Raw genomic sequence first — 72,089 nt, forward strand, 5'->3', positions numbered from 1 at the left:
AAAACAGCTTTTTGTGTTTCCTCAGTGCGCCGGCGTCTGTTCATATGTGTGTATGTGTGTGTGTGTTCTTCAGTGGTTTCTCCGGCTCTGGGAATTCTGCGTCATATTTGAGGCTTCTCTTCTCAAATTAATTGTCAGCATCTGTTATAGATAACGTCTGAGTAACAAAGACTAACCAGCTCGTCCTTTGTCTCATTTGTGCTTGACTCAGTTTCCTCTGTTATTGTAGTTTGAGGATGTGACAGCCAAAGGAGTAATTGATCCATCGTGGGTCATTATCACAGTAGTGCCATAAACATCTCATGCAACCATTTTCTCTGGCTTTTCTCTCTCTCGTGTTGGTTTTCAGGCACGAAGGAATTTGGAAAAGAATGGAATCTGGACAACGAACCTGACCGAGGAAATCCCCTGCTTTCAGGAATGAAAATGACCACATGTCTGAAATAATTTAGTTCTGATTGATTTTAAACTGTTGACAATTGAGGTTTGCTCAAAAAAATCATCACGTCTCTATGTGTGTGCGTGTGTGCACTGTGTATACACTATACAAACAATATCTACCCTGATCCCACCTGCATTAGTCCTAAAATCTCCCATACAATTTATTTAGTAGTTTATTTAGTTTATTAGTGATAAACCCTACTGCAGAGTTGAATAAGCTTTCATGTCTTACCAGTGTGGCACAAAGTGTGATGCTCAGAGCACTCCAGTGTTGCCGTCTTGTCCTGACTGCCACAGTGGCTGTCTGAAGTGGATGTGCCCCATCTCAGTGTCTTCAGGCCAAAATCTGAACAGTTTCTGTGTGGCTGACATGGCTCGGTGGAGGAGCCGCCGATGGAGAAATGGCCAGCGGGACAACGTTCACACACAGTGTCACTCACTGGTGTACCTAGAGGAGGTTAATGCAGGATGATATATGAATTTTATGAATGAAAATGTGGTTTAAACAGAATCTATACCGTTTAAAATGACCTTTTAAAAAATCTTTTTAGAACACCCAACCATGCAGATTTTTAATTCAACAAAACTTTCATCCTACACGTCATCAATATGATGTGATTCCAAGAACTATGACCACGACATGTGACAACTCCTGAGAATGACTCACACTGAGCTTCTATATCTTGTTTTCAAATGAGAAATGCCACATAGGTTGTTGATGAACTTGAGTACGATTACTATAATGGTATGTTACGTAAACCGCAACACTAGGTGATTTTTCCGATTGACTGACAGGAGAATCAGCTTTTAATAAAAAAGACACTTTAAACGCTTCCTAGACCTTAGGCTATAATATCATGTGCAATGGCATTCTTTTAAAAGATTATGTGATAATATTGTTGACTTACATCTGACAAAAAGAAGAATTTATTTATTTACCTTTTATGTATATAGCCCATATATTTGATGCAATAATTTAATGTAATAATGTAACCTACTTATGTCACCAAGCAACTGATTACGGTTTAAACTACTTTACCCATTTACAGTGACAATTTACTAAATTTCAACAAATTATATCACTTCAGATTTACCATGATAAAATTACAGTAAACCATAGAAACGTATGACCTGCAGCATGCATGACGATATGTTCATTAGTGGAACTAAAGTTGTAATCACATCCTCATTTTATTTTTATCTCTAAAGTGTAGAAATGAAAGCGTGTGGGAGGACAAGTTATGCTTCAGATCTAACCTTTGATTAGTTTCCCGCTATCATAGCACGTTGTGAACTTTCTTGACAACATTTCATCATTTAGCATGAAAACATGAAACCACTGATATGCATGCATCAGAGTGATGTTTCCTGTACCGCTGATGACAAAGCATGTACAGAGTGTGTATAATAATGTGTCAGCCTAAACTATAATGAGGTTTCATATGCTGGCATTGATCATTTCTCAGAATTTTCTTCTGTTTATGCAAAATCAGCACGTTAGCATTTTACTATCACACAAAATAGCTTCCGGTGTCACTTAAAGAAGAGCATAAGGGATTTTTTTAATAAAAAAACTAAAATGGATGGAAATGCATAGATTAAAAGATTGATGGGTATAACATTATATAGACCAGACAAGTAATGTATAACAATTGATAATCAAAATAGTTAGTTGCAGCCCTAATAAAAGGAATTTACTTGTATTGTTTCATACATTCATTTGTTGGTTTTGTTTAGTTAAGATCTCTTTTACAAGGGTGAACTAAAGCATCCTGTTGTGTTCCACTGTGTTTCCAAAAACACAGATAAACCCGCTAGAAAGACTTCAAATCTTGCATTCAGAGAGAGAGAAAGAATCATGACTAGAAACAGATAAATCTGGAGATCAAGGAGAAAGAATGGGGTCATGAAAGGCATGTGTTGTTGGGAGACTGAACCATCGGGTTTCTAACATCCTGTGGTTTAAGGTCTAAACCACAACTCAAGGCATTACATAATAAGTCCTTCAGCTTCAGGGAGGGGAATCCCCTGAAATGCTGTCTCATGTCTGCACAGCTTCATAAGACTTTCAAGTCCAAAAGTGCAGAACCATGTTAGAGAAATTCATGGAAAATGTTGTCTCATCTTTGTAGCGGTGTTAGCACTACAGGGGTCAGATAATAATTAGAATTCATGGAAAATGTTGTTCTATATAGTGGCTGGATTCTGGGCCCAGGTCTAAGATGAAGTCATGAGAAGTGTAGTGCCAGTTCGTCCTGTGGTTCCAGTCAAACTACCAGATTCTGTTCACTGGAATGCAGCGCCAACTTCTCTTTAAGTTTCTGACAATTACTACTGATGCACCAGGGAGAGAATCTGTATCGAATATCAGGTCAGATACCTGCTTCGATAATGATACCCAGGGTTGCATCTGGCTTAAGAATTGACTACGTTTGGTGGTGTATTGTGAGAATAAAAGCTTGGACTCTAAAGGTAACGTAATGTAACGTAGCGTAACATAAAGGTAACATAACTGATGTTGATGTTGACACCACTGCAGAGAACCTGTGATTCCAGAGTAACATGCAAAAAAACATTACCCAAATATTTGTGATCAGTTTTAGAGACTGTGTGAATGTGTCTTAATTGTAGTTTGTTAAAATCTAATTTCACTCACTCAGAAATGCATCTCATCTACAGTTTTATGTGCATAGATCTGAGTACTGCAGCAGTCTGAGGCACCTGCAGGTGTCTAAGAGCTTAAAACAAAAGATCCATCTGCAAAAGTCCTTTCCATTCTTTTGAGCGTTAATCCATTAGAGAGAGGCACCGTATTTTTACACAATGAGTTATAAGTAAGCACACGATGTATCAGAAATCATTATAGCAGTGTGCCGCAGCTGCAGTGAATTCTGAGAGGAAGTGCATCTTCAGGAATGCAGGGGAAAAGTTATTCCATGTTAGATAAAACAAACTAATAATCCGTGGCTTTTAAGTTTCCTCTTCAATTGTGCTGTAAAATACACTGAAATTATGTATGAAGAGGAAAAAGTGACAAAGCACTTTGCAGAAAATGTCATGATATTCTTAATCATTAACTGCTTACACTCAGAAATGATTGGACCAGCCAACACCAGCTGATACTGCTGCAGACAGGAACCTGAGAATTCAAGGGAACTTACAGTGTTAAGAGGAAGTAAGACTTGGAGGTCAAAGTTACACAATGACTCACAAATAAAGTCACTCTCAGAAAGTTAAAAGTTAATTTCCTACATACATATATAATGGACATCCATCACATGGTGATTGTGCTGACAGAAGCTGTACCTCAATGGAATTCAATGACTCTGTATAACAACTTGACACCGTCACCACAGACAAAAGGCTGTATTTGCAAACAATGGAGTTCATGGAAATTATAAAGTGATCCCTTTCCACACCATGACAACTTGAGGATGACTTTCCTTCACAAATATTCAGCATTGTGTTTTACCATAACAAAAACTAGGATTACTTACTTACTTCTAAAAGATTTTAATGCAGTGGTCTGACATCAGGAAGCTGCCTTTTTCACTCCTTCGACCAAAACCCATTAAAACAGAATTTACTTTTCTGTAAATCATGTCTGGTGTTCTCAATCAGATCTTCTGATCCAACCATCATTATTTCTTTCACTATAGATGATTTCAAGATACAAGCCAGTGCCATTGCTAAATTTTCAGTGTCTGATTACCAATAAATAGCAGTTGTGAAATAGCTGTAAGAGCTGTGTTTAATCACTTGCTAAGATTTAATTTTAAAGGTCAAAATTAGGACATGACATCTATCTGTGCTTCAACATGTACAACTTCAGGTGTGTACCTGACTCTTTTAAATAGTACAGTCCAGATCTGGAAAGCATTTTCAGGCAACACTGCCCCAATTCAGAGCAGGCCAGGTGTGGAAGTACAAGGAAGCCATGTATAAATGTGTCTTTTATGTTTTTTTACACACACACATACACACACACAAAATCACTATTAATATTAGAACTTCCATTGCTGGGGTGTGGGTGGCTCAGTTGGTGGAGCTCACGCCCCATGTGTGGGGCTGGGTCCTTGCTATAGCGGCCTGGGGTTCGAGTAAACCCTGCCCTTTGCTGCGTGTTTTCTCTATCTCTCTCGTTTCCAGACATTATCCACTATCCTATCTCTCTCAAATAAAGGCCAAAATATACTACTGTCATGACATATTTCTCATCCTGTATATAACATGTATATTTATATTAACAATTAAAGATCTGTGCAGCTTCAAACCAAACTCTTTGTTTTGTGTGACAGACAGACAGATAGATAGACAGAGTGATTCTAAGAAAGAGTTAGAGTCACTTTTACAAAAAAGGTTCTGCGAAAAGAGATGTCTGTATCTAGAACTGATCTGATTGGGTTTCCTCCGATTCATAGAATCAGAGGAAGATGAAGCGAGAGAGAGAGAGAGAGAGAGAGAGAGAGAGAGAGAGAGAGAGAGAGAGAGAGAGAGAGAGAGAGAGAGAGAGAGAGGCTTCCAGTGATACAAGAAAGGGGCCATCTAAATGTGAAAATGTTGATCTGTAACTGATGTGTGTCTTTGCCTTGGCAGCGTGAGGGTTCCTTCCTGACATGCCGGTAGGGCATATCTGGGATTGCACTGATTTGTCATAAAGTGAGACAGGGGAAAGGTAAAGCATGTGATGTGAGAATTAAAAGAAGGTTAAAATTGATAAAAGTGATGGGTTCAAAATACTGAAAACACATATGTACTGCACTGCATAAGAATGTGCACACATACTTAGAAAGTATATCCCCATACACACACATAGACACATATAACACTTTCCTTAACTTTCAGTGATAATATTGAGCCCACTGGACTTTTATTCACTGAACTGTAAATTATTGCTCTGCAATTTTAAATCTGATTCACATGCTCACAGGATACACAGAACCCCCCCCCCCCAAATAACTGATGGTCTACTATATCAATATCTTATTTGCAACAAAGGCAGCCTACCAGTACAATGACCTAATAATAATGATAATCTTTTTAGTTATCTCAGTCTTACCTAAAGCTGTCACTCCGTAGCCCTGTGGACAGGTTCTGTGTTTGATGCAGAACTCCACCACTAGGTGGAAACCTGGAGCACACTCACACAGCTGGTCATGAGTGCTGTTGCATTGCTGCTTGACAAGCTGCTTTTCCTTGCACACCTAAACACAACAACATACACCTGTTGAAACTGTGCTGCTGAATGTACACAATAACATACACTAAAGGTTAGTATTTGTATGTACATATATAAACAGAGATATATGATATGACCAAGACAGATCATAGTGTCTTTAACATACAGCATATTGATATAAATGCCATACTAGAACAGGAATAAAATAAAAGCAGGCCAGTGGGCATGTTACATAATTTATCTCGAATGGCAAAGGGCAAAACATTAAAAACTCTGGGGGAAGATCACTCTGCCGCAATGAGCATATTTAAACTTGCACTTTTAGTAGCAACAAAAATGGAAACACTGGTTTAAAAAAATTACAGATGCTGCGCCAAGATGTAAACAAACAGTATAGTCATGCATCTAAGAAAAAAGCACCAGGAAAACCGCAAAACAGTGGTGGCATAAATGACATGGTGGAGGATAAAAACATTAAAAGCATTTCGACTTCAGCTGAATTCCTGAACACTAAATGAATATAAATCTATATTCTATTAAGACGAAAACAAAACAACAACCAAATATTAAGATTATGTGTAAACCTTTTGGGCTTGTACATACCGAGGTGCAGTATTGGCATGTATCATCCCAGTGCCAGTTCTCAGCAAAATGGTTCTCAGGACAAGCCTGACACTCTGTGGGTGTGTCAGCGGTGCAGTGTTGTTTCAAGGCTGTGCCAGGAGGACACTGGTCGCACATTAGGCGGTCAGATGTCACAGGGTCGCTGTACGGGTACTTTGGCGGTATGGCCTGCTGCTGGAAGGCCCAGGAAAGAGAAGCTGTGAAGAGCTGCAGGAGGAAGAAAGTCAGTTTAGTACTGAGTCAACAGCAGTGACAAAATCTCCAATGAAACACATCTCGTGCGCAGCTCCTCTTTGGCTAAAGGTTCAAATATTTTTTTATTTTGGAACACTCGTCAGCCCAAAGCTTCCAGTAAGAAAGAGTTGAAAGAAAGGTCAGAGCTGTAAAGTTAAAGCTCCTGGTGGACTCGCACTCCTAAAGTGATTTCCTCTGCTTTATAGAGTGAGTTCAGGGAGTAAAGAAGAACATTCTGCAGCATTTTCATGGACATAGATTACTGCACAGAGGCAGCCCTTTAAAGAATAACAATTTTAATCTTTGCATGTTTGCAGGAGTCATTATCGTCCCATTGTTTTGTGCCTCAAATCATTATGCTAAATGCTGTCAGCATAATGACTATTAGTCTTGATTAAGCAAACAAGTTCATTTTACTGCAGTTTTGGCAGTATTTCTCAACGTCTCAGCTGTTTTCCAAAGCTTTTAAATTAGTTCAGATGTTTCAGTCATGGCAGTATTATGGACATAGTATGACATAGGATTAGCGACCATTACTGTGCTGCTCTGACTTCACCAACAGTCTCTAACCCATGTCAGTAACTGTAAGATAGGCTGCTTTGCAGCTGAAAGGCATTTGACGTGATTTAGCGGTGATCTACAGCAGTTTATTACCGCCCTGGAGCAAGAGCACACCACACCCATATATCTTCTCCCCCTCTAAAGGCAACCCATCCTTTGTGACACACTGTAAAGTGGGTGGCTGTTAGCGAGCCTCTGAGTCCAACATATGTAGATATTGCCTCAAAAACAAGCCCATGTATCATCCCCTGAACAGAAACTGAAAAGCTGAGGCTGAACCTAAAATCTGAGATGGCAGTTGGTGAGTATGTCTGACATGCAGCCATGCAGCTGGTCAAGGCCACATGCAGACCAGATGTCACACATCTGGCTCCTTCCAGTCCCTCAGCCATTGGCTCTGTGGACTTTCCCGTTGGCCCGGGACACATCCTCACTGCTTGGACAAACTAACAATAGGCCGTCCTTGCATTGTGTGTACGTGTATTCTTGTATGTGGTTTTCTGCTTTCCACTGTGTTTGTTTGTGCATCTTCAAAAATGAATGAATTTGTACAACAAACAACTACAAAACATTCACGCATGTGCGTGCAGGAGTGCACACATACAGGAATGTGTGTGTTCCCGCATGTGTGTATGTACGTGTGTCTGTGCACGTTTGCCTGTGTTCATGTCCAATTTCCGTCTTCCTCAGTGCTGGTCTGTGTGCTCTGCGGTCTCCTCTCCTGGCTGCTGTTCATAAAGAGAACTGTTGGAGGTTACTGGGCTTTCCCCATTCACCACCAGAATACAAAACACTCACCCACTCTGTTCTACAGTTTACCCGCTAAACAACATTGATCTCATTCCTGCATGTGTGTATTTGTACTTATCCCATTTACCTTAAACCTTGCAACCACAAAACACAACATACTGTGTGTATGCATGTGTGAAACAAAAGGAAAACAAGAGAAAGAGTGTGTTTTGGTGTGTGTGTGTGTGTGTGTGTGTGTGTGTATGTGTGTGTGCCACATCTCTCATTCACTATTATATTACAAAATATTTGGCCACAGAAATCTTTTCATCAGAAATCTATGTGTGTAGATGTGTGGGTGTGTGTAGAGGAGACAACGTGCACTACAGCTGTGTCTTCCCAATCTGTCATATGTTACTGAATATCCTGCTTATGCTACAAACTACTTTGATCTGCAATTCATGTATACTGTATGTCCAACAGTGTGTTCTCCTTCTTAATAATCACATGCACATGTATTTTCTTATTTAGAGTTATCAACCTGATATATTGCCATACACAGAACAGAAAAAAAAAAACACGTAGGTTTACATCCTTCTATTTTTGTTTCCTTTTGCAACAGAGGTCATTGAAAAAGGTAGTAAAAATAGATGAATGGGTTTTACACACCATAATAGAAACCTAAGCTTCAAACAGCCTGGCGAGCGGAGTGGTTTTCCCGGCAAAACCTATGGACCTCTGAGCACCACATTTGGTGGAAGGTTTTCATCCACAGCGACGTGCTGAGCAGTACCATGGCTGCATGTGTTTGTAGCATGGGTGGCCCCAGCAGGAATCAAACCCATAATCATAGTCTTGCTCTTCAAATTAAGAAGTGTATATACACACTATTAAGCCGTGAGACCACAGCCAATCAATTTAGAAACATCCGGAGGGTGGAGTGCATCGAGGGACTGACGGAGGGTCACCTGGGCTTTTGAAAATCTGGGTACGGCTACTCTTGTCACTTCGACTTTCATTTTTGGTTTGAGTCAGGATGAGTTCACTGGCAGAGCTGGACTATCTTTAGTCATGAGAGCTGATGAGCCTGAGCACATGTGGAAGGGGTCGGGTTTGTACTTTTTTTTTTTTTCCTTCATACCGCACAGTAGTTTGACTCCAGCTGCGATATACACAGTAATGTTAAGTAAGTAAAATAAAATGACAGCATATGCATGCTCAGAAATGTTGCATTAAAATATCCCATCTTTATGATCAGATCAAAAAATCCCTTTGAAATGATAAAAAAAAAGTGGTTCAATGGTTTAAAGGCACCATGCATTTTTCATCAAGACTGGATCCGCAAAATTTGGTTGAACTAAGTGAGATGGGCTTTCTTAGTCGAGAGAAGATTATCTTTTTATACTCAAATCAAGTTCAGCTACATCTTAAAACTAAGATTATCAGACATACCTATAAAAGTTTTAGATGAAAAACATTCAATGTCTCAAGCTGAACTTATTCTGCTTGTTACTTTAGGCAGAACCGCACTTTTCCAAAGCAGCCAGTACAGTAGCTTTTTGCTTTTTGAAAAAAAAATTAATATATTGGGAAGATGTCCTGTGGTGTGTGCGCATCCATCTATCAGCAGCTAAAAGAGATATTGAACTTTTCACCCTCTTTGTCGCCTTAGAAGCTGCCATCTGACGACATCATGACAACCGCTAGAAACCCAAATTACACAGCAGCTAGGGGATACTGACAGCCATAATTATACTGCTAACATCATCAGAGCAAAGCTCAGCAAGAGGCATATCCTACATGGATCACAGCTAGCTGAGAGGAAAGGATGGATGAAGGTATGAAGGTAAAGATCTCTAGATATCTATAACCCATCTGGTTTCAAAATTACATCCACGGTGAAGTGTAATGATGACAGAGTGCTTTAGTGAAATAGGAGGAACTGCGATTTGAGCGCTGCATGACAGATGGGCTGTAGCGGCATAACTACAGAGTTCAGACACCTGATAGAAATAGCCTTACAAATGATCACACATGCTTTCACGTGAGCTTGTAAAGAATGCATCATCTACAGATAATGGGCTGGTAATGGGCTTATTGATTTCTACACACATGGTTAAAAAATTATTAAATAAATGAATGAATATTCGTGGGAGCACAGAAGATAAAGTAAATACTGTGCAAAAAAAGAAGTCAGGCAGCTTGATCATGTGCACTGGAAATTACAGATTGGTAGAGAGAGATATGTTTTGATTTGAATTGATACAAAAGGTAAATTCACAAATTAAAACATAATAGAAATGTTTTGGAGCTAGGGCAAGAAAAGAGAATATTTAAAACAGACAATAACCAAATTCTGTATATCACAATTACATTATGAAACAGGAAACACGCCCTCTCTTGTGTTGTAAGTGGAAATATTAAAATACTTCCAGAACAAATTAGCCACCGTATTTAACTAACTTCCCACAGATAGGGTTATGGCTTCGAGTTCCAATGAACATGGAGCAAAGAAATAATAAAAAGAAAGAAGGGTTTGGGGGGCCTGAGGTCAGTTTTAGATGCATGGCATGAGGAGAAGAGCCATGGCACAAACGGACCAAACCACACTATACCAGCTTATCCACCAGGCACATGGTTTCAGTTAACTGTAGAACGCAGGTGGTCTGAGGGGGGATTCCAGCGCTTGGAAGTGTGTGTGTGTGTGTGTGTGTGTGTGTGTGTAGGTCCCTTTGAATATGGAATCTGCCTTTTTTCACTCAAACAGAAAAAGAGAGACTACGGCATACACTGCATCACAGGAGGTCATCATGCATTGATTTATCATTTTTGATGAAATTCAGCATGATCTATTTTAATAATGATCTCATCACCTCAAACTAAAAGTGCTTCTAGTATAGAATTTGCTGCCAAAACTCTGACATGTGTGAACAAAAATTCTTTGGTTCCAGCTTCTCAAATGTGAATATTTCTGGTTTTGCTGGGGAATATTGTGAAGGGCAGTTAAATAAAAAATATTTTCTGACATTTTATAAACCAAACTATTAACTGATTAATCGAGAAAATAATCATTAGTGGTCGATCAGTGATGGCAGAAAGATTTTTTTAGTTATTTCCCTAAGTTAGGAATTAAATTCAAGTGCATATACTTTGTATATTTTCTGCTATTTTATATTTCTACTCAACTTCAAAGGAAAATGTTATTTTTTATATTCCACTACACTACATTGACAGCTATATTTACTAGTTAATTTACAGATTAAGATTTTACATTAAAAACATATAAGATTATAAATATGATGCACTGATAAAAGATTAAACGGGTTATCCCCAACATTTTTGCCTTGTACATTTTTACATTATGAAATATTTCACAAAAAGCAAAAATTTAATAAAAGTCCTACAAATGAATTCAATTTGTGTATAGCAGAACATTACTATTTTTCTAATCATCTAATGACCTCCCAAATGGATACTGTGACACCTGGAGGAGGTTAACTCTTAGGTTGGGAACCACTGCACTAAACTACATGCTACTGTGTATAAAGTAGTTTAAAGTAGCTACAAGTCAACCAGTTACGACAGTAAAATGCTACTTACACATTAATGCATCAGTATTACCTAATGACTTAGTATAATTTTGTTGCATAACAAGTACTTTAACTGTTGATATCAAGTAAATTTTCCTGACAGTACTTCTGTACTTTTACTTAAGTACAGTTTTAAATGTAGGATTGTTACTAGTAATGGAGTATTTTAACAGTGTGGTATTGCTCCCCATACTTAAGTAAAGGATCTGAGTTCAACACTGAGTACAGCATGAAAACTTGGACATATCTCAAAGCCAGACATGTAAATACATAATAGAAAAAAACAGTAGCTGCATTTGTCAGAAAACTTTAAATATGAGAACTTGTAAATTGCATGTTCTGGCTGTTTACATTTCAAGCTAAATAAATCAAACTCTCCTCAGGTTCCAACATACATAAGGTTAGATAAACTGTCACTGCAGAAATTTGCATACAGTTGTAAGATAAAACAGAAATAAAGGTCAGTGTGTGACTAATACAGCAACTGTATGTATTTTGCCTGCTCTCTTTTTGCTCTTGTCGTCTTTCTTTATGTGTGTGTGTGTGTGATGTACACACACACACACACACACACACACAAATATCATTGGATCAGAGTTCATCACAACTGTGCCACACACATACACGCCCACACACGCATACATATGACTGCTATCAGTACTACTGTTGATGAAAAAGGGGAAGTTAGGTGTGTGGAAGCAACTTTCAGAGGTAATCGTTGCTTTCTGAATAAACGTTTGTGCTTGTTTGTTTAAACACTCACACTCACTTCCTCACCCTTCCTCCAGTATTTGTCTAAAAAAAAAAAAAACTAAACATGAGGCTGTTGAGGCTGGTTGTCCAAGTGACCCATCTGTTGCTTCGCCTTCGTGCTAACCTGCAGCTACATTTAGGGAAGTTGGTGCAGCTAATGCCAACGGCCACATCAGACATTGAAGGAGAGGATAAAGAGATAAAGAGGTCACAGATAATAATAGAGGGAGATACAGTATGTTCATACATGGAGATGGGTGGCTGGATTACAGGATGGATGAATGACACGCAGGCTAGCTGACTGACCTAATAGACATGTAGAAAAGAGAAGACAGAAATCCTCCTCAGTTGCATTATTGCGCTCTCCACTGCACTTTCCCACCAAAGATCTTTGTTTATACATTAAAACAAGTGTCTTCACATTAAGTCCAATTTCGATGTCTGTTCCACTGACATCATCCTGAGCTAAGACCCAAACAAACAAGTGTGTGTCAGAAGCCTGCAGGGGAACAGCAAGAGCACACAGGTGCATGATTTGCATTTAATACTGGACTTCTAAAGCCAAAGCATGTCATGCTTTGGACAAAAAATTACAGTGTCCCTTTAACACACACGAGTTACTTAATGACAGATTGAGAATGGCTTAACAGGCAAAAAGGTATGAGAGATCCAGTGGGGTTCAGATTGACTTATTGGCTTGATGCTGACAGTTGAGACAGACTGAGTGGTAGGAGAACTGACTCATTAGTTGGCTAAATAGATGCTTGTTTGGCTGGCCAAATGACTGAATGATAGATTAGCATAAAACACTACGTCAGAAATTGAAAGAAGAAAAATATCTGCCTATTTTAGGTGAATTGTGGAGTGTGGAGAGTAGACAGCGCTGTGGTTGAGGAAATACCTTGTATGGATGATAATGCATTAAATGCTGGCAGAATGTATTTCACTGAGTTCTACACTAGCTTTACACACAAGCGACACAACTTGCAAAAACACAATTTCTGACCACTTCATAGAACAGGAGATGTCTCTCTCTTTCTCACACACAGACAAACACACACAGGCCACAAGTAGCCTACAGATAGCGGGTCCAGTGTTTTGTAGCAACAGGCCTATGTGTTACGGTCCGGCTGTGCCTCTCTCTCATTCGTGTTTTCCTGTCAGTTCTCTGTTTGTTTTTTTCTCTGTCTGTGCTTGTGTGTGTGTTTGTCTGGGCGTGGCGTTCCATTCCTCTACTACGTCCAGCACACCTGTGACTCATCCACTAATCAAGACTGCAGCATAACACTGCAGTCTTCGCCAGATCGTTCAGACGGCGGTGTTGTAGCTCTCCTATGGCTTGTAGGCCTACTACGAAGGGCGTTCAACCTACTTAGAGTTAACACGGTGTTATCAAGTAAACTCAGGGTTGACAAACTCTGGCCGCCTACACTGGTATTAAACGGTAGGCTGTGAATAGGATGTTGGTTAGTTGAGTCGGTGTTAACCACATTGCTTCACTTTGCAAGGCTGCAACATCGCGCACACACCTCTGCCGTGTATTAGCCTATGCATGCAGTGGGAAATGATAACCTATGAGACTTCGCAAAGGGATTTAGCAGTGAGGAAAATACTCGTGAGTTTAGCCCACAATCACTTTATTATCATGCACCTTAGAGACTTTGCCGTGAATTAGGCCAATTCAGAATAAATCACCATGATTTGAATTTTGTGACTTTAATTTCAGGGAATACCCGATTGTTAGGCCATTGTAAATTTACAACATTCATCTAGGATTTGTTTTCTCTGTTTATTAACCCCCACCCATCCGTATTTTTGGACACGTAAAATACTCAGATAGCCTACGTGAAAACACAGGAGGATTCAATTATAGCCTACAGATGGACTACGTCTAAGAAACGAGCCCGAGACATCCTCTCTAAAATCACAGAGGCTGCGGGGCTCGCTGTATGAACGTAATGCTGTTGTGTAAAGAGTGTAATTTCAGCTGCAACAGTAGTGGTAAAAATATTTTATCAAGTGGTGTGTATTAATCATCATCAACACTGAGTACAGATGTGGTGTGTAGTTCACGTATAGGCCTACAGGGTAACCTCGAGTTAACCACGAACCTGCTCTGAGCAGTTTAGAAATGCACTGTAAGTTGTCATGGCAACAGACCTCGGTTAACACCCATCCACCTTTTGTAGTAGCCTACGGGTTTATCGGGAAGTTACACACGACGTCACAAAGTTAGGCCTACTCCTGAAGTTACCTGGATAATCCAGTTACCTCGCTTCGTAGTAGGCCTACAGGCCCTGTGCTCACTCTATCGTTTTGTTTCGTGCCACTTGCGTACGCCAGACCATTCACCAAGCTAACGGGTCTGCTCACCCAGCACCTTCCCTCACCTGTGGTTTATACAGTAAACTGTGTTTTACTGCAGTTAACTTTTGTTGAGTCTTGCATTTGGGTCCAGATATCTCTCTGTCCATAACAGTAGGCCCTATGATCTGTTTCTACAGGGCTACATAACCTATCTGTAGGCCTACATGAACATATGCAAAACCTGCACACGCCCCAACACAGCACAGCATGCAAAACGCATCAAAGAAAAGAACTGCTCTTACTGCTGGGGCATTTCAAGCCCCTTGAGAAGTGTTAGAGAACAAATTGGTGTGAAAACAGACTGTCAGTAAACACCATCTGCTGGCAACAGGCCATGGATCTAGTTTGAGAGTCTAGTTCATTTCAAGTTTCATTCATTTCAACCGTGCCATAGGAAAAGCAATGAAATGTGACCCAAAGTAAACTTTCAACAACTGATGAAAATAGATAGGGTAATGGATATTCACAAGAATGAATAAAACAATGAGCACAATGAGTTAAAACACAGTTCAGGTCCATTTTAAAAATTTTTACTTGTACTTAACATGCAAATATCTCATCATCACACAGTCCTAAGAGACATAGCCTACAGCCATAAACACCACAAATTACAACCTCAGGATTTCCCAAAAAAATTAGAATCCTGAAATCTCTCTACACAACAAAACTGAATATTACCTTTACAAGCTTATGTTGCAGGGCTGCAATATGGGACAGCATTCTACTGTCCACACCTTGTACATCATAATAATGTCAGCCTCAAAAAATTGGGTTTAGGGGTATTTACCCTCCATACCCTGCTGGTATTTCACTGCAGAGAATCTATCCCAGTGAGACAGAAAGTCCTTCATCTTATGAAAATGCCATGCAAATATACTACACAAATATTGGATCCTAAAATAGTGATGGTACAGTAGAAGAAAAGTCCCCTTTCCCTATACAGTACCATCACTATTTTAACTATAATAACGCGAACATGGCATTATTTGGCATGTCTAAACCTATAAAGTATCATGACTATCCTTAAAAGCAGTGATGATGTAAGCAAGACCGATCCTGATACACGCCAACTCCAGACACTATTTCAGGGGACATTGTGACTTGAGTGCACCAATTACTGGCACCTGTAATAAACGGACAGCATCAAACTACCTATACAGACAAAGTCTATACAGAGGGAACATAACACGTGATCAGCGAATCTCTTTTCTTGAGGATACATCTGGACTCAGGCGAATGCCTATATCCAACCCAAGAATCTCAAACCGCGTGTAGCGCAATAACATTCCATGTCTCGCAATAATCGCTCCGACTGAAATGCCTTTAGAATAAAACGTCATTCATTCAGTAAGAAGTGTGCTCCAGTGGATCACATCAGATCAGCGGACCAAGGAGAAGAGCTGCAGAAACTCTGGTTACTCACCACTATCAGTTTCATGGCCGGGTTCGATTTCGCTGTCCGAGCGATCATCTCCACTGCGTAAAAGTGAACCTCGGTGTGATGGGGTCTCCATCACAGATCTGTTCTTATACAGTACAGAGAGAGGGGGGAGCGAGAGAGCGAGCGAGCATGTGCCCACCCACCTCGTAATCCAGTGCACAGCCCTCTCTGTGTCTGTCCTTGTGTTTCTCTCTCACCCCTCAGTCCTAAAAATAAATTGCATCCTCACGATTAGCGTCGTGATTACGCAAATAATTGGATTACGCAGACGACGGTAAAAGAGGAGTGGATTCATGTGGATTCATTTATGAGCTCATTTTGTTTTACACTTTTTAAAGCTATACAATATTCCCGAAGGAAATCCCTAATAAATATGGCAAGGGAACTTGACATTGATATTCCTGACTACTGAAAAACTGTGGTAAAATAACACAGTGATTAACAATCTGTCTGTAAACCCAATGCGTCAAAGTAAAACAGTAGCCTGGTTTGACAGAATATACACTAAACAAAATTATAAACGCAACACTTATATAAATACATTTTTATTGATTGTCTATCCTCACTGAGACAACGTTTTTGGCTGGTAAAAATAAACAGCTGTTAATCATTGTATTTACACTGAACAAAATTATAAACGCAACACTCTTGTTTTTGACCCCATTCTTCATGAGCTGAACTCAAAGATCTAAGACTTTCTCTTTGTACACAAAAGGCCTATTTCTCTTAAATATTGTTCACAAATCTGTCAAAATCTGTGACCTGACAGCAACTTCACACAGCCATAGGAGAAGAGTGGACCAACATTCCACAGGCCACAATCAACAACCTGATCAACTCCATGTGAAGGAGATGTGTTGCACTGCGTGAGGCAAATGGTGGTCACACTAGATACTGACTTGTTTTCGGACTTGTGAAGTGGATGAATTATCTCGGCAAAGGAGAAGTGAACAATATTTGAGAGAAATGGGCCTTTTGTCTCAGTGAGGATGGACAATCAATCAAAATGTATTTATAGAGCTCTTTAAAACAACCAGAACTGGCACAAAGTGCTGTCCAGAAAAATAAATAACAGACATGAAATACATAGCTCAAACAACGTATGAAATACAAATAAAGCCAAAACAACCATACAATAAAAAACAATAAAATCAGTACAATCAACATGTCAACTTCCGATGTCAAAGGCCAAGGAAAAGAGGTGGTTTCTAAGATGAGATTTAGCATCTCAAGGACAACACTGTATATGTGCAGAACTGCTTTAGGAACCAGAGCCACAAGATCAAATATATAACAATAACTGTCTTTCCTAAAAACTGTGAACCATCACAGCGTCTGCCTCATGGTCACCAAAGCAGAGAGAGCTTTTAGGAACAGGAGTTACCTTGAGTGTTAGGAGAACTGTGATGCAAACATTTTTCAGGTGCTTGGTACAAAGACTCCAGATGGTTTTACAATGTTTCATAAGAAAATCTACTATATGATTTCTTGTTACATGTCATACAACTAATTCCATCCATCCATCCATCATCAACCGTTTATCCTGCTTACAGGGTCGCAGTGAGGTTGGAGCCTATCCCAGCTGACATTGGGCGAAAGGCCATCAACGTTTAGGTCTGTAACCTTTAGACCACCACTGCTGTATTGTACTGGTATAGTGAAATTCACTTTGATACTTGACTGTAGCAGGCTTTATTGTGCAATCTGAATGTAACATTCTACATTCTACATTTTTATTACTTTTAATAAGAAAATGAAGGTTCATGTAATTTGAATAGCAGTAAAATTTCTCCCAAATATTTACTAAATTAATTTAATAATAAAACCACCTTTAATCACATGCTTAAAGTTCCATACTTTTTACTATTTTTCTCCCCAGGCCAATAATGAACTTTCACATTCAAGCTTCTTGTTGTTGTAAAGTAAATTTCTCAGATTTCAGTCTTCCAAACCGACAAAAGTATGTGCACTCTGGATATAATTCGATCAAAAGAACATCAATGGGCCAATCCGGTGACATTTACCAGTGACATTTCGGGTTTGAAACTTGTTCAAATGTCTTCTTTCTCTCTGGTCATCTGTTTAATGTCTTTATAAAAAGTTTATGTAAAGGAGTGACAGTAGAACGATACAACAGTACCCTCACTTCATCATGGTTTCAACCAAATATAGAACTCCCACATAGGGATCAAAATGCATAATGGGTAGCGGACAACTAAAGGGCACTCCCACACTGTGATGCAAACATGTGATGCTTATACAAGATCTCTGATGTCAAAGGTTTCCATTTCCATTTGTCTTTTTGTACCTGCTCACTGTCCGGCCCATGCAGACGCATGACAAAATGTCACAGCCCGCTGACGTAGAAGCACAAGGGCTCAACGTAATCAAAGATAATACACACTCACCCACCTACGAGTCTCCAAGCATGTGAGGGAAGTTTTAGCGTTGAGGTCACTGCTCACCACAGGATGACTGAAAACATGCACATACACACACACACACACACACACACAGGCAAATGCACAAATAGAAAAACACACACACACACATCTTTCAGTGTCAAAGTCAACGGAACGGAACGGAAGCTGGACGTCTACCTTCTCAAACAGACACATCAGGCACACTCACGACGAGCCTTCCTGACAAGTTAGTTGGCAGTGAGGTCTGTAGCATACAAGCAGGGAAAATGTGGGTGTTATGAGGTGAACCAGATACACACATATACACAGACATGTGCCTGGGTCTGTGTGGACTGTATATACTGTATTCGTACAGTATAGATGAATGATCCTGAGGCATGAACAATGCATACTCTGAAAATTAAATGACTCCTATGGCGACAATAAAGGCTATCTGTGTATCAAGCAGAAAACTGGTCTAAATGGGAAACAAGTAGCTGGGACCGAGTACACGACACTATTTCAGCCATTCCAGCCATGATTTGTGTGTCAGCTAAAGTTAAATTACTTTCCCACGGAGATTCAGCTTACTTTGCAGTTCTAATATTAGCTATAGTAGCAGGAGAGTTGTGAGTATTGCTGTCTGGAGATGGTGTGCTGGTTCTTGGACCGTTTCACTGACAGTTTGCTAACCCAAAGCCTAGCTAATGTTAGTTACATTACTTACTGTGTTGTTGTTCGCTCTGTATCATAGTATTTGTCATGATTTCTCCAGAATTTCAAACCCCACCTTTAGGTCTAAAAGTACAATAAATAATTAATGATTTAAATTCAACTGCAAAGATGCTCTTGCCATCTTGTTTACATACTACTAACAGAGATATCTCACTACCATAGCCTTTTATTGTTCAGATCCACAATAACGTTTGTGTACATGTGTGTATAGTGTTGTCTGGTTGCATGGTAGCAAAGATTGTGTGCGTTTGTGTGTTACCCAGTACTGTACCTATCAATGACCCACTCATTTTCATAACAAATCTCATGAACGAATGAATGGAAAAGGGAACTGATAACTGTTGTTGTGACCGAGACAGCGCAAGTTGAAAGACACAGAGAGCACTTTTGCAACAAAGGCTTTTACCCACAGCATGCATATAAAGCATGTTTGTCGGTAAACTTCAAAGAGAGAAAGAGATATTACAGGGCAAGAGGATCTAAACATAGGCCCATAAAACATCTGGAATTAACAGTCGAGATAATGTCAGTAACTGCAATTATACAAAGCACTTCATTAAGGGGATTGTATTTTGTAATGATCTGGATATGACAGGGTTTTGCCCACTATCTCCAAGTGATGATGGGGCGAAGTCCATGATTTTCATTAGGTCCTTGTTGAACCGTACATATGTTACATGCCTGTTGTAGTAACTTTACAGGCCAGTTACTGCTACTTTTCAGTGCAGTTACAGTGGAAGATCTTCTTCCATTTAACTTTTCTGTACTATTCAAAATGCCTGTGGAATTCATATGTTTAACTAATAGGAGCTTAAGTTCTTTACTTCTTAATGGGTTAAAATGCTCCATCTGCATTGTTTGATTTAATGTAGTGTTTGTATGCACATATTGGATGTCTGTCCACCCTGGGAGAGGGATCTTTGTTGTGGCAGGTTTTTGTGTAGAGGTTTACTATATGAATATTCTGAAAGAGTTTAAGGATAGAGGATGTCGTATGCTATTCATGCGTATATCAGAGTGCTCTAAAAGAAACGTGTGGTTTTGAGCCATATCATTAAAATTGGCTTGACTTGATTTTCAATTGTCCCTGGCACAAGAGTGAACCCCCGAGACTGAAAAGTGAAGCCAATGCAAACCTGCATTCTACAAATACAACTGTGTAGAAGTCTGTGAGAAAATAACTTTACTTCTCATAATGAGTTTATGGTCTCAGTCTCTAGTTTCAAGTCTCCTTCAATACAGCATGGTACATGTTGTATGGTCCCATTTAGAGGACAGTAAAGCAGAGTATACTTATACAGGGTACAACCTTGTGATTGACAAATCGCTGCCGCAGGGACCCGTCAGACGTAGCAATGCATATCCCTCCCCAGTTCCTCTTACTTGTCTAAATATGATCACTTCTGGTTCAAAAAAACAAGATGGCAACGGACAACTTGCCGGAATAGAGGCTTCGAAGTGATAGTACAAAAACCAATGGGTGATGTCATGTTGGGTATGTCCACTACATTTGTACACTGAATGATCAAGAAATACTGTTACTGATATTGTTAACCCATAAATGCCCCCACTCAGACAAAACTATTTGGGGCACATCTGTTCAAAGTTCAATGTTTTTTATTGTACCACAAGGTGAAATTTGTTATACAGCAAGGGTTCACATAATGACACAAAATATAAGGTCAACATCATCATCAACAATAAATCACTTAAGTAGTGCATAGAAATGGAAATTCATATAAAGTACAAATATGCACAACTGTAAGTGTGAAAATTTGCCAGACTTGGGATATACTGAAATAGCACTTGGGATGAAAGAGACATGGAGTCTTTTAGTCCTCCGAACAGTTCCCCCGAAATGGTGGCCTGAGGGCAATAGCTCAAATTCCTTCAGGAGTGCATGGTCCGGGCAGTTCACTACACTCCAGTAACTTGGGATTTAAGATAAAGGCCATAAACTGAAACTCCCCTTTTTGAGTATAGCATACCACCTTTATTGCACCCCTCTCACCCTCATTTTCTGCCATCTATCTACAGGCACTATCTAATGAAGGCATAAAATGTCTCAAAAATATTTTTAAAGACTGTTATTTTTCCACACACACACACAATGATACAAACTGCATTATAAAATTAGTGTTCAAAAATATTAAACAAAGAAGTGAACGTTTTGGTTGCCTATATGCAGGTGAAAGTTGGTTTCGATGAGGGCAACGATGAGATAGCGGCACTTAGACATGCAACAGTGTCATCCGAATAAACTCTGGACTTGCAATGCGTTTTCCATTTAGGGTCAGTTTGGTTCTGGTGTAAGTGAGTGGGATGAGGTGACCGTATAGTGCAAAAGGTTTTCAGGAAAACCCAGGCCACACCACTTTAATCGATGTTGTTGTACAGACAGAGAAGTAGCAAGTTGCCTTATTAAGGTCCTTGACCTTCTCATATTCTCCTTGCCGCTTTCCTGCGGTCCACCTCAGAGTTCTTGTTTCAGGATATTTTATATCTCTCACTGCCTAGGCCCCTCAGATGGAAATCACAGTGGACAAGTCTTTATTTTACTAACTGATGAAAAAGCCTCAACAGGATACTGATTTTATCAATGTGGGGATACCTAAAGAAAATATGAACGTAGGTGGAGGCAGATTAGAATGAAATGGGGAAGAAAGGAGAGTGAGAATGCCATAGTGGTGTATGTGCTGAAGGCCCATGAGATACATATTGAGAGAGTGTGAAGAGATCAAAGGGAATCAGTAGCAGAGAGAAACAGAGAGACAGGCATGAAAAAAGGATGAGGGTTTCAGCAGACCTTGTGCACAGCGTTGAAAGCTTTGCCAGTCAAAGCAGTGAGTCATATGTGACCTTGAGAGAAGAAATAACACCAGAGGGATCCCTGGACTTCCACGGCAGCTGATGTGGTCACTTTGTTTTCCCTGGTGAGGTTTCTGAAATGATTTAGGGGAAACTCTTCTGGGCTGATGAACTGCTTGGTGTCGAGAGTGACGCATGCAACAAGGCTCATTCTCAGGAGACATTTACATGCCCGTCTGAGGGAGAGGTGTCATTTTCAGAGCATTCTGAGGATCACTTTAAACAAGAATCAGAATCAGTTTTTTTGCAGGGTACATTTTCACAAGAGGAATTTGCCTTGGTATAAATTGGTGATTATAGTACACATGAACATAAATAGAAATATAAATATATAAAAAGTAAGGAGATCAAGTATACCAACATTACAATAATACCATAATACAATGCAATTGTAACAAGCAATGGTGTTTCAACAGAACACTTAAGCAGTGAGTTTACTGACTAGTTTTCAGTTTAAAAAATACTTTATACTTATATCTTTCCATGGACATGGTGTGACATTTTTATCTTTTGAGCCGGTCTTTTAAAGTACCATAGTGCACATGGCGCCCCTCAAGGCAGATGTGTTGGGTCGCTCTGCTCCCAAATGTCGGCTTATATCCTTTTTCTATTTTCTGTGTTTTTCTCTCGAGTGCATAATGGTGTAGATTGAGTTCGTAGAGAGGAGAATATATTTTGATGACATGTCAATTGTATATTTTTTATATATTTATCTATATTTTGTGTTATTAGCAGGCAGACATCAAGTCTCTGAGGTTGAAAAGATTCTTTTGGACCACTTTTAGCCATACTAGCAGTTATATCAATGTTGGTCAGTCAACCACTTCACCAGCGTGCTAACATGCTAAGCTAAAATGGTGTACATGGTACTGTAAACATTTTATCTGCATTTAGCTTGAAGCTGTGCAGTAACCTTCAGCCTCACGAGGCAGCTAGCATGGCTGTAGAACCCTAGCCTTGTTGTTTTATTAGCAGGATGGCCACCCAATCATTTGTTTGCCCTTTAATATAATTAAAAGCATGATTTCTGTATTCATCCTTCATCCTGAGTTAAACAAATTCAAAATGAACTGGAAAGCTGAGCAGTCCTGTACTGACTGATTAAATGCATATTTACAATATCCAAAACAAGTATAACATGAAATAATGAGAGTTATTATGTGAGCCCCTAAAATCAATGTAAACGCCATATATAGAGGATGATAAATCAACAAATACTAATGTTTGCAAATTACAACTGAGGAAAATATTAGTGTGACCAGAAACGACGTGACTATTCATATCATTCAGCTGCACTCGCTGATGTAACTGTTTCCAGGAAAACACAATAAAACATGAAGAGGCAAATATACTTGTTCACTACTGTTGACTGTTATTTTCTTTCCACTCTTTATCAGTGGCTTCCCTCTGAACACTGCGCACATACCATATGTTCAGATGAATGGACTTCAGTTCAGTGTTTCAATTGTCCTTGACATTCCCTGGCAAGCACTGCCTCACTGATGTAATATACAAAATAAGATATATTTCACATTCCTGCCACTGGTTGACAAGCTAATAAGGGTTTTCAGAATCCCTCTTTCAGAAAGTCTTATCAGGCAAAAAAACAGATACAGGGAGAGAGAGAGAAGGGAAGTGATTGTGTAATTAAAGGAGATTGAAGATGTTGCTGAAACAGTACATGTATTGTTTTGAATAGGAAATGGGATATTGAATCTCCTGGCCATTATACACTTTGCTGTGAACTAGACCATGGAATATGCACTAATAGGAATTTAGATTCAAGTTAAAAGCAGCGATATTTCTGAGGTCCATAATGTCAGGTATTCTGTAGCGTTGCAGGTCTCTGAAGATAGAAAGCTACAGTGTATTCATTTTAAAGAATGAGAAATGATTTGATGAGAAACTGCTGGATACTGTAAAAAGCATTTCAAATAAACCAACATTTGAATTTCAAGGATGCATTTTACAGTGCTTTAATTAGTTTGCCATCAGTCAGGGAAAGTCAACAGACAAGAGGCAGCACCCTGCTTCCCTGTTTGTCTAATTTGTTTCATGAGAGGAGTGCTGAATGTGTGTGTTTGTGTCTAATATTTACTGTCCAAACTGAGCGCGTGGCAAAGAAGTTCTTAGTCACCAGCCACAATCTACAGTGGCGCGGCCCCAAAGTAAAGATGGCTTTACTGTGCAACTACTGTAGGCTACTTACAGTGTACGCTACAAGGTCTCACCCTTGGCGACCACAGTTATGCCTCCGTGATATAACCAAAGTAAAAATAAAGCGCACACCATAACGAAAGAGGAAGTAGATTTTGGCTGCAGGCCTCTAATTTGACACATAATTTTGGAATATTTCTGTTCCATTAAGAAATATTTCCCCACAGTCAAACCAGATATTCCCCAGGGCAGAAAAATAATTATGTACAGTATAGGATTTTTAAAGCATGGAATAAGCAAGTCCTCCTAATTAGCATTTATAAGCGGAATATAAATATTTGATGAATTGCTTATGACAGACTATAATATATTTGTTACAGTTGTTATAAAGTGTTTATTTGTCACCAACTATCAATCCAGCTCTTGGCACCCGTAAGTGGATGTCCTCTGGATTGAATGTATGCTGTGCACTGTTAATTATTATGATGTATTGAGTTTGCTGTATTGATATAATGCACTGATTTAATTGTATCTGGTGAGACCAAATGTGATTTTCCATTCTTGGCTGCACAATAAAATTGCATTCTATTCTATTGTATTCTAAAAATGTATCATTATAATTGTTTTCACATACTGTACCTTAAACACTTGAATATGACCTCATATCTGCCACCAATTACATTATTGTGTGTTGTAAAGTATTTAATAAATGTTTATTACAGGGTGAAAGCTACATAAAGGTAAAGTGTTACCATGAAAGCAACAAACATTAAACACAACAATCAAATAATACATTTCAATTCATTAAAAGCAATAGTCAGCACTAAAATAGACCTAATTTTACAGACTGGGTCTGCACTTTTCTCAGTCTTGTTTTGCTGGGCTTTCTTTTTCTTGCTATCACAGACCTACTGTCATCCCATTATTTCAAATTTAATGTGAAGTATGCTCATTCAAAAATGACATAATCAAGACTTGACAGCAGGGTTTCTGCTTGAGTCATACATTTTCGCTTTCTTTTCTTTTTCCATCATTATCTCTGTGAGTATTTTCCATTGGGTTAATCTCCTGCAGTCTCTGGTTACTTTGGAAAAGATGACAAAGAGGCCAGCAGCCTCTGAAACAGCAGCATGTTTTCCTGCTCTCTCACCAGGATGCCATTGGCATGGAAGGCCACTAGCCTTTCCCAGCACTGGGCACTTAGCTCTGCTCACAGGACCTTTCTTCCTGTCTGCATGAAGGTGTGGAGTGTGTGGGTGGGCATGTGTGCTGTGCAGGGTGATACAGACCATTTACGAGAGAAGGTAACTGTGTGGTGGTAATAGTGTGTTTGGAGTAGGAACAAGCAACATTTTGTGTGTAAATATTCATACAGATGCTAAACTTTTGACCCTCATCTTTGTTGTCTTGCCCACTTCACCTCTATCTGAATAAGAAGAGAGAAGAAGAGAGCCCATATTTCTGCATCCCCCAACATCCCTTTACAATCCCTGAATAAACATCATAGCATAATGACATTGCGCCATGCTCAACGCACTCCCAGGCTTAATATTCTTATAATCACTATGATTATGATTATGACAGGAAGTAGGATGGTGGGTTGGAGATAGTTTAATAGTACTACACTTAAATGCTATGTTTGCAGATTTGGTAAAACAGGTTTTTTTAGGAGGTTTTCAGCTGCCAGAAGCAGAAAGACAGAAATCAAAACATTATATGTCAAAAGAACTTGTTTCAACCATTCCAAATGGGTTTGTATGGTACAGTGAGCTGGTAAAATTCTCATGACAATGGAGTCAGACTTTTCTGAGCTGACATGAGACATTTAATGGAACAATTAGGTGTCAGATATTGCAACAGGATTTCCAACAGAAGCAGCACATTTAAGTGAGTCACACACCTAATAAAAAACCTGTGGAAAATGTAATAACTCATGTAATCCTGTTGACCTCATAGGAATCACCTGACTCTTAAAAAAGTCCCAAGCTTATCAAAATGAACAACTGTATCTTTCTACTGTAAACAAAAATGCAACCTATAGAAAAAAAAATATGTATAGTGTCCTAAGACATACACATCATTTATTAAACAATCCATGTTAAACCTGACATGTTATCAAAATGTGAAGACTCATTTTGTGAAGCAAAATAAGAGTTATTGTTTTGTCTGTTCAGTATCTGTTATTTAGTCTGTTTTGGTTCCCAGTCCTGTGCCTTAGTTCATGTCGTAGTATTTGCTTCTAGTTCTTTCTCTGCATCATTTTGGTTTAGTCTGCTCGGTACTCTGTGTTCTAGTTCTGTGTTCTCGTTTAGGTTTAGTCTGTTATGATCCCTGGGTTATAGTTGGTCGGTGTTTGTCTGTTTACATGGGTTTCTGTTGTCTGAGTTAGATTATTGTTTGGTATTTTGTTACATGTGTTCTGTCTGTGTTGGTTATTTTGCCCCATGTCTGCCTGTCAGTGTTCCGTCTGTTCCCCCAGTTATCTCTGTCTGCCTGCCTCTTTGTTCCCCATTGCTGTCTCTGCCTGCCTGCCTCTCTCTGTTTTCCCCTGCTCTCTCTCTGCCTGCCTGTGTCTCATTAGTCTCATGTCTGTCACCTGTGTTGCTCCTGCCCAGCTTGTTAGTCCCTGTATAGATATACCTGGTGTTTCTTTGTAGGGTTGTCTGCGCTGTCTTGTCATGCTCATCTTGCTTGTTCCCTGTCAGTTGTTTGGATTTTCACCTGGCTCTGGATTTTTGTTTCTGTTGGATTACCTTGTTGAACTGTTATTTTGGATTTCCTGAACTCAGTCACTCTTGTAAGTGTGCTCGCCTTTTGTTTATATAAAAATATCACTGAACTGTACCTGTCAGCCTGTGTCCTGCATTTGGGTCCACCAACCTGCTCACCACACAAACCTGTGACAATTTCTGAGGATCTATCGACAGAAATGCAACATAAGACCCGTAACTATGTTTTCAGAGGTGTGTAAAGAACTTACATAATAAACCATTATGTTTTTATTACCTTAAAATGAGACATTTATATCTACATAACCGCGGGCACCCCCCTTCATGGACGTGGCCATGTTGCATCGTCACGTTTCTACAGTAGCTGAAAACAGACAAACAACAATACAGAGCACATTTCATCACTAGTTCTTCTTGTTCTACGTGTGGTAGAATTCAGGCAGTGCAGACGCTCATCACTATGGTGAATACGTATGTTAGAAGAAGTAGTAATATAAGTTTTGCATCTGAGCAATATTTTCAATCATTAGTGTGTGGATGAGAATATAAACTGTAATGTTGCACTGTACCAATATGGTGTATGGTTAGCTCTGTCAGTAAGATGCAGGGCTCCTAACCCAAGGGTTGAGGGTTTGATCATACAAATATATTTTTTAAAAAAGTTCAACAAATGGATTCTGCAGCGAATGTTTCTCAGATCACGGCATGTGCTGCACTGCTTTTGGTTCAGTGTATGATCCGCATCCATCAACCTGCGAATGTTTTTGCAAGGAGGACATTTAGTGGAATCACATTGTCTGACGGCTCTTTCAGAGGTGTGTCAAGCAGGCTACAGAAACTCTTGGTGACACTCGATGGTCCATAATCACAGAGCGAATTAATGTGTTTCCCTTGTCAATGTTTGTATAAACTTTATTTAAAGGCAGGGTAGGCAAGTTTCTTCTGAAACGCTTTTTGTCATATGTGTTGAAACTGTCTTTATACCCCAATGCATATTAAAAAGTTAGGTGCTCTGAAAAAGAGTATAAAAATCGTCTGTCTGCTCAGGGCTGCAGTAAACACAGCCACTCGTTTCATTCGGACCGAATGCAATGATTGGCTGGCCGACTGTCACTCTCCTTTGCTGCCATGGCTACCGGCCGTGCTGCTACAGGAGCTGCCCTCGTGCGCGCACCCGGTCAGCTCGCTCAGACCTGACGAGCAAGGCGGTCAGACCGGAGCTAATATCTGCGTGGCTTTTTAATGATAGTGACTGACAACTGAGGAACACCAAGGGGCTGAACAGTTACACCGTAGTGGCTTTATTACTGCTGGACAGGTAATCTGGCTTTTATCATTTTGATGGTAATCTGTTACTTTCATCGCTAGCAAACGTAGCTACCTACTTAGCATACAGCTAACGGTTGCTACGAGTGCAGACGGTGCAGGCTGGTGTAGGAGCCAGAGTAGAGACGATGAATTATATCTAGCTGTAGGTGAGCTGGAAAACAGCAGCGCAAGCTGTGTTTTCCAATGCTAATAAGACAATGTAGGTGTAGACTGCGCCGGTTTAGTTATTCACCATCTAGGTTTATTATACTATGTTTACACCTTGTATCTAATCTGTCTGTGTAATTATCTTGTGTTTGCAGGCGTTGTTTGACCGTATGTTACTCTTTACAAAAGATGTAGCTGTGTGTTTGTAGTTATGAGAGACATTTCAACGTTAGTGTACATAAACAATGATGGCTAAAGGTCCCCAAGTATCTGTGTTTCTGGTATATAAGATATCTATATAATAGTTTGACATTGTTCGTAGCTAAACCTACTGTGTAAAAACCTTTTACTGTAACTGGTGTTATGCCATTACTTACTTTACAGAAGTTAAAAAAATCCTGTAAGTTTTATTTCCGCCTGAGGGCGCAGTAGAAATGGTCACCAGTCTTCCAACACCCTGTGCTTCTCACCAGTACACTGATCGGACCATGCTGGCTGGCCTGGATTACAGCCACCGTGTCCACAGACCAGCCAGGAGAAAAGCTGATGACACAGTTCAGTATGTTGCATTATGAGTACTCTTGTGCATTTAACTTTTACATTTATAAGTGATGAGTCAAAAAATATTAAACAGTATGAGGAATACAGATAGATGATTTATTGTTATTGATTGCATTTTATGTGGAAATAGTTTACTAATTACTCTATAAGCGAACAATGTCAGGTGTTAGAAACTTTTCACTAAGCTGATCCTCCTTTCTGTATTATCAGGTATCCAGGTGTATAACAAAAGTCCAGGAAGTGGAGCTTGTACTCATTGAAGGTGGAGAAGGACTACAGTTACATCGCAGACCTCCAGACCACCATCCTTCTCCTCCTCCAGTTGTCTACTACTGAGGAGATGCCTAGAAGCAGAACCAGGAGAACTGATCCCCGTCAACATGGGTTCAGTCAGGTGTCCCTGCCCCAACTGTGTTGCTAGATACAGCAAAATATAAAACAAAGTAATATGGTTGGTTATGAAATGTGGTAATCATGTCAGAGAGGTGACTGTGATATATTTAATCATCTCCACAGCAGCGATACAATGCTATGAGTAAAGTCTAAACTGTCTTCATAATCAGTTGATACATCTGGACACACCTTGTCTCTTCCTGTATATACTTATTTTTATTGATGTTTTAAAAATGACCTATTTGTGATATAGGTTGTAGTTTTAGTAGTGTGTGTGTATATAGTAACAAGTGTTATACCACATTTGGATGTCATTATTGGAGACATAAGACATAAATGTAGTTGTTTGATTGTTTATGCTGCAAGTATAAAGAAAAGGTATTTATCATTTTCAATGTTTTATTTAAAAAAGAATGAAAATATTATCTAAAACAGGGAAAAATATCTTTATTTTCTCTACCCTCCTGGGCATAAAAAGAAAACAATGTACGGGTATTCATTCACACAGTGGAGGGAATTATTTGTGTAGCAGTTGGTGACATTACATCTTACACCCTGCTAGGACTAAACCTCTGTATTGTCATGGTGGATCAGGATAACAGTTGAATATCTTCCTGAAACAGCAACTTAGTATCACAGCTCTAAGTGCTCCACATTGCCACACTACAAACTGTCTGTATGCTGCCTGACTGAACTGTCTGTTACTCTGTCCTGGGTCTGGAAGGTCAGCCTTGTGTGGAGCATGGAAACACTGTAGTCTGGATGTTGTCCAGTCCTCAGATTCTGGCCTGTAAAGGAATATATAGTTGTTAGAACCCCAAATTGGAAAGATTGGTGTAATAGGACAGAACATTCATCAACATGATCAGATATTTTTATTGAACAGGGGTTTGTTGTTCTCTAACAGGACTTCTGTGTCCACATTACACACCAGGTCAATGTACATGACACAGATGAGCCGGTGGCTGAAGCAGAGCTGTAGTTAGTTGTTGTAAACAATAATAAAAAAGTAATAACAATAGTGATGGATTACATTTATAAAGTACTTTATTTTTGACATTCAAAGGGCTTAGGGGGAAACACCAGAGAAACTTTGAGACAAGTACACTGTGAGACAATAGACTAATATTAAAACATATATGTATAGATATACCTGTTATATGCTGTTGTTGGAGCGTGAAGCTTGACGCAGGTCTTAGAAGATGTGCTCCTTGGCTTGCACCTCGTCCTCCCCATCCTGCCTCTTCTTCCTCAGACCCCTGCATCCCTCCCTCCTCTGCTTCACCTGTCTCGGTTTGTGCTTGGCTCTGGGGTGCAGTCCTCAGAGACAATGCTGTCACCATGCAAGCTCTAACATGCAAAACAACGTACATGTTCGTGTAGTGTAACTGATGGAAATGGGAAAATGTGTATCAGCCTGTTTTTAGCTTTGCCCAATGTTACCGCAGCCGTTAGCACAGCTACCTGATGCTAAAAGTTAGCTAGCCAGCTCGTTACTGAATCAAAGTCAGTCTTTTTAAACCTATCCAATAATAACATGCTAGGTTGATAGTGAGTACTGACAGCCGGGTTAGTTGTTTATTTTGAAAATGATAAAGTTAGACGTTTTCTTACCCCTGATGTGAGCCGCTGCTCTCTGCTTGTCCTCGTCCTCCTGCGGTGTCGGCAACGCGCGTTCACGTGTTTTGGGGTCGTGGCTTTGGAAGGAGCCCAGAAAGGAGGGGGTGGGAGTTTCTCTGTTGGATACTTTCAAAATCCAGCAGTTTCTGGCTGGTTTCTCAAACTTACCTACCCTGCCTTTAATGTGTGGTTTAAAATGGACTATGGTGCAGAAACAGTAACTCTTGACTTACATTTTCCATGGTGTCTGTCAGTGGCCAAGTCGCAATAACATAAGGTTTTACTGAATATTTAAGTAAATATAATTTCTTAATAAATATACCTAAAGAAACCTCATTTCTTGACGGGCTACTCTCTGCTTTCTCAGAAGAGACCCCTTTTGTGCCGTCAGCCACCATAGCTGTCCTACGCTCTTTGAAAGGTTAGGGGGCATTGGTAGACTGGACAGATGGTTGCAGTTCACAGCACTCACCTCTAGATGCCACTAAATCTTACACACTGAACCTTTAAAATCGATCTTTTCTGGTTTGTTGTATTTTTGTTAAAGCTCAGTAAAAACAGGTTTTAATGTTTGAACCCAAAAGCACGACTCTAAGACCAGGCTGTTAAAATAAAAACTTAAAGGTCACTCAAGTCCAAAAGGCAGGTAAACAGGCAAAACTCAGGCAGGCAGAGAAAATGGCTGGCACATAAAGACACCGTAGATGATCAGGCGGGGAATGATTGGAAGTGTAGAAGGAAGGAGAAAGTAAGAAGTAGAAGGAAGGAATGAAGCAAACAAATGTAATAAAGTTGGTGCGCTGGAGATATACTTGTGTCAAGGAAGTTCTTTTGTTGAGACCATTATGGACAATGAAGAATAATCCTCACCCCAGAAGTATGTAGGTTTAGATTCTGCATTTATGTTAACCTAAATGAACTGCAGCCAACACCAACCTCAGTGCATTGTTTGCCGATGGACCAGAGGACATCAGGCCCTGCTCCAACCACCCAGTCAAGGGATGCAGCAACAGAAGACAAGTTGAGCTTATTGCGGTTCTCCAGTACTGCTTGTTCCAAGAAAATCAATAATTGAGTCCAGTCAGGCAACTACGATAAGGGTAATAGGTCAAATTTGAAATATCTAATTAATGTTTACAATGGACTATTTGGGTCTAAAACAAGCAACAATGGGGTGTCGTTAACAGTGCGCTTGGTTTTCTGGCTGCTTGTGCTGCTTACCTTGTTGGACTATCTTCTAGCAATGTCGTCACCTTCCCCAAATCTGAGCAGTTAAGCTGGTGAGTAACACATTATCCCAACCATTTAACTGAAAATAAAGCCCAGGTTGTAAAAAGAAATTCTCAGTTATGTGCCCTTCCTGATTTCATTTGCTTATTCCGACCAATATATGTACATTTAGGAGGCCCAGGGGCTGACACAGGACTTCCCGTCAAACTAATTTGCAACCAATTATGCTTGTTTGCTTTTCTAATGAGACATACTTATACTCAGGCTAATTTTATGGTGTCCCTTTGCAGTGTGAAAACAGAACACTGCTAGATTGTACTGAAATGCACAGCCAGACAGATAGACAAATACATGCTTTTTACATGTTAAATTGCCAGCCAGCAAAGAGTGCGAGCTAAGTCCACTGATGGGTTCATTACCAGTAAAAGGGCGTTGAAAACTATATTTGTCTGAGCTGGAGTCTGACTGACTGGAAACAGCACAGAGGAAGCTGTTGAATCTTTCAGAAGAGAGAAATTGATAGGCGCACTGATGGAAAAGTGCCACAAAAACGAGGGAGAGAGAGAATGGGAAAGAAAAGAGTAATTTGAGGAAAATAAATACAAGTCACGTTCATCTGATCTATAGATCTCAACTCAAGGATGACAAATAAGGAAAAGGAGATCGGTGGAGACCAGGGAGGAATAAATATCAATGAATGTGTTCCTTTGGGCCTTCTCCACACCATACCATATTTGTTTAACAGAGGTTGTCAGGAGGAGAATTTTGTTAAGCTGCGCCCCAACCATCCATGGGAGGTTTAATTTTCAGCAAGGTCTCCCTCTCCAACCACAGCAGTGGTCTGCTGACGGTCATGCTGCGGCCAAACCCTCGGGCTGCTCGGCTTTCTTGGAAGCGTCATCGTGACCACATGAAAAGAAATAGGGAATACCATATTGTTCTGTTAAAATAAGAGGAAGACCTGTCTGCATGTGTGCAGGGCAGACAGGGGGGAAACATTTACACACACTCATACACACAAAACCTGACAAATGACCTCTTACGCTAGCAAAAAGAGGTGGGCTAGGAATCATCACCAGAACAGCTGCCTCCCAGGAATAGCATCTGCGTGTGCATGTGTGAAGTGACAGAGAAAGAAAGAAAGAGAACGGATGCATGTGATCTCGTCTCTCCATTGTAACTGCAGTTGTTGTCTGATTGCTGTTATTAACTTTAATTACTTTGAATGCTGTTGCCAATTTGTTTATGTGACGGCAGATATGAACTCCACCTGTTTTCAAGTGGTTTTCTTGGGAGGTAGAACAAGGAAGTGACTCCCACCAACTTTCATGGATAAGACCGGGGTCACAAACAAAAACTGGTCGACTGCTTCTACCTTATGATACTGTAAGTGTGATTCAACATCCAGGTCAAGAAGTGAGACCAATGGAAGAACTTCTCAACCCCAGCTTCTATTTTTGTTCTGTTCTTATATTGACAACACGCACCACATATTAGTCATTGCACCATCTTAAACTACTGATACTGACTTCCACACCTCATTTTCCATTGATTATCTTTAAGCTCAGTTTGAATCTTCCTTTTTTGTTGCGGCCCTACAATTCCAACCTATGCTACAATTTCCCCAACTGTTTTTTTTTTTTCTCCAAATAACTATTATTGATTACATTGCAATTATATGAGGTTCTGAAAGATTAGTGGCCCTGACATCAAAGATCCACTGTAGTAGGGGTGAGGAGGATAATCTCTTTAATCATTCAATGTGATACAGTATAAATGCCTGCCAGCACCATATATCCAATTCAGAAAAGGTACTACAAAGGTACAAAAATATTGTTAAATGATTATTGCTAAAGATGTCTGTGATAAAACTGCAGGCATCATCATAACAACTACAATTTATGAAATTATATTTAAAGCCTATTGGAAGTATTAGAAAATATCTGACTTTGGCGACTCCCATTGTTAGTATAAAAAAATCAGCAGCACCTGGCGTCTGTGTACGCCTATTCAACTCCTCTCCTCACCCCTATGGATCCGACTGTTGGACACTGAAATAAAGCGTTAAAAGCAACGTGAAGATATAAAAACATTTTAAAAATTCCACAAACAAACATTTTGGTTTCACTATTTTTGTCCATGTCGGAGTCACACATATCACACATATTTCTCTCAGCTCTCACTGGATGACGTTATATTTGATGATTCACATTCCTTTTGATTTCGGAAATGTTGGAGCAGGTTATGTGTGGCGAACGTGTCTTTAATTTTGTGTCAAACTAAGAGAAACTGTGCTGCAGTCTCTGAAAAAGTTACTGTACAAAATATTTCTTCATAACTTTGCCATTGATTGAAAAAGTCCTCTAAAATGCTCACAACATGTTTACTAAGTTGTATTTTGAACTCGGGGAGTGGTGTAATGAGACAGCTTTAATAGCTATAATGTATTATTTAGTCAATTCAAGTTTCAACATTGTTTATTTCCAGACTCCAGACAGGCTCAATTTATTTATTTATTTTAGCACACATGTTTCAGATCATTTGTCACATGCTCAATTCTAGAAATAATCTGAAACACATGTCTGAACCGAATGAAGGCACTGTATTTCAATAAATATTTCATCTCAATTTTAAACAAAGACAGAAATGAACCTGCCACACTGATAAACCAACACTGACAATGTTGAGTGTCAAAAGCTTATTTTCTTGTGAACCTTCATGTGAATCATTGTATAGGCCTTTTTACACATTTTGACTTGTCAGAGTAGGAAAAACATATGAATAATAAAATAAATGATGACTGAATTCTATTTAGCTGCATCATGTTGGCTGACTGTCACACTGTCATGGCTTACTGGGAAAGAGTAGCTATAGCACAAGTAGAACGAAAATATGACTACAGATTCTTTCAAGTGCAACATGGCAACAAAAACAAGAAAGCACATGAACTACTGTACATATTCATTCAGTAAAACCTCAGATGTTCTTCACTGAAACTAGACTAAACTGACATAATCGAATTTCTAAAATGTGACTACAACTAATAAATAATATTTTTTAATCTAATCTTTTTGTCAAAAGAGCTAAGGGCTAAAACTAAATCGAAAACAATTGCTTAAATGAGCACTGCTCCTCAGTAAGTTGCTCCTCCAAAAATTGTACTGTGAAATGGATTATGTGAAAATGAAAATTGTACAGTATATTTATAACTTTAGAGGTTCCGCTGTCACAAACATTTAGACCACAGGCACTTAATCTTGTCAATATTTTGTGTTTTTAATCAGATCAGATGTGTTCAAAAGCTGTGTATGTTTGGATTGTCACTATTTGTTAGCAAACGTCCTGCGTTCTCTGTTAGTTTTGAAAGTAAAAATGCATTTCCATATTCAGAACACATTGTGTTTTAATTTCAATTTCATAGAGAAAGCAAAGTAAAATTCCATCTGGTTGTTTTAACTCAAGTCCAAATAAGCTGTGAAATGCATATCACCTGTAAAAAAGGACATTTTGAGGAAGGTATAAAATAATTTCTCTGTCCAAATTCACACCAGTTCGTATCTTTCTTCAGGTTCAGATTAATATGAAGACCTTGAATTATAGACAGCTATTTGGGGTATTTCCCTTAATTTGCCTCTCTGTTCTGATTACATATCAACAGTGTGGCTAAGTGCTCAAGAGAAAAACTGAACATTCTTTCTCAACAAACACTTAATTCCGACACTTCATTTTATGAAATCTAAGGAAAATTTGAGGTTATTCAAAGCATTCCTATTGCGGTAAATCAGTGTAATGTTTACCATCTATCCTGTCATCTCCATGAACCGCACACACAATAGAAATTACGCTGGGAAATACATAGTATTATGTATAAATGTAATATGAGTCAGTTAAGAAATTCCTCTTCGCATTTGTCATCATTTTACTGTATGAGATGGATTTACCCTGAAACAATTTTCATTTTTTGTTTGTTGCCCAGAAGTGATAAACCGAACAGATGAAGAAACAAGGAAATGAGCTTCCATCAGGATTCATTATATTGAGACATCCTTTCAAAGAACATGTCTGTGCTATAAACAGTTAAAAATCTGATTTTTTTTTTGTTCCTGTGTTAATGCAGCCTTAGAGCAACGCAGTGACGCTCTGCCTCTAAAAACAGTTTAGCCATCACTGTCTGCTCGGAAACTATTTATTTTCACATTCAAAGGCAATAGGAAACATAAATGAATGTTCTCCAGTGGAATCACACAGTGGCTCGGTGCTGGGAAGGCAGTGTGGGCCAGCCGTGTGATGAATTGGTGTGTGGGCCAGTCAGTGCCTCTGCTGGTAATGCTGAGCAATGGGTGGTAGAGTGGCGGAGAGCACTTGCAGCATGTGTCAGAGGTGAATTAACAGTGAGGCCTGCTGTTGTAATGGTTGGCAGAGGTTCTCACAGTTAGAATCACTTTTATTAGATGCAATGCATCACACTAGAATTAGAAGGGAATAACCACAGTAAGTACCTATAAATTATTTTCTGGAAGAAAAGCAGTACGTTTGGCCTGCATGAAAAATGTCCAACTCGTAAATGATAATATATTGGAAACATCATCTTTATAGGGATGACACCCTGCTTTGTAAATGAGACAAAATCTTTGGTCAAGATACCATTGTATTCTATTTCGTTGACATCTTGTCCTTGTTGTGGTATGTTTTTGGCCACGCTAGCTGCATGGTTCTAGGGGATATCATGTCCGTTCGTCTAGACTGAAATATCTCAGCTATTGGATACATTGCCATGCCATCCAAGTATAGACATTTTTATAATTTATGCAATAACTGACATGTCATGTAACACCATCATTAAGTCAACATTTCACTTCAAGTAATTACTTTTGTTTGAAAAAATGGGGCATTCAGAATCTGAAGGGTAAATATATGAGCTAAATATATGAATATGAATTTTTGATGTCACATATTGTTAACAGATGTTATTGGTGATTTCATTTTCAAATTTGTAGTACTCACCTCAAGGGTGTAACATTGGGTTGAATAGTCGGGGGTCCTCCCTCAAAAGAAAAAGGATTTAAATACAATTATCTGCATTTCTACATGTATTTATCATATTCCCAGCTACTTAAAAAGCAACACAAAATGATTAAAATGGCCATCATGCGTAGTTTATTCATTCTGCCAGAAAAGAGCTGCTAGCATGGCTGTAGACTCTTATTCCGTGTCTCAATTCAGATACTTCGTTAGTACAATTCAGTAATTAAGTAAATTTTTTCTTTATAAAGCGCACAAAGGGATTTACAAAAAACATTAACAACAACCTGATAGAACAAGTTAATGAATAAGGGCGTCAATAAAATTTTAATTAAAAATGAAGGTACTTCTACTTGCATGTGGGTGCAATTGCAACCACACTGCAGCTTGCTCAGCCGCTATTTTCCACTGTGTTGCCAACATGGCAACCATCGAGGGTGATTGTCCAGCATTCCACACACAACTTTTCATCACCATCTAAGTACTCATAGTGCACAGCATTTTGCCACACTTGCCGGTGTGAATGCAGTTATACACTCAAAATAGCACGTTAAAGTTTGGAAGTATCGAGTGCCAATTGAGATTCAGCTTTAGTCTTGTTGCACTTTACTTCCCAGGAATCATTTTGACATATGTTGTGCTCCTCTCCTTCTCTTTTCATATTCTGTCTTTTCTAGTCTAGTCTCTTCCCATTTATTCTTTGATGTTTTTTCTCAAGAAAGACATACCTGACAGAAAATACTGTAGCAAGACAGGCATTTTTAAATAGATCAACATAGCTATAATAGTTATTCAAAGGAAAACAATAGCTGGCTGTTGCTGATGCAACCTTAAAGTAAATTGCCTTAGCCTTAATAAGAGTCAGTTCAGAGTGGGCCCATAAAGCACAGTGTGGGCACTAAGTTAGCTGGCATAATGGCTCGTAACATACAATAACAGTGGTAGAGTTAGCTTGTATAATAGGTGATTAAACAAGGGTTTGCTACTGTAAAAGCTGGCAGAGCTGTGTGGCCCAGATTATATAATGGCTGCCGTGTGTGTTATGCACTACTCCAAACCAATAAAACTACACCACAGAGCATTAGTTTGTACCCCAACAGAAGACTAACTTAAGTATTGTTTTCTATGGCAGGATTTGTCAAACTCACAGTCAATTCAAAAGCTGCTGAAGATTTCAAAAGGCTTTTTCTTACCCAAGATGTTCTGTTCTGTGAGTTTGATTAAACAGAGGTTGGGCTTTGCAAGATTAGAGTCATGGTGGACAGATGCAACAGATGTAGACAACAGTGTTTGGCGTAGCTAACAGGGTGGTGACTTTAACACTAAAAGATCTAATTTCAGTACAAGTTTAGAAAATGGATGTGGGAAAGCTAAATTTACAAGGGTGAAGTGTGTGTATGTTTAGCAAAGGTTAAATAGAGGGCTGGATGGAAAATTGGGATTAGGTAATGTTGAAAGTGTCTGGAAAGGCTGTATCGCTGAACTTTATCAAAAGTGACATGAGTACAAATGATGAAATGTTTTGATTTCCCTTATTTTCTCTAGCAATCTGTGCTTAACAAAGACACAGTAACGGTTTCTTTTCGTGTGTTGGAGGGGATAATGTTTTTTCCTTTTTTATATACTGTTTTTTTTTTATATGCATACATTTTAAAGGTATGTTACATAATGAGATTAGTTCAATTGAGCTTAATCTGGATGAGATCTGAGATCATGGAGTAGAGATCCACATTTTCTTGAAATATTATAACTTCTTAAGATATACTAATGAAGATATGAGTTCAAGTTCAAGTAGAGCTGCCACATAGAACACCCACTAATTTAATTGGGTAGTAGAAATTTCTCCAAAATTCATGCTCTTAAAATGATATCTGGCTGTTGTGAAATCTTTGCTGAATGAGTGTACGAAATGTTCCTGAGCAGTGCATGACCACCTGCTTTGACACAGTAGCTACAATATTCTTGCGGACACACCTACAACAGATCTTGACAACTACCAGGTCTGCCCACAGTGTGAGTCACTGCACTCCTTTTCACAGTATTGCAAAGTTTCTGGCACTTCAAATAGGTTTTTTTTGTCAAAACGGGGCATGCTGTCACACATCATCCCTCTACAGCTTACCTCTGGCCAACGTAAGCTTGACTAAAAGAACTTTTGCCTGAATCATAGGATAGAAATGAGGCAGCAAAACTTAGGATTCTCATTTAAAAAACATCTAGTGAGAATAGAACTGAGTTTTGCCATTTAATGTTACGTGTGTGAGCCTTATGCACAATCAATTTCTGAAAACGGGGAGTCTAAACACTGTCCTGTAGATGTGAGTCTTGAGAATTTAAATGGACTGTAGCTGTAATAAATGTAAGTGCTGTGAGATGTGACTAAAAACCTCAATTCCTGAAGACTTGACACTTGAAAAAAAAAAAAAGCATTTACATCTAAATCTTTGACCTGCTAAAATACCAAATCAATAAAAAGGTATATCAGATAGCCCTTGGCAAATTGTTCATATCATAGATGCTGAATTATTAGACATATTGAAGTGATGGTCCAGTTTATGTAAGAAATACAGCTCTGGTCAGCAGTGACATAGTCAAGCAATATTAGAAACTTGTGATTAAGCTTCTAAATTCACATCAAAGCAAAAACAACCACCTAAAAGGCGCTGAATTTATTTTATATACAGTACATTCAGCATATCACATACGTAGGTTTAGCACATGGTTTCAGTTCATTAGGTTTATTGGGACAGTTAACCAAACAATCTATCATCTAAGTAAAATCAGTATCAAAGAAAACATTTATGGAGCTTGTTTAACATGCATTCCCAGTCACAATTCACAAGGTGATGCAAAATTATGCGCTTTATATCACTGTCCCTTGAGTGGATGACACCAAATCTAAAATAGCAAAATGTTAGATACAGGATTATACACAGGTTTAACTAACAGTATAAACTCTGCTTTGGCATTGTGTACATTCCTCTATTCATGATTACTGGACAGTATGATTTCCCCTTGGGTACTCACACAATTACACATGCCTGCCTAACCATTGAATCAGCACCTAATGACCTCCTCATTAATGCCACTTGAGCCCCTGAGCTGTAATCTACATTAAAATTACAAATAAGACGAGTTGAGGGTCACACAACTTTTGCAACAGTTGCAACAGTCTACTTTCACTTAGGTGGGAGAGCTCTCACTTCTCTGTAGCCTGTGAGGAAGCATCAGTCAGCATGTGAAGTCTCCAGTAAGCTTTATTAACAAGACCGTGACAGCTGTGACAAACACACGAGTCACAAGTAAAATATTTAATGAAGTGAGAGTGGTAAATCTTCCTTCTGAAACCAAAATGAACATAGTAATACAGTTTAGAACAACTTAGTGTTAGGGTGTGGTTCTTTCATGGTGTGAAAGCACAAGCTAACCAAGTGGCATGATTCACTGGCACAAACTCGTTGATGTGAAAGTGTCCTATTCTATTCAGTCTATGAACCAAACCGGGAAGGATGTCCTTGGTGTATGACTGGACTGAGATGCCACATATTTAATGTGTGAATCATTGGTTTCTCTGTGGCTGAGCATTTTCACTCTGTGATGTTAACCAATCCCTGTTCCTGTTGTCTTTCCCAGATGTTATTCTAAGGAAATCAAGTTGGTATACAACTTCATTCAGCTTTTAGTTTTCTTCTCTTTTCGTCATTTAGGTGTACCAGAAAATAGTTTGACATTTTGAGAAATTTGGCTTCATTTTCAAAGTTACACAAGAGGATTGATACTAATGTCATGTTTGTGTGTTAAGTATGGAGCTGGAGACTGAGGGAGAAGGTTATCCTAGCTTAGTGTAAAGGCTGGAAGCCAGGGAGAAACAGCTGTCCTGGCTCTGTCGAAAAGGTTCAGAAACCCGCTTAACACCTGTAAGGCTCAATAATTGACACAATTTCATCTATTTAATCCACACACAAAAAGAAATGTAAAACAACTTGTAGTTTTAGGAGGAGTTAAAAGATGTGCATCTTTCAGCTGTCCAGAGAAAGCTGAATTTAACACTCTAAATTGCCCATAGTTGTTAAAGTATTTCTTGATTTATGAAGTGACAGACTGGGAACATGTCCAGGGTGTTTTCTGGGAAGTGGTGGCAAGAGTCAAAATGGAATCCATTACTAGTGACAGTGAAAGCTCGGATGTTTGGGTTAATCACGGACATTCACCTAGTATTGTTAATAAAGCTTACTGGAGAGTTCACATGCTGACTAATGCTTCCTCACGGGCTACAGAGAAGTGAGAGCTCTCCCACCTAAGTGAAAGTAGGCTGTTGCAACTCACTCTTTGGCTCTGCATTAGCTGCAAATGTTGTGTGACCCTCAACTAGTCTTATTTGAAATTTTAATGTAGATTACAGCTCAGATGCTTCAAACAGATGAAGGTAGTCTATGTAAATGTGGAAAGTCTGCAGTCTCAAAACACTAGTATGAAACTGGTTATGACCCAGACCTTGGGAAAAAAATCACATCAACATACGACTTTTGTCCAGTCTCCACAACGTGGATGTGAGTGCTGTGTATTAATCAGCCAATCGGGTTTCACTTACTATCTTGGTATCATAAATCAACATACTTGAAATCTATGATTTCTCCCTGGCTGACATTCATGACCTTCTGGTCAGAGGCTTGTAGATTAGCTTTTCTGTTTATTGTTGGAGCAGCTAATATCAGTCCTGGCCATTCCCAGGTGAAAATAAGCCCCCATCCACACTACTGCGTTTTCAAATTAAAACCTTTTGCTACGTTTGCACCTCCCGTCCAGACTAAAACGGCAAGAAACGAAGACCTAAGACGGAGAAGTTTGGAAGCGCCGCCAACCCTGTTTTGCGTTTCGAAACTCCGGAGGCCGTTTTAGTGATGATGGGTAAAAACGGAGGACTTTAGAAACGGTGACGCAGACGCTTGGCTCTCTGATTGGATCTTATAAATCATGCAAAGCAGAAACACGATGCTACTGACTGAATTTTTGAGTTGGTATTTTTATTAAAATATTCTGTACCGTGCAAATAATACTTATCTGCCTACACTTGTAGGCTACTGCATGTCGCTGAATACTTTGCAATGGCTCCCAGTCTGTTTTCCGCCACCACAGTAACGTGTTACATTCAGTGACAGTCCCAGCTCGTTATTGGTGCATGCAAAAAAAATAAGATGTAAGTAAGATGCCACCACAGAACTCTCAGCTTGTTTACTTCCACCTACATTTGACATTGTGGATCCCTCTTGTTCTGAGACATCGTTGCAACTCAAGCCTAGTTCACACTACACGATTGTTAGCCCGATTTGCCGACATGCCAAATATCTGGAAGAGTCGGCCAACTTGACATCCACATCCAGCCAATGAGAGCAGGCAGCTACTTTTTCACTGCAAAACACTTTTTACTCACCTCCAGCTCTCTCTGTAGCTCAAACGATCCCTGCTACCCGCGTGTGCTAATCCATTCTTTCACCCATATTTTTTGTCTTTATAACTGGTATCTTTATAATAACAAACAGCTGTTTCGTGTGTGGTGTTGCATCATTTCCCTTTTCACATTTCATGTGTGTTTTCACAGCTGCTGTCAGCTTGTGTAGTGTGTTACTCTCTGTCACTGATCAGTCATGTAGTGTGAACGCTACAACGACTTCAAGACTCTCGTCACAAGCCGGCAAGTTGTGTAGTGTGAACAGCACGGCCATCGGCCGACGCTGAAATTCGTGTAGTCTACATGAGCCTTCAGTGAGTCCTTTGTCTAAAATAACAATTGTTCCCATTTTTTGATAAGCTTCAGGCAGGCAGAAATCCAGTGAAGGGGCATTCCCTGCTTTTTTGCAACCTGCCACACTACAAAGAGCTTTGCTCAGCCAAGCCTCGACCATCAGCCAGCTGCATTGGGCTTCAGAAGGCAACATCAGAGAGCAGAGTGTGGTTGCTAGTGGCTAACCAGTAACCATATTATGAGCTGAGCTCCTAAGTCTCTCTCTAAACCTTCTAGAGGTTCAAAGCAGCGGTGAGGTTTGGGGAGAAGGCCACTCTGTCATGCAGCCATTCAGATGGCTGAGTATTGTGGTCCAGCGTGAGTGGATTGGCCAAATCAGGTCCATAGTTTATCAATGAACATCTGGAAACCGGGTCTGCATGTGGATGTAGGTTCAAATGTTCAATGATGGTCTTACACCATCTATCAATCCTTGTGTTCTGTGGCAGGATAGAGTGAAAATGAAACAATGAAAAAACTGCCTTTGATCTCAATTTCTGAGATTCCTACGAGTCCACAAGTTGGAATGAGGTTGTAAAAAGAAGTGTAAGAAATGAGCAATTGTGTGTGAGGTTGTCAGGAATATCACTTCACACCTATGATCCAAACAACCTTTTTAACAGATGTTTTGCTAGACAGCTCTAGAGAAAACATAGAATAACGATAAAGGCGTTTAGTGTGTGTGGTGAAAGTTGGACCAAGAGCACACAGTATTGCCCTTAAACAAAAAGAACAACCCTTCTTTTACTGTGGGGACATTACCAGTAAATACTGAGCGATATTGGTATGTTTGTGTGTGTGTGTGTGTGTGTGTGTGTGTGTGTGTGTGTGTGTGTGTCGTTCAAGGTCAAGCCTGTCTTTCCTGTCCTTAAAGATCAGAAAATCCTTGAAATTTAAAGAAAAATTTAAAAGCCCTTCAAGGTTGGCCAGAACTCCTCCCTGAGTCTTTCATGTCATTTTCCTTCTGACCACTGCTGCCCTTTCGTCATTTTCAACTCTCTCTCCCAGGCCCAGACAGTAATAATCATATAATCATCTTGTTAGAGTTCTTATTGTTAATACAGTTTCTGGTAAATGGAGGACACACATCCTGGAACATGCGATGCCACTGGCTGTACATGCATGTCTGTACATACTGTAAGTTCCTATGTTTATGTCATGCGAGCGCCATGTGTGTTTTTGGGGGGTTTTCTGCAAATGTCATGAACTCTGTGTGTTTCTGTGCATGTATGTAGGCGTCTGTGACTGTGTCTATCTGCACAGTGAGTTCGTGCATCTGCTCTGCAGTAGTTCAATGTCCCTCCTAAAAATGTGGTTTAGATGTCCCTGATTCCTGCCACTGGGTAATTTCTTTCCAAGTTTCTGTTTTAGTAATTAACTTTATTCCTCAGAGGCAGTGTAATATGGTTAAAATAGCTAGAAGACAGAAATATTTTCTTAATTTACCCCGGCCTCTGTGTGGATTCTCGGAAGTTAAGATGGTTGATGTGGCTTGGTGATCCGTCATGGTTGTTATTTGTCATGGTCATGTTCATTTTAAAATGCCATACTAGTAAGTAGACCTGACTAGCTGTGTAACAAATTGGGCACATTAAGCATGCGCCACATTATTGCTACCACATTCTTACCACTAAATATTTTGAACTGTTTCCCCGAGAAGGTAGAGATGGTAAGCCTCAATTTACTTGTGTATGCTGATGATGTACGCTAGGTAGACTCCTGTTAATTTCAAGCTGCTGCATGGGAACTACCTGTTTAAGAGACAGATCCAGATTTTAAGTGGATGAGAGGAAGAAAGCAGAAAGCGAGCGGGAAATCACATTCCAGCAGCCTCCGTGTGTGACACACCCCTCTCACCCTGCACCCTGCCTGAGCAGCTGGCCAGCTCGCTTGCGAAAGAGGCACTGCCGAAACCCCCTTGTTTTTCTGGCTTTCCCCTTCTTTTTAGTGGGGCATATTAAAACTGTCTATGGCCTTTCTGTGGTCACACAATGTTCCAATTTCCTCCTCTCCTTTCCTCTCCTCTCCTCTCCTCTCCTCTCCTCACTGTCTTTATTCTACCATCACATCAAGGAGCCCGGCAAATTAGACGTCTGTAGTCAAAGCTCTAATCAGACTACTGGTCCCGTTGCATTGGGTCAGTTGGAAGAGCAGCATAGTTGTTTTTCTCGAGACAGTTATGGGAAATTTGGATTATAAGTTACTGAGACTGGCCTTGATGTAAGGACAGAGCTATAAAATCATATAAAGATGTGTGTACTGGTCATTTTGATAGTGGCTTTTGTCTCAGTCAAGTGCTGAAAACCGCTTTGAAAATGTCATGAAATAAAGAACATTTTGGGGGGAAAAAACAGATATTTGAGAGCTTGATTTTCCATGATCATGATAATGATATGATGATGATGATACTGTATGATGAGGATAATGACCTTTTTCCTTCTTATTTCTGTGGTTTTTCTGTGAAACAAAATGGTTGGAAGAACAATAAAAGAGCCAATTACATTAGGCAAAATACAATTTATTCCTTTCACATTTATTAGCATTTATGTTTTATTTATAATCATTATGTTATGTTTAAGGCTGGATGTTCTTGCTGCAACTACTGTCTTCCTTCCAACTTCCCAACACTAGTGTAGCAGCATTTTTAAGGGCCAAGAATAAACTCTTAGTAAGTTGTCTACTAATACAAATCAACATTTCCTAAGGCGTAGTCAAGAAAAGACTGGATTTCAGTGTTAATTTAGAATTAAAAATAAAAGCAATAGCTTTTTTAGTCCTTTACTGATGGATGATTTACACCTTCATACTCTAGTTTATGAATTAGGCCTTTTTATATAGCACTAAACTTTCCCCTACATAGTTTTTGCAAAGTGCAAAAGCCTACCACACCCAAGAATAAATCAAATTCAACCAAAAATACAAAAACATACAACATGACAATTACCCAAAGCAATCCCATGCCTCAGTGATTTAGATGGTGTGAAAACAGACCCATAATATTATATGAAGCTTTGCATGTTAGACAAGAAAAACAGATTTATTGAAGTTGCAAATTTCTTTAAGCATATGAAATGTGACAGATTCAGCAGGCCAACTGTTTATATTTTTCTCACAGTGTTTCAGCATATACTGTGTGTGTGCGTCTCTCTGTGTGTTTGGCTGTGACAGGGGAGTTTCCAGACTGCACAGACCCTGATGAATGGGTCACTGTGTGTCCGTGTGTGTGTGTGTGTGTGTGTGTGTGTGTGTGTGTAAGTCAGCGCATGTAGTCAGCTGTAACATTTGCACACTTGGTTTCTCATCAATGCAAAATATTCTCCCCCTCAACATACTGATCCTTTCTCTCATCATCACCGTCCAACAAACACACATACAACATGCTCTCTGTCTGTCACACCATTATCACACACTAATTTCATGTGTTGTGTGTGTGTGTGTGTGTGTGTGTGTGTGTGTGTGTTATTTCACCTGCCAGACATCTCCACTCATGTCATGCCTTGGATCATTTCTGACCCCAGAACATCATCGACCACTGGACCATTTGGTGACTCACATCCACCTACAAGTGGCAATCTGCTCAGACACCAGACACGCGACCATGACTAAACATCAACAGGCTTCCAAGCTACTGTGGCTACCCAGATTAACAAGCTAAGACTAGCAGAAAACTTTAAACCCCAGTCAAATATGATGTATTGGGGCTAAATATCACCAAAGTGAATTCTGCCCCGAGGCGATTATCCTTGTCTTAAATGAAGACCATGAATCAGTGCGAGGGTGGGTTTTTATCCTGCCACTAATGACCCAAACCAGGTTCATTTGTTACACTCCAGGGCTTTTTTTTGTTCCAGTAGTAAGTCCAGAGTTCATTAATCGACCTCAGTCCAACACATGAAAGTGGCTACTGAACCATATCCTTTATTTTTGCAGCTGTTTTGTTGCATTACTTTATTACCTGAACACTGGAAACAGTCAGAAGAATTTTTATCTTGCTGTATTCCTCTAGATGCTCATTCACACAGACAACAGAGACAATTTAGTGAAACAGAGCTGAAGTGAGCTAAATTACATATATGGGGCAGGGCTATACTTGGTTATGACGTGCCGTAGCACACCATGGAAGTTGACAGGTTAAACTCTGACAAAAATATAGAAATATTCACAAAAGCTGCTGAATTCGAGTTTGAGCTTTTCTTAGATGGATACTTTCTATCGTTGTTTTCCTGGGTTCATCTTTTGTGAGGACCTGTTTTTTGTCTTCCTTTTCACTGGAGCAAGGTTCTGTTTGTCCCCGAGCATCCCGTATGCATCTTGACTGACCTCTCTGGTCTGCTTTGATGACGTAATGTTTTCTTCCTAACGGTCCTTTTCTCCCAGAAAACCTCACTGTAGTGTTGCCAGCGCTCTGTCTGCTCCTCTCATCAGAACCAGTGAGACCAGAACACAGTCTCTCTCTGTCCTCCTGCTTTTACTTTGGTGCTCTGTTTATTTCTCTAACAGGACAGTGACAGATTTAGCCCATCAGACAAGAAGAGAAGGAGAGACTGACTGGCAGGAGAAACGAAAATAACTTCACATGTGCTACAGGAAGAAAGTGGAGAAATGGTAAAACGATGCAGAAAGAAAGAACGAATGGAAGAAAGTTATTCTAGCTCCTGTGGCTCTAATTTGTCCACTTCTAGAGAAGCTAAATGGTCTTTTGTGAATGCAAATTGGCTGAACAACAGCTATGAGTGTGTGTATTGTAAGAGCTATGGTGATGATGTCATTGGATCCCAGTCAGTCTAAACAAATGAAGATGAGAAATCTACTGGGCAATGGATGACAAAAAAAAGACAGCATATAAGATGAAGATATGTGAAATGTCAGAAGGCCAAAACACATATTGTCTCAATCAGCCTCTTACTATGAGTGAGGATATCCAACATGAACACAAAACCTTCCACCAGAGCAACAACTGTTTCGACTATTTCACATAAAATACCGCTGTATTTGTGTTTTTGTCGGTGCTCATCTAACTGGTTTGAAGTGAACAGGTTTTAGGCAAAAAAGATTACGTTACATACTTCCAATCACCTATCAGCGTTCATCCATCCATCCATTGTCAACTGCGTACAGGGGGCTGGAGCCAATCCCAGCTGACATCAGGCAAAAGGTGGGGTACACCCTGGACAGGTTGCCAGTCCATTGCACCTAAGGACAATTTAGGGTCACTGATTAATCTAGTCCACATGTCTTTGGACAGTGGGAGGAAGTTGGAGCACCTGGAGAGCAGACATGGGGAGAACATGCAAACTCCACACAGAAAGGCCGGGGAAACCAGGGTTTGAACCTGCAACCTTCTTGCTGTGAAGCAACAGTGCCAACCACTGTACCACCACGCCACCCCCCTAGCAGTGTTCAGCAACATTTAAATCAAAATGTGTTGACAGTAGGTGAGGCATTCACTTGCTTTAAAAATGTAATATAGGGTGAATGATTAATATATTTTTGCACAATTAGTAGTATAAACTACTGTAGAGAGGTTGGAAAAGTCATGTGAAAAGAAAACAGTTGTTAAATAAGGAGATGAAGATGAAGGATTGGCTCCAGCCCCCCGCGACCCTGTACGCAGGATAAGCGGTTGACGATGGATGGATGGATGGGTTTAATTAAAGGTAATGGAAAGCTCTGCTAATAAAGCAATAAAAAATTATTATAAATTGAGTATTTCAAATTTCTTGATGAAAAGTTTTATGAGTCAAATGGACTACAAGAAACACTCGAGCTCAGAAGAAATTAGCCTTTTGTGTTACTGTATCCAGCTCTCATTTTTTGACTTGAAGTATTCGTCTAAATTTCAACACATCCACAAGTTACTTATAGTGAACAAAGAGAAGTCCACAGTGAAACAGTCAAAATAATCTAATGTAATGTTAATTTAATCTCAACAAAGATCAATCACATGGAACATTTTCAAATACACAGACCCAAAATCTTGGCTCAGCTTTCCAAACTGGACTGAACTTACTTCAGGTGGTGAGAACTTTCAGTCCATCATGGGAAAAAGATTTATATCCAAAAAAAATCACATTGCCACATGTTGTGGTGAAAAGTAGCTCAAGATGTTTCTGCGTCAAAAAGCACACGCCTATGCGTAAAATATGACACATCCATTTGAGGACATGAAAATCTATTCCATTCTGAGACTGTAACATTTTTTATCCTCTGCAGCCATAAATAGTTTTTGTCAGAAAGAAACAGACTCAATAGTCAGAGTAAAACACATTTAAACAACAAATCTTGACAGTGCAAGCTGTTGACCAATGTGCTGTTTGTAATGATGATTTTATTACATACAGCAAGTATTCCAGGGGTATAAAATGGTCCAGGATCCTAATAGACAGCAGAGTAATCTCAAACCCAGAGCCGACATCTATATGACGGCTCCAATGTTCCATAACATCAATCATCCATCCTGATCTGCTTTTCTTTCCTGCCTTACCCCTCCCTTCCTGCTATTTGCCGTATCATATGTTCCACCATATGCCCTGGGGAGAGAGAATATACGCAGACTTTCATCTGTAAGTGACGTGCTGTCATCGTTGCTTGGGTGGAGGGAGACGAAGGAAGACGAAGGACTGAAAGATGGAGAGAGAGACAGTGAGCATTAAGTGGTATGTAGTCAGATGTCACCTCCTTTTAGGTGTGGTGGGAATCATGCAGAGGCTAAAATATGCACCGATATGCAAAGAAGAGATAGAAGGGTTGTGTTTTTGGGGAGGTTAATTTAAGTTGGAATTTATCTTAAAATGTACAATTGAAGCATTACTAGTTACATGTAATCAGTTTCTTTAATTGGTAACTTTGTACCAACAGAAAAGCAAGCTCAGCCTTTGTATGTATCTACTGTATGTGTCTCACTAAATATGCAGGATGGACAAGAGATGTCCAACAAGTCAAGTTATTACTGGTGGCTTTAGGTGCTGGAAAGAGCTGGCGTTTGCAGTGTTGCGGTCACACATTCTGACAACAGTGAAGGCAAAGATGAGCACAAGTTAATCCAGGAGGAGGAATCTGAAATCTGAGCCAGCAGGCTTATGGAAAGTCGACAGCAAAGAGCACAGATGAGAGGAGCACATCACAATAATTACCCGAGCCGTCTGCGATGACCTACCAAGCCCATCAGTTCTCTGGAGAAAAGTTGATTCACCATCATGACCCTGAGCCAGGGAAAGGAACTAAAGCATGACATCCTCGGCTGGAGCACTGATGAAGGGAGCTCATGGTGGCACCTTGGCCTGCAGAGACAGTCTGAAGTGCCATTTGCAATAGAAAGCCAAGAAATCCATTGTAGTGATCACATTAAGCCCATAATTTATTAAAAAGACAACTTTGCGAAACTCCCGCCCCAAACAGCGAACCGTAAATAGGCACAGCAGGCCTGTCAAGCTGTGGATTTGTCAACATACCAGAGCGGTGTGCATGAAGCTCGACTCTGCATTTTAAGAGGCTGGAGGGTGGTGTTCTTTTTTTAGCCTTTCCAAATCACAAAACACAGAGCAAAAGTGTAACAAATGGATCAAGCAATGTGTCTTTCTGTCTGTTGTTAGCATGTCTAGCTAACTAGCTTACTACCCATTCTAATAATCTAACATTGCTTCCAAGGCCAAGGAGCACATCAAAATAGCAGTCTGATCTTGCATTAGTTTACATACAGGCTAATATTACCTAAATATACCCATTGTTAAATCCAAGCTATTACCTGGTTATTACTGTGGTAATTACATCATATTACTTAATTATTACCTCTTTTTTATCCAACTATTACCATTTAATTACCTGGCTGTAATGTAATGTGCTACCAAAGCTTTTTGTCTACCTCCCTCCATTGTTTAAAGAAATATGGAAAACTTTGTGTCGTAAATCTGCCTCTGTTATCAGTGTTAACTGCATGTATAAGTGAGAACGGAAAGCTTGATATATGCAGCAACAGTAACAAAGGGTGGTGAGGCTTAGAGAACATTCAGTATGATCAAGACATTTTACCTATAGCACAGAAAAGTATTGAGGTTCAATGAAATAAATGAGCTAAACAAAGCACAGGTAAAATGCCACACTATGATCACACACACACACACACACACACACACCACACCATGAAATAATTTTGTGACAGCTGAAAAACTGGTAAAAGCCATATTCACTTGCTTGTCATGTGAAAAGGTTAGCTCAATTAAAAAGAACTTTCCAAGAAACAAGAAACACTTCAACTAAAAAGTAAACATTTATTCAGAGTAGGGTAAAGCTTCTTAGTTTGAGTTTGGCACTGAATCCAGGCCAGAATGGAAGACAAATTTATACGCACACACTTTCCATCGCACCATTTCAGTTTCAAACTACAGCTGGTGGTTGTGCCTGCTACACATAATCCTTAAGGGGTCAGGAATGTTTTTTTTTCTATCATGTGAATGTAAAAAAGCTTATATTTAAATTTTTGGTCATTATGCTCATTAAATTTCAGGAGACAACTATTATGAAAGATACAGCAGGTATTGAGAAACAGAGAAATAGAGAAGAGAGAAAAAAAAACATGATGAGTTAGTGGATGCTCATTATATGATGTCTGCAGATGGTCTCACCTTTTATTGATTTATGTAGTTTTGTATGATGCATTGGCAATATTGTTGTTATACATTCATGCCAATAAAGCTAATTTGAATTGAATTATTGATTCTGTTAAGTTCTTAAAGTACCTCCTCTCCCTCAAAGCATGCCATTATTTATTTATTATCTTCATTTTTTAAGTTATAGATGGTAGATCTCACAATTTTTTAAATATGCAATAGTATCATTTTGGAGCATAAGAAACACAATTCTTTTAAGATCTGATTAAGTCAACTAGAGTTTATTCATATGGATTCTTGTTTGACTGCATTTATGCATACTGAACACAAATATTTCTGAATTTGTGCTTTTGCAAAGCTGTGTGTGTGCATATTCTTATATGAGTGTTTGTGCATGAGGATGGACTTCTTCTCTGACACATGGGACAGCTTAATGCTGATTTATGCCATTTCTTCTCTCTGCAGTCCATGAAACGATTACTGCTTCACCAGAGAGGGAACCAGGGAGAGAAAAATAAGGAAAAACAGAAAGAAAGAAATATTAGGCAAAGGAAAAAATACTAACAACGGCAAAAGGGGACTGTAAATGAAAGATTATTGTTATCTGGTCTTAAAAAAGATCTTGTATGTAATAGCTCTCTATTGTCAGGAATAAAAGCAGACATAGAGCAGATCCAAATTCACTGAGTCTCAAACATAACACTCTTGCAAACCAAAGTAAAACACAATAAGTGTTTCTTTCAAACAGTTTTAGATTCTGTCAGATTCACTTTCTTGTAGAGAAATGTACTTTTATGAGGTGATTCCCAAATCCCCCCTTTCAAAAAGTTTTACAATTACTCAAAACGACAATGAGTTTGGGAAAAGCAAAGGCCCTCATATTTAGACTTATCCATATGTCCAACTTGATGGACATTGATCACCCACATACACACATGCTTTTTGTTGATAATTATGCTCAAATACACTCCAGTCATTTTTTAAAAATCAAAACTGTCTGTTCTTCTTTCTTTTGGCAATGTGATTCATATAAAAAATTTATTTGGGTGAAACTCAGGCAAGAGGAGTAGCCAAGAGTCAACAGCAACAATCAAACAATGTTGAAATAGACCAGACGTTGCCTAAATATTTGCCTAAATGAAAGCCTGGTCTATCTAGATACATTTCTATCACAGGTAAAGGTCTGGTCCCTGTACTGTTTATACGAGTCAGGTTCATAACATGACCAGTATGCTGTGTCTCTCGGTAACTGCATCAGTTTTTTTTTTAACAATTCTCAATTGGAATCAATTCGTTTCAGCTACACACCATCAAGTATTTCTCTCTCCACCCTTCCTCTTGTCTCAGCTGAACAATTCACCATTTGGTAGGATTTATAGGGTAATTGTGAGAGCAAAGAGCAGAGTAGGTCTTTCTCTCAAACTGTCACAGACATGGACCCATATTTCAAGACGCCTTATAAACCACACATCACAGTTACAACCCACGCAACATGATCTCAGCCTACAGATCATGGTACAAACAGTAATGCAGCCTGCTGTTTGCCTGCCCCGTGCAGATATACTGTAGTTAATTTTCATACAGCAAACTGAAGCCATCAGTACAGGGGCAAACAATGTGTTTTCCTGTGATTCCACAGCAGAAAGATGAACAAATCTTTGCCGCATGCATGAGACGAACGACAGTGGCAGCAGTTGTAACTCTGAATCCTGACTGAATGTCAAATACATGCTAAAGACACACACACAGATCTACACACACTTCAACACACACATGCAGGAAAAGCCATGCCTAAAGCAACACTAGTGGCTCCAACCTAAGTCTTCAAAAGCCGCTCCAGCCTTCTGTTGTCATTCCATAAGTCATCCACCACAAATTAAATTTTCTGTGTCAGTGATTTATGCTGTGCAGAAAAAGCCATAAAAATAAAGATCTCTGTTTGAGTCCAAGGACTTCTAGTATTCTCCTCTAAAAGTTTTATTTTTTTTATTCTGAGAAATCGCAGAACTGTACATTCGGAGGTGTATTTGTACTATCTTGTCATTTTAAAGTCTTTTATTTTGGGAGAAAAACAGTATAAAAGGAAAAGTATGCGGTGGGTTTTAGATCCTGGTTCTTTGTTCAACGGGGACAAGCAAGTGAGGTAAAACCTCATTAATCATGTGATTAAAACATTCATCAATAACATTAAAAAGGAAAACATGAAATCTAGAAATGGGCTTTTGTCATGCTTCATCAAGCAATTTTCTAATACAGCTGCTCCAAATGACGGCAGCTATACTAAACTTAAGAGAAAATGTGAGTGCTGTTCAGGGAAGCAAAAACATCTAAATATGGTGATTTCACCAGATTAATTGCACTCACATTTTGGCACAGGAAGTATTTCTCTGCCACCTGTTGTCATTTAGACTCACACAGCAGGTGCATTTTACATCAACACTGTGTGTAGCTTTACTTTGACAACTATCATACTGTTTAGTAAAATGTATCAGTAAATGTATCAGATCATTTGTCTTACATTGTCCATGTCCATTCACCAGCGCAGGAAAATGCAAACTCATAGGGTGAGCTGAGGTCACCTTGCAGTTAAATTGTGAGAAGTGGTTATATGTGTGTGTGTGTGTGTGTGTGTGTGTGTGTGTGTGAGAGAGAGAGAAAGAGAGAGACAGACAAATCAACCACCCTCCAAAGACTCAGTGTGAAACAAATAGGCCATGCTGCCAAGACACTGATGCAGAAGACCGGGAAGCTTTTAAACTGCAACCAAACAACTTTCACAACGTGTTCAAGGGAGCAAGGGGAATTCTCCAAAAGCCTAAATTGTCCACAGTGACATAAAAGTACCGTTAAAGGTTTTCCATCATCTTATTTTCTGTTTATTCCATCAAACTGTACGTGGGCTGTGCTTAACGGACTGTTAAAATGACCAAAATGACTAATTGGCTGAATCAAATAACCAAAAGAACCATGACAATGAATAGATAGCTATTCCAAGTGCTGAACAATAATTCAATTGTTTATTAAAAACTCTTTGGGACACCAAAGTTGTAAATTATCTTGCTTTCATTGTATATTTTTATAAAAATTTAAGCTACAAGTGTGTCATGTGTTGCTCTAGTAACTGGCCCCACAGATGATCAGCACATGCTCACACAAGACAATCTGACAAGGAAGCCAGACACGGTTTGTTCTTTTAATCACCTTATCCAACAACTGCCAAGGTGATTAGCACTAAAATCTGTCTGTGTCTCTGGCAGCCTGCTTTGTCTGGTGTGAATACTAGAGTACTAAATGTTAAGTAAACATCAGCGGTTTGCAATATCCTAATAGTGAGAACAGCATATAGACGTTTACATGAAAAAAAACAACAACATAAAGACCTGTACATACTTGTAAAGTATTTTCCACACTAAGCCACCATTTTTACCCAATGATAACGAGCTAGAAAAAGTAAGTCTATAAGTAAGTATTTGTTTAATGTACAATAGGTGAGCCACTTCAGTAAACACATGCCTTTGTAGACATGCTTGTAAAGAAATAAAGTGTGGCTCTAATTGCTTTGATTTGGCCTATTTATGTTGAACATTTGAGGTATTGATAAATTAGTCGGGGAAACAATTTAGTTGATTCCCCAGTTGTTACTTGTTCTTATGCAGCGTTTATTTCCAAACTTTTAGGTGTAGTTCAGACACGCACACAGGAGGAATTTAAGCTCATGGCAATCACGGAGAACAGGAAGGACTTTTAATATTAAAGTGCAACCACAGGTCTGGATGAGGTATACTATAAAAACAGTGTGACATCCAAAGCTGTAAGGTGGAGTCGTGAGAAGCGGTGAGGACTCTAGAGGTGGTTTTCTCAACACCCATCTGACTCATATTATTTAATATTGCCAGCTACACAGCACACGACAATTTGCGGCTTACAGCTCCCTATCAAATCCAGCGTTTCAATGAGAGTGAGATAAAGGTGTTTGTGCAATCGATCTTCACTCCAAATAGTGTCTTAAATCCCAAGAGGTTACATTACGAGGGGTTTGTAATCCCAGTGAGATCAGAATTTGATTAAAAGATTTCTGAATTCCTTATAAAGATAAATGTAGAAGTGGCTGAGTGTGTTGATGGTATTAGACAGAATTGCCACACTGTTTGTTGTCAAGGAGGAGAAAATTATCTGATATGTTTAATTTGTTACTGGAATAGGGTCTTACATTGGCAGTGCCTTCACCGTGCCTCCAAAATGAATGTTCCTCAAAACAATTACGGAATAATTTGTACGATACAGCTTTTTTTACTTTTAGAAGTAGACTTGCTGGCTTTTCTCAACAAAAACACAACACTTTGAAGATGCTACATCACTGTAATTACTAAAATATTCACCAAGAGGCTGTTTTAAATCAGTTATAGTAAGACAAGTGAAAACAGAGCCAGTCATTTCAGGTGCCAGGTCTTACAGTCCAAAGGTAATAATGAGGGTGGTTTAGTTAATCGTTCAGCACTTCACGTGCTCTCTCACTAGACGGTGAGTGTGTTTATCTTCTCCTGCGGATGTCTGTCTCCACCATATTTATCTGTCTGTCTACCTGAATGTCTGCCTGCTTTCCGGTCCCTACATGCAGAGTGGTTCCTTCCCACTTACTTCTAAAATTGGATGGTGCTTTTCAAATCAGGAGAACATTATTTTGTGTCCATTTATCGGGTTCAGAGAAGCTGATCAAACTTCCCCTGGGGATTTTCTCCAGGAAGCTGCGGCTCAAACAATGTAAATGACAGCAAATCAGGCCTCGCATCAGTACAGTACATGCTGCAATAACTTTAACAGCACACACACATTTGCACGCACAAATGCAGAGGCATGTATTGAACATTTACAGTTTTTCAGTATCAGTATCAGTTTCAAGTCTAAGATCATGCAACCAAACGGTAGAAAGGGTCAAAACAAAAAAAGAAGTGACAAAACTACTGCACTTGTACCTCAGGAATTCATACATTATAGTGTATTAAAGAAAGAAGTAACATATGCAATGACACACATATGATTAAACAAACACAATTTTTTTCTAGACACGGAAAGGCACTAGTGCTGCTGCTGCTGCTGCTGCTGCTGCCATTTATAATTTCCTCGAGTGTAAATGTTTTGTCCAGAGGCTAAAACTGTGTCCAGAAACTTGGTTTGATAAAGTGCCATGGAGTAAAATGTTGAAGAGAAATGCAGACATTAAGATGGATATAAAGAATTTTGTTAAGCAAACAAAGCTTATTTTGCGGCTGTGACAGATTTTCTCTCCAACGACGTGACAAGTTGTAGTGGAAAAAAAACATTTCTTAAAATGTGAAAATAATCTGTAGCCTTTTCAGAAGTTTAAACGGTTTATATTGTGAGGCATACTCACTTATTTTTCAAATTCATAGTAAGAGCAAACAGCGTCTGTCTGTTTTTTTCTCCCCCTTCATTTGAATAGCTGGCTAGCATTTTAGTACTATGACAACAAAACTGACATTCAATATACTGAAGTGGGTCTGTTCAACACAGTCCCATCAAAATTCATGGCATGAATGGGACTCTTACAACCTGTGAACATGATGTAACTATTACATTGAGTGCCTCACTTGATATTCACCTGTGTGTCACATGCTGTGGATGACAAACAGGTAAAAAATGTTAACCAGGTAAAACAACTTTGGTTAGGGTTAGGATTAGGTTAAAGCAATAAAATCTAAGTTGAGGTTTAACAAGGTTTAGTTATTTTAGGTTGAGGAAAGCCACTGGTCATGGTTAAATGAGACAGACTTTTGCCTAAAAATGAAAACTTCTCTCAGTAAAATACTTCCTGGAAGAGCTGGGTATTGAACCAAAGTCAGCAGAGTTTAAGGCAGATGTAAACACCCATCCATCACTCCAACCACAGCACCATTACTTTCCATCACACTGTTTCCATGTCAAACACATGGCTGATTTTGTTGAAGAAACATCATCTTTTCATGGGGAGGAGAAATGTGCCTCTCAGCTTTCGTGCAGGTACCACATTCTTGCTTTTTAAGTTATAATTTCTCCAAATTCCAGAGGCTTGTCAGTTTTGATGTTTAATCGACAGTATGAGAGCCTGTACCAACATATGGTAGGTCAAAACCTGTGTCAATATAGTGTCAAAGTGAAATATTAGACATCTGCTGTCATACAAAGCTGTTACCTGTATCAGTTTTTGCTTTTCTGAAATTGTTTTTCTTGGCCACGTGCATGCACAATTGTCAAATTCTTACAAGACTGTTGTAAGTGTAACTTTTCTCAACAATGAGAAGACTTGAAGTAGCCTATTCTGGAATGTTTTTTGAATCCTCATTTATTTAAAGGTCAGGGTTAAGAACTCCATCTACAGGTCAACCGTAAGCTAGAAAACCATGAGATGGGCTTTATGTTTTGTTGTAAGGTAAAGATGGACATGGAAATTGAACATTTCTGACACAATTTCTATGTAATTATTGCTCAGCCTTCTCACAGTAGGTACAAAGTGTCCAACATGTCATCTGATTGAAGCGTTGCACCTTTTATACTAATATTTCCCAATCACAATATGTTTTCATTATACATATTATACTCCCTTGCCCAGGCTTGATGTTGAACAGCAGATCTATCAACACCCATTAGTGTCTTTCATACAACAGGAAAAATGACAAATAATGTAGCATCATGCAAAGTGCAATTGTAAGCATACATGGACAGCGTTCTTTCAAGTCGGCCTTCTTGTGTTCCTGAAGAGCACTCTCCACAGAACTGCATTGTGGGTGGTATGGAGTTGTCAGTGAATGGGTTGTTGTAGAGACTGTTGTCAAATTTCAACACTGATCATCATACTTTTTTTCAGTGAAGTGTGTGAACTTCTCGGCAACAGTCTCCCCAGATTTATTTTTGGTCGGGTAAGATTGCACAAAACATATGAAGTGATCAACCACAAGCGCATACTCGTGACCACCTTTGCTTGGCTCAATGTGTTGTCGACTGAGACTGGTTTTAGAGTGGGGGAGTGGTCTTAATGCTACTCACTGGCGCTTTCTGAGGAACGTTTAGATGTTTCTTGTTAATACAAGCATGGTTCTTCAGGACATGTGCTTTCAGTCTGAGAGGCATAACCAGCTGTTTATTGTCCCCAGAATGCCACACAACACTTTATTTTTTTTCCTCTGGATGTGTGTAGAATCTCCAGGGTGTTCTCTACCTCTTGTTTAATATGTTTTAGGATAGGCTCCATCTGCCTATTTTAACACCTGACCTTGAAAATAATAAGTGGCTTAAAAACAAACCAAAAAAATTAATGGGTGACTTTTAGGACATTAGCTACTAACAATAGCTGCTAATCTTATGAAAAATTTCACTTTTCCACTAATATCACACATAATGTTATATTATTGTGGAACAGTGTAATCTTCTCACAATTTACGTCAACAACCACTAGAGGAGAGTCAGGGGTTGGGAGGGGCTTGGCCACACCGACCAAAGACCTAGGGGGCCCCATATTGGCTGACATAAGCAGTTTGTGAACAGTACAAAAAGTGGAAAACAATGCAGTAAAATGACTACTTACAGTGTTGTGGGTTATTGTACCAGCCAGCAAGCATGCTAAGTGACCCAAATGTCACGTTCTTGGGGTTTTGTGGTGTTTTGGGAGTTTGTTGTTGTTGTTTTCCTTATGATCATAACTCTGTTTCCTGTCTTACTTTGTAGGTGTTCTTCTTTGTGTGTTTTGTGCTTTCTGTCCTTGTGTTTCTAGGTTGATTGCTTGCAACTACCATAATGTGTTTCATCTGTCTCGTTGTCTCCACCCCCTTAACTATTTAAGTCTCTTCCTCACTGTGTCTAGTTGCCAGTTTATTGTTTCTAGTGTCTCGTGTTTTCTCCAGTGTTTCTCGTGCTTCTTTTGCTTTGTGGATTATGCTTTCTCATGGACATTTGGATTACTTTTGTTTTTTGGGCTTCGACCTGCTATCACCCGTGTCACCCTTTTCTTTAAATAAAGACTCACTAAACCTTACTTCCATCTCGCCAGTGTCTGCATTTGGGCCCAAACCTCTGTAGTCCGTGTCTGCACCATGGCACAACACAACACCAAATCTAATACACCTACAATATTATTTGACCAACAGGTGCATTTTGGGTATGGCTAAAATGCTTACAGAGACTTCTACGTTCACTTAGGAACGTCCACCTTTAATGAGGAATGCATTGGCCTTACTGGTGTTTCTGACACTCCCGAGACTAAAATGATCATTCACTGGCTTGTGTGTGTATTTCACAGTTTGGGGGAGAGGCTTTATATTTATTGTTGGTTATGTTTATCCAATTGCATGAAAACTCTCTTCTGGCCTGTTTTTATATAAGCTATAGTAAGAAACCTTTTTTTAGATGAAGGCTGACGTATTATATGCTGCATGGTTAAGACATTTGTGCCCAGTGATGCAGTTCACAACCGGGCCAGACGTGATGTTCTTTCGCTAGTGTCAGCAACAACAAATATTCTGTGAGTTTGCTTACTTTACACACTTTCATGTTGGGAGTATGGTTTCTTTTATTTGCTTTTTTAAAGCAATCACAATGAGTAAAAAGGGGAAGTCATCCTGTGGGAGGACTGTTTCATGGGAAAAGATGAAGAGATGAGTTGGATGGAAGGTGGGATGTGAATGTGTTGTTCTAACCACATTCAGAGGGTCTTTCCACAATTGGTTAGTGCCAGTTTGTTGTGTCAGGCTGGCCCTAGGCCTATATATGGGGATGCGGATATCTTTGAAGACTTTTACCCTTGTGTCTCATTCAAATCAATCCATCTGCTTGAAACGTGATTTGTTCAGGTGCTCGGAACGAAAAGCCTCTCTTGCCCTAAAAAAATCATCACTGTACATCAGACTATTTTAGAGAAAAATGCTTCTTACATTGCATCAATCAATACTTCGAAAACACAGATGATTCAGGTTTTGCTGTCAATATACTTGTCAGTGTTTTAAAATGTTGAATATCAGATTTAGTAATTAAACCTGTCATTTGACGTTTTTTATTGACAGCACTACTGACTATCAAGACCACCAGTGTTCATGGCTGACTGCTCGGGCAGTCGTCACGGCATACAGAAGATTAAGTGCTGACTGAAACATGACTTTAATTGATTCCCGGTGAGGATCATTCAATAATGGTGAAAATCCTCTGACTCACTTCCTCAGAAAAGTGAAATCACAAAAACAAAGAGACACATCACACTGTGTGTGACTTTGGCTGTCACCACAGTTTGTTACGTGCCTTGCTCTCCTGATCCCCAGGAAATACCGGGAAACACAGGCAGCACAGTCACTTCCATAGCAGTTACTGGGCCAATTATGACATTCACGCTCTACAGAAAATTAATGTGGTTCAGAGCAGAGGTTAAGAAAATATTTTATAGGCTGAAGCTGGCGTTGACGGATTTGTCACTAACACATGTGGCCGGTTTATGCGACTTCTGCTGTTTTAAAAGTGGGTTTTAAAGCAGCAGAGAAAGCAGTGTTGTTTTGCGGTGTGGTTACCACTATAGAGTCAACCCTCAATCCAGGAGTGTGAATCACTTTCTTAATTAGAGAACGCAATCTAAACCACATGTAAACAATTAGCCTACAGGATAGAAGGGTTGTTCATATATGTATGTGTGGGTCTGACTTATGTACCGTCAGGGACACATTTCAGATTGAAGACCAGTTTATTGGGGATGGCTTGTCCAATTTGGGAGAAAAGCCATGTCCCCAACTGGGAAAAGGCTGATATTTGGATCAGTGGTTAAGCTTAGGATAAGTCTCCAGGAAAAGAATGTGAGTCTATGTAATGTCAAAAAGTAAAAAGTGACTTAAGTAAATAATTAACCAAGATGGAACAACACGTATTTGGACAATATACACTGAGAATACAGTGAAAGCAGTCATAAGCAGGTAGAGAACAGGAAATGAGAACGTTCTTGAAGTTATAGAGAGGTACAAGTTTTCAGTCGGCATTGAAGACTGTTCGATGAGACTGCTGCACTGACAGCAAAGGCATTTTTTCCAACTTCAATTCTGGCATGGGGGTTCCTGGAGCATCAGCCAAGCACTGGAGCCTGTGAAGTATGGGCCATAGTGCCAGAGCAGCAAAGATAAGATATATAAGATGGTAATTTCACAATAAAAGCTTTGTAGATATATAAGTACCAATGGTTATTAACATCTCTCAGATAGAAAAGGCCAACTAACTTTTATCTCATAAAAAAACAGTGATGAGTGTGGCAGGAGTTCACATTTGGCTGTTCCTGCTTTTGCACACTGCTGCCGATCTGATAAATGGCCACTGAACCAGATATAGGCATTCCTTCCAAAGCTACCAGAGGATAATCTTTGTAAAAGCAAGGAATTATCAACTGGATGAAATGCTTTTGATAAGTCTATAAATACGGAGTCACAGTGTTTCTTGTTGCCTAAAACAGTAATTTAATCAGAATAGGTTGACATTGCTATGATTGGCTCTATGATTAGTGTTGTTTTTTTGGACAGACAGCACAAGTTAGATATTGGATGATAGTTTTTTCAGTGTGACGTTTAACTTGAAAAAGAAAGAATTTTGTGCATACTATCAATGGCTCACCTATTAGTGTTAATAGCTCTGCTTGTTGTTGTGTTAGCCACCACATATGAACTCTTTTTAACAAAGCTGGCCACACAAACTTGTGCTGTTGGTAATGGTTGTTTCTCTTGAACTGTCATTGAACAAGACATACCAGATGACAAGTTATCCCCAGCAACACCAAAAACCAGAGCAATAAATGAGCTCTCATACCAAAATACACAGCTCTCAACGTCAACAAATTCCTTAGCAGAAATTATATAGATGTCGAAGCTTGGAGCAAATAGTGGTAGAAGCCAAAAGACTCTCTCTGATATAAGTGTGTGAGGCCTGAAATATTTTCAAGCCTGTGTGTGTGGTTTAAAATGTTTTTCAAAGATAATCCAGAAAAAACAAACATTACAATCAGCAACAAGAACTGATTGATGACTACGACTTGTCTAACTGTGTAACAGGCCCATATAATTTCCTTTGAAAACAGTTGAAATAAGTTGTAACTTGACTGTAAGCAGAAAAACGTGTTGTAGCCAACACTGGGTATATTTGAAAGATTTTTGTCTGTACATACAAATTGACATATAAAAGGCCAACAACAATACAGGCAACAAACCATTTAACTACTCTCTTCAAAATGGCAGCTTTTTAAAGTGACAACTCTCCAACTCAGTCCTTGAGGAACAGCAGGGCATGTCTGATTTTTTTTCAATTAATAGTCTCAATAATATCGACCCCTCCCTGTACTTCAAAGAACAGAGCACACTAAAGCCCCCGGTGACTTGCCTGACTGATGGAGAGCTTAAGACATCCCAGGGGTCTTGAATAAGGAAATTGCTCTTTGTGCCAAGACATGTGGCTCTGACCACACTCTCTTCCCTACTTGCTATCGCTCTTTGTTCTTCGCTCTGTCTCTGGTCTTTCTGTGTCTCCTTCTGTAATTATCCTTCATTTCCTCTCACTATCTCTCCCTGTTTTTGTCTCCCTTTCTTTCTCTTTTCTAATTTTCTGCCATCAACCCTCCTTTCCTTTCTCTCTGTCCCTCCGAGGCCTCCAAACCTCCAAACAAATCCTTGTGTTTTCATCACATAGTGACAAACCTGAGGATGCAATTATGCAAGAATCTGTGTGTGTGTGTGTGTGTGTGTGTGTGTGTGTGTGTGTTTGCATGCATTTTTGTACATGGACACCTTTTGTATCTCATGTCCATGTGTGCATGTACATAATATACATCTGTGTGTGTGTGTGTGTGTGTGTGTGTGTGTGTGTCTGTAAGCGTAAACCTCTGCCACTAAATGGTTTGTGGTCTGAAGGGTGGGAGGAAGAGTAAAAGACGAGAGAGGAAAACATTTGCTGGCTAAGAGGTGCTACTCCCTGATTGTTGATAAGAAAACATTACACTCTGTGCACTCTCCATTTAACCTAAATATTTGCACTATTTCAGTTGATTTTTCATCAAAAATGTTGAGAGAATAATGAATCACCTTCATTTTGCCCCATTGCTGACAGGTAACATAACGGTCATTTAAGTCAGCTAACAGATGCAAAGCATTACAATGTGAGATTTCACTTTGTAAACATGCTGTGGACACCACTTTTTTCACTCATATTTTAGGGCACTCTATAGTGCATATATTTAACGCACTCAAATAAAATGGTGATATAGAGTGCACTGAGACAGGAAGAAAATAGAAAGTTTCTAACACTCTGTGTCTGTGGTCTGAAAGGCCATTCCTAAAAGTTGAACTTGAACTTCTTAAACAAAAATAAATACATTACATTGTATTTGTCCCCTACTGCTATTCTTCCCAATATTGTATCTATCTAAATTATGTTATGAACTTATATTTAAACACAGTTTCAAATTCGAAGAGGAAATACATACAGGAATGTAGTTCTCTGTTAAGTGTTGTTTGATGTTATGACAACTAACTGATAAGACTATAAACAAGTATGTGTGTGCGTGTGTGTGTGAGAGTGAGTGAGAGTGCAGAACTGTGTCTGTGGGCTCTATAAACAACAGCACTCTGTCCTGACCCTCTCTGCAGTATGTATGCTCATTAGTGCTGCACTGATCCTCTGGTCTTACAGTTAAAACTGTCAGAAGGTGCAAACTGGCACATGAGACACTTTACGCAATCAATACTTTGGCACTAGTAACAACCTACAAATCTAAAATTCAAGATCTTCTTCAGTGGTCAGTGATGATTAGGAGATGATGGGACTGTTGTTCCTCTGTGTGTCTGCAGCGCTGCTCAACTACGTATCTGCCTCCACAGATGTCTGCACCAATTCTATCCTTCCTGGAGCTAAAGGTAACGCATGGCTATGAGTCTGACTGTGTTGGTGTCTAAACCTGACTGTACGGTACTTAAACATTTAGCCTTAAATTTTTTTAATGGCACAAATCTGTTTGATGCAGTAAAATTTAAAATATCTAAATGTATAAATATGATTTAGAATTGTTAAGATTTGCCAACAATCTTCTGACATGAATCTATTTAAGGCAAACAAATGATCAAAGATGGTCCTTTTATGTAAGACAAATAAGAAATATTACAGATATTCTAATACATAGCCTACTTATATGTATCAACCACTTGGGTTCTTGGGTGCTCTTAAAGTTTACTTTATTTTGTTCATACTGTTGGAGATAAGGAAATTGTAGTTTTTTGACCTAAAAGTAAATGTATAGGAATGTTAATGTCCTCACAGTGTAACAGGTCTAAATGGACGCTTCTGAGGAAACACCCCTAAATATGCTTCAGGGCTGATGATAAAGGTACCAAGCATGTAATGTCCTGTAGTTTATAAGCTAGCAGTCTGCTACCCCGTAGTCTTTTGGAGGGAATGCCTCCCCGTGTGTGTTTTCCAGTTTACGATATCCAGTAGCTTGTTCCCCTGCTGATCCAGACAGACAGACCTAATAAAATACACAGTTAAGAAAAGCAGCTCTTTTTTTCAGCTCCATCCATGCTACTGAAAAACATGGCTTGTAGTTCTGACCTAAAATGTTAAGATAAATGTTAATTCAGCAGTTGACATGCAGGAACTGCGATTGGAAGTGAAAAAGTAAAATGAGATTGATCAGATTTTTTACAGTTCTTGAACATAGACAAATGTATGTTAACTTCACTCTTGTGGACAAATATTGTTTCACAAAAGTAGTTACTGAACTACAGTATAAGGTCAAGTGGTAGCGTGGGTAAAGTGAAGCGGAAACAGCAAGTCCACTCACTGTTTAAGAAGTGAGTGGACTTTTTGTCAGCTCTCCACAGAAATGTCTCTACTAGTAAGAGAGTTCCATTGTAACAGTGTGTATTTAGACAGCTGCCACTAAACTGAACTGATTATTTGTACAAGACTCATCCCAGATACGACTGACCACAGAGTCCGTCTCTGAGTGTGTGTGTATACTCAAGTCTGCGTATTTGAGTGGGTGTCGGATGTGCATTTTTCAATGTTTCGTACTGTTAAAAAAATGTCCACACAATTGGTCTTTTTTACTTTTCCAATAAACATACTTTTATTGCATTTACTGGTAGTTCGACTTCAGCAATTTTAAATAGATTTATCGGCATTTAATTTTTTTATTGAGATATAAGAATGTGGGACTGGTTAAAACACTTCAGTTTGTGGCAAATAAATCACTGCATTTGTGTGGTGTCCGAACAATAACGCTGCGATGATGTGTTGAGAAGAAATCCGCTTGACACTGTTCTTGATCATAAAAGTTTATTACATCAAGGAGTTCTAAAGAAGGGTTCAGTCCCTACATAACCACCAATCACTACTCTCCCCTTAGGTCACTGACCCTCTGTCCAGCTGCTACAGTGCTATTTTAAACTGTTATGCGTCAAATGCACATATATTATACATTACATTTGGCATGGCAATTCTCTCATTTTAGTAATTTTATTATAGATAGTTTCAGTTAAGTGGTCCAGAAGAAGAAATGTTATTCAGCCAGAAACACTTGAAATTGTGATTTAGGTTACTTTAAAATGTCTACACAGCCTGCAGGATTGAATAATAATTTTCCAAAGTATTCCTCCAGACTAATAGAGGGGGTTTGTGACTATCCTTCATTTGAAAGCCCAGCACTTAACAAGATATGAAGTGCTATTGGCATCAACAACTGGGGTAAAATTACAGCTCTAATAGACACACAATTTTTCCCAAGAGCTCTTTGAGCGGTGGCCCACCAGATAAATTTCTCCTACACCTCATTTGTACTTTTATATTGTACTATGCTGTTTCACTAATAATTCAAAGAAGCTAGTGCTTTGAAAACATATATTAAAATGGAATATGAAGAGTCAAAATGCTCTGATAAACACCCCAGTTGACTATAACTAACCTTACAACAGGACCTTGGGATAATCCAAACCCACAAATGGACTTTCACTGAATTTCATACACAAACACACACTCACCGAAGTAATGTGCTGTAGTTCTTGGCCAACTTTTAGTTTTGATAATGTATCATGATCCTCTTTGATATTACATCCATGCCAGAAGTGAGCAAACCAGCAGTATATCACTGCTACATGCAGGTATCTATCTACTAGCATGCCTCTTACCAGACCATTTTGAACAGAACTATCAAATCCCCTTTCACACTCCTTTTTACTGTCTTTACTTTTTTATCCAGGAGACCAAGGTGAGATTGGAGAGGAGGGGGATCAGGGAAAACTCGGGAAGAATGGGCCGCCAGGACTTCCAGGTAACTAGCATCCATCTAGATAGATAGATGGATGAATGGATGGATACACAGATTCAGGTATCCAGTAGGTCAGACACAAACAGATAGTAGCAAAGAGTTAAAAACAGACAAACAATAAATAAATATGATAAATACATAAATAAGATGCTGAATAAAAGAGCCAAAAGAAACAGTGAAATTAGAAAGTGCCCATTAAAGAGCCTTGAAGGAGTATTGCACAGACCCTTCGGGGAGGCTGGGTATTCCTCAGTGAGTGCAGCCTCCTGCTGAGCACTGAGCTTTTTAACCAGCACGTCCAGCCACCTAGTGTCTCTGTCCGTCACAGTGACTCCCCAGCAGATTACAGCATAGTAAATGATAATTGTCTCTCTCTCTCTTTCTATATATATATATATATATATATATATACATATATATGTGTGTGTGTATATATATATATATATATATATATATATATATATATATATATATATATATATACAGTCGCAGGAAAAAGTCAGTGAACCCTTCTGCATAAATTGCTCATGAAATGTGATCTGATTTTCATCACAACAATAGACAAACACAGTCTGCTTAAACTAACTTCACACAAACAATTATATCTTTCCATGTTTTTCCATGTTTGAACACACCGTGAAAACAGTCACAGTGCAGGGTGGAAAAAGTATGTGAACCCTTGGATTTAATAACTGGTTGACCCTCCTTGGCAGCAATAACCTCAACCAAACGTTTCCTGTAGTTGTAGATCAGACCTGAACAACGGTCAGGAGGAATTTTGGACCATTCCTCTTTACAAAACTGTTCAGTTCAGCAATATTCTTGGGATTTTTGGAGTGAATCGCTCTCTTGAGGTCATGCCACAGCATCTCAGGCGGGTTGAGGTCAGGACTCTAACTGGCCAATCCAGAAGGTGTATATTACTTCCAAACAACTCAACTTTGGTTTCATCTATCCACAGAATAGTTTGCCAATAGTTCTGTGGAACATCTAGGTGCTCATCTGCAAACTTCAGACATGTAGCAGTATCTTTTTTTGGACAGCAGTGGCTTCCTCTGTGGTGTCCTCCCATGAACTCCATTCTTGTTAGGTGTTTTATGTATTGTAAATTCGTCAAAGGACATGTTAGCATGATCCAGAGATTTCAGTGAGTTTTCAGCTGACACTATAGGATCCTTCTCAACCTCATTGAGCATTCTGCTCTGTGCTTGTGCAGTCATCTTTGCAGGACGACCACTCCTAGGGAGAGAAGCAACATTGCTAAACTTTTTCCATTTATAGACAATTTTTCTTACCATGGACTGATGAACCTCAAGGCTTTTAGAGATACTTCTGTAACCCTTTCCAGCTTCATGTAAGTTGAGGCATGACACATCAGGCAATGCTTCATGGGAATGGCAAAATCAAATTTGATGGGGGTTTTTTATAGAGCAGGGCAGCTCTAACCAACACCTCCAATCTAGTCTCAATGATTGCACTTCAGGTTGGCTGACTTCTGACTCCAATTAGCTTTTGGAGAAGTCATTAGCCTAGGAGTTCACATACTTTTTCCACCGTGCACTGTGACTGTTTACTCAGTGTGTTCAATAAAAACATGAAAACATATCATTGTTTGTGTGGTAAATGTAAATGCTCTGTATTTGTATAGTGCCTTTCTAGTCTTTTTGACCACTCCAAAAGACTTTTTACACTACATTCACACACTGAGCCTAAGTGCTCAAACAGAAACTAACATTCACACACCTTCATACACTGGTGGAAAAGCCATCAGGAGCAATTCAGGGTTCAGTATCTTGCCAAGGACACTTCAACATGCAGCCTGGAGGAGCAGGGAATTGAACCACCAACCTTCCGATTAACAGGCAACCCGCTCTATCTCCTGAACCACAACTGGATGCTTATTTATTCATAAATGGCTACGGTAAAGTGGGAATAGGAACAGAAACAATACAACACACAGATTTAGGATTACAGTCCTATCCTAACATTCTCAGACTCACAATAAGCAGTTTTAAAAAATTAATAAAATTGATGCAGCAGGATTAGTGATTATTCCACGCGTTCTTTTTCCTTGTGAAAAACTGTAGCCTACATTACCCATTCCACATTACATCTACACAAGCCAAAAAGGCTTTATACAGCTTTTTTCACATATGAAGTAGAACTCCCTAAGACCTGTAAATGGACTCTGATCTGCAGAAGTGGTGGCATTCCCCCTCAAGGCCAGCATTATAGTCCAAATGAAATAAAATTTGGTTTGTTATCAGACTGCGGTTGAAAATTATGCAGTGGACATATATTGGCATAATCATAGTGACTCCAGGTCTGATTTAATGGCACCCACACTAGCTGGAGGACTTTTTGAGTCAAAGTAGAATCAACGTGAAAATTCATGTAGAAGAAACAAGGACACAATATGTGGTCGACAAACATCTGAGAGACATTTGAAAAGGCCTGCAAGTCTGTCTTTATTATCATGCTTGCAACGTGTGTAACAAGGGCTAAAGACGACTGAAGGGGGGGCAGCTAAAGTAATCAGCAGGAAGGCCTCAATTTTCTTTTATATTTAAACAGAAGCATAAACTGACTTTACCCGTCTGTAACTCAAAAATGCTGCTATTACCTGGACAAACAATCATGTCTTGCTTTCTGTGCTGTAAGCTTCCAGACAGCCTGCGTGACTCTGGCCTGGCAGCAGTTTTTGCTTTTTCCTGCTCCAGCAGCTTGCTTTCCTGTGCAGTAGATGGAGAGGCCTGGTTTGCTCAGTAACAGTCAGACAGATCTGCACTGCTGTGTTTCTATGGAGGAAGCTGACCAGCTTCACCGTATGTGTTCCAACTGGGCTGTTACACAAGCTGGCAAACCAACCAGGCATACATGCTAAATATGTGCACACAGGGCACACGAGCATATAGACACAAGAAGGCAGATGTACATGGATATAAAATCAGTAAATAATTGTATACACACACATACACTGTGTAATAGCACTGGTTTCTCGCTGCCTTCTTGGTATTTATTCCTCACGCACACATACACACATGCGCATACTCTCTTCAGACTTTGTGAGATTGAGATGCCAGGAATGCTTGAATTTTTTCCAAGTGTAGAGAAAAAAAAAATATATATATATATAGATAATATATATAGAGAGTTTTTTTTCTCTGTGTGTATGCTTACGGTAAGAATGGCACACAGGTTCCTATGATGACTTTGTAAGTATGTCTACAGCTCAACAGATGACGCATGTATTCCGTCTTTTAATTTAGGCTGTTTTACAGGAAACAGTTGCTTAATTTTGGAATGTTAAAAGGGAATACATGAACAAGCTTATTGACGTCAACAAACACTCTACATTTGATAATTGTGCTTTACTTAAAACTGCCTGTAAAGTTAAGACGAGAATTTGCGTGTTGCCGTGGAGTGGAGTTAGGTGATGTAATGTTCTTAATTCTTGTGAAGAACCTGCTGGAATAAAGCATATTTGCAGCAAATGGAAAATATGGCTCAGGGCCTTATTTCATGAGACACAGTTCACTTTCCTCTGTCCACCAAGCTCTAAAAAGCAGAAGTACCAGTATTCATACTTGCTCTTTATGTTATGCAAACAATGTTTGATGAATAATCTGATTTAAGGTCTGCTTAGCATTTTATTTTCTTTTTGTTATATTAAGCCTTGTTATCTATAGTCTGTTGAAGCTAATATGACGATGATAGTGGTTTAAAATGTTTCTAGGGTCCATGATAAGAATCAAAAATGTGGCTTTACCTCCCCTTTATCCTCCAGCAGCTGGAGAATCCAGACGTTAAACCAGTTGGAGGGGTTGGCCATTATAAAGAGTGGCTGCATTGATAGGAAGGACTGTTATCTGGATGTTAAGATAGACGGTTTAACGGGCAAGCACAGCGAAAACAACATTAATTAACCTTTATAGACACAGAAAGAATAGCAAGAAACCAAGAGATTAAATTACTTCACATAGCAAAGAACAAACACATTTAATCACTGTTCACTATCAGTTTTCAGATCAGATTTGTCAAAATATTTACTTTGTGATGGTGCTACTGAGGCATTCACGCTGAAAATTACACAAAAATTGCTAACAGATTATAGTGAAATGGTGACATTTCCCATAGGCCAGAGCTTTAAAGCGTCCACCAGACCTCACACAATCCAAAGGACCTCACACCTTTGGCCAACAATTCTCACAAATCGTCAAGTAGAAAATCAACATGAGAAAGTTGGAAATGGGAAATAGTAGTGAATAGTTGACTGTGTGTGTATTTATGTGTGTGTGGCAAATCCCTCTAATAGCAATAGGCCTCTCCAATGCGTCACTTAGTATTTCAAACACCATCAATTTCCAGTTGAATAGTTTCCTGAGGAAATACTCGTTCAAGTGTTGGCAAAAAGCCTCAGTCTGCTCTGTAATTTTCACATGCTCTCTCTCCCTCTCTCTCTCTCACACACACACACACACCTACACACACACACACACACACACATAATCTCACTCTCACTCTGATATTCTCTATCCTCCTACACTTCATGCACCTTCTCAGTATATCTACTAAAACCAAACTAAAGCAGCCGTACTGTAATAGAATTATGAAGTGACAGAGGACAATCACATTACAGAGAACTGTAATCTGTTATAACCATTGTGGTGACAGCAATCAGATCACATACTTATAATCACAATTGATGCTTGCAAATAAAGGAAAGAAAAAATACATAAATAAATAATAAATGCATGCATTTTATTACTATATTTATTATAAAGATGGATCCACTTTGACTGAGCCATATCCTGCAACAACGCATACTTTCTCACAGTCTGTCTTCACTCAAGTACTTTAGTTGGTGCCCAAAATAAATCCCCATTTTGTCTTCTAATCTCTTCTCTGGCATAATAATGATAATATAACTGTCCCAATTTAGGAACCAAGCTATGCAGCAATTGTTGGAAACAAACCTCAGGGTTCGTGAAGACGATCTCTTAAAGATGAGATGGGAACATGCAATTATATTGCTTAGGCTTGAAAACAACAAAATAATCAGAAAACAAAAGAAAAATTTTGAGTCATGAAAAATAGTCATAGTGGCAAGAATGTGACAAACTTGAATGTATGAAGGGATGAATGGATTTTGCACTTTCTGAAAAATTCTGCTCATTGTATGTACTGCATATTATGCACACTGTGTTGGATTGGAAAGTCATAACTTCAAACTTAGATTTCTTTATCGTGTCTCAAATACCTACAAA

The 72,089-nt window shown here is 39.2% G+C and overlaps 2 protein-coding genes and 1 long non-coding RNA gene across 4 annotated transcripts in view; 2 read left to right on the plus strand and 1 right to left on the minus strand.

The window, feature by feature from the left end:
- LOC123968729 (tumor necrosis factor receptor superfamily member 11B-like) overlaps nucleotides 1–16,028 on the minus strand; it is an 18,384-nt gene extending 2,356 nt beyond the window's left edge. The window contains exons 1-4 of the mRNA XM_046045652.1: nucleotides 15,902–16,028; nucleotides 6,224–6,451; nucleotides 5,501–5,645; nucleotides 674–889 (exon numbers count right to left, since the gene is read on the minus strand). Of these exons, the coding sequence (XP_045901608.1) occupies nucleotides 674–889; nucleotides 5,501–5,645; nucleotides 6,224–6,451; nucleotides 15,902–15,949 (637 nt within the window). The 5' untranslated portion in view covers nucleotides 15,950–16,028. The remainder of the gene's footprint in view (nucleotides 1–673; nucleotides 890–5,500; nucleotides 5,646–6,223; nucleotides 6,452–15,901) is intronic.
- Nucleotides 16,029–26,760: 10,732 nt separating this feature from the next.
- LOC123967625 lies at nucleotides 26,761–51,600 on the plus strand. 2 transcript variants are annotated; one of them, XR_006824297.1, is made up of 4 exons: nucleotides 26,761–26,878; nucleotides 47,395–47,499; nucleotides 49,437–49,550; nucleotides 49,809–51,600. It is a non-coding gene; the product is annotated as an uncharacterized LOC123967625 (long non-coding RNA). The 2 variants fall into 2 exon arrangements; XR_006824296.1 differs by lacking the exons at nucleotides 26,761–26,878; nucleotides 47,395–47,499 and having other exon boundaries at nucleotides 48,187–49,550.
- Nucleotides 51,601–64,205: 12,605 nt separating this feature from the next.
- colec10 (collectin sub-family member 10 (C-type lectin)) overlaps nucleotides 64,206–72,089 on the plus strand; it is a 14,479-nt gene continuing 6,595 nt past the window's right edge. Inside the window, exons 1-2 of the mRNA XM_046043777.1 lie at nucleotides 64,206–64,414; nucleotides 66,754–66,825. Coding sequence (XP_045899733.1) covers nucleotides 64,315–64,414; nucleotides 66,754–66,825 — 172 coding nt within the window. The 5' untranslated portion in view covers nucleotides 64,206–64,314. The remainder of the gene's footprint in view (nucleotides 64,415–66,753; nucleotides 66,826–72,089) is intronic.

The sequence above is a fragment of the Micropterus dolomieu genome, linkage group LG03 (assembly GCF_021292245.1).
Source record: "Micropterus dolomieu isolate WLL.071019.BEF.003 ecotype Adirondacks linkage group LG03, ASM2129224v1, whole genome shotgun sequence".
Taxonomy (NCBI): Eukaryota; Metazoa; Chordata; class Actinopteri; order Centrarchiformes; family Centrarchidae; genus Micropterus; species Micropterus dolomieu.